Source organism: Prosopis cineraria, unplaced genomic scaffold, assembly GCF_029017545.1.
Source record: "Prosopis cineraria cultivar Desert tree isolate PC_DT_omini unplaced genomic scaffold, ASM2901754v1 PC2, whole genome shotgun sequence".
In the NCBI taxonomy this organism is placed as follows: Eukaryota; Viridiplantae; Streptophyta; class Magnoliopsida; order Fabales; family Fabaceae; genus Prosopis; species Prosopis cineraria.
Genome location: NW_026555333.1, coordinates 15,702,906 through 15,774,994, shown reverse-complemented (window position 1 = coordinate 15,774,994; position 72,089 = coordinate 15,702,906). Strand labels below are relative to the sequence as shown.

The 72,089-nt window shown below is 31.0% G+C and overlaps 4 protein-coding genes across 5 annotated transcripts; all 4 read right to left on the bottom strand.

The window, feature by feature from the left end:
- Positions 1-29,647: 29,647 nt before the first annotated feature.
- On the bottom strand, positions 29,648-31,871 carry LOC129304239 (putative pentatricopeptide repeat-containing protein At1g09680). Its single transcript, XM_054943935.1, has one exon. It carries the CDS (start codon positions 31,796-31,798, stop codon positions 29,987-29,989), a length of 1,812 nt encoding a protein of 603 aa, XP_054799910.1. The 5' UTR covers positions 31,799-31,871; the 3' UTR covers positions 29,648-29,986.
- A 9,340-nt stretch (positions 31,872-41,211) lies between these two features.
- Positions 41,212-42,154, bottom strand: LOC129304241 (uncharacterized). The gene has a single exon (XM_054943938.1). It carries the CDS (start codon positions 42,004-42,006, stop codon positions 41,395-41,397), a length of 612 nt encoding a protein of 203 aa, XP_054799913.1. The 5' UTR covers positions 42,007-42,154; the 3' UTR covers positions 41,212-41,394.
- A 1,264-nt stretch (positions 42,155-43,418) lies between these two features.
- Positions 43,419-56,661, bottom strand: LOC129304240 (uncharacterized). 2 transcript variants are annotated; one of them, XM_054943936.1, is made up of 18 exons: positions 56,169-56,661; positions 55,377-55,475; positions 54,057-54,247; positions 53,863-53,967; positions 53,058-53,158; positions 52,243-52,321; positions 51,093-51,104; positions 50,893-50,958; positions 49,550-49,618; positions 49,405-49,461; positions 48,648-48,725; positions 48,125-48,222; positions 47,990-48,035; positions 47,285-47,409; positions 45,591-45,699; positions 44,764-44,826; positions 44,092-44,154; positions 43,419-43,875 (listed from the first exon to the last, which is right to left on the bottom strand). In XM_054943936.1, the coding sequence occupies exons 1-18, from the start codon at positions 56,278-56,280 to the stop codon at positions 43,747-43,749; spliced, it is 1,602 nt and encodes a 533-aa protein (XP_054799911.1). In that variant the 5' UTR covers positions 56,281-56,661; the 3' UTR covers positions 43,419-43,746. The 2 variants fall into 2 exon arrangements, with proteins under 2 accessions (XP_054799911.1, XP_054799912.1); XM_054943937.1 differs by lacking the exon at positions 51,093-51,104.
- Positions 56,662-64,703: 8,042 nt separating this feature from the next.
- LOC129303149 (glutamine synthetase nodule isozyme) lies at positions 64,704-68,297 on the bottom strand. The gene is made up of 12 exons (XM_054942253.1): positions 68,114-68,297; positions 67,499-67,538; positions 67,290-67,393; positions 67,121-67,169; positions 66,932-67,038; positions 66,747-66,834; positions 66,204-66,332; positions 66,027-66,101; positions 65,787-65,840; positions 65,656-65,693; positions 65,399-65,558; positions 64,704-65,167 (listed from the first exon to the last, which is right to left on the bottom strand). The coding sequence occupies exons 1-12, from the start codon at positions 68,185-68,187 to the stop codon at positions 65,015-65,017; spliced, it is 1,071 nt and encodes a 356-aa protein (XP_054798228.1). The 5' UTR covers positions 68,188-68,297; the 3' UTR covers positions 64,704-65,014.
- Between the last annotated feature and the right edge of the window lie 3,792 nt (positions 68,298-72,089).

The following is a 72,089-nucleotide window of genomic DNA, read 5'->3' as shown; positions in this document are numbered from 1 at the left end:
AAACTACTCGACACTCGTGTTCCTTCCATTTCAAAATATTATTCTTTTAAAATTTAAATACTTTTATTAAGAAAAGCAATTAACATATTGAAATTTTGATTATATTGTCAAAATTATCTTAAATTATCGTGTTAAATAAATTAAAATTATTTCATTAGTAAATGTATGATAGGAAAATATATCGTGTTTATTTAGTTAAAATATATTTTTGTGAAAAAAATTAAAATATATTAAAAGTCACTTAACAACAGAAAAAAAATATTAATTCATCACATGTTTATATATCGTGTTTATTAAATAAAAAAAGGATTATACATGATCTACAATTTTTCTATATTTTATTAGCCAATGTTTTAATACTAGTGGATTTTTTTTCATATTATTTGAGCATATGTGTTAATGAATAAAATTGTAATAAATATATAAATCAATTCTCATTTAAAATGTTTGATTTTTGTTAAACTACTCACTCCATTTCAAATACGTACCTACTCCTTAAATTTTATTAATTCTGTCTAAAATGTAAGTCTTTTGCATTACATACACTCCACTTTCTTGTTTGCTCACCTTGTCTTTAATTTAATGCGTTAAAAGATTTTCCCATTACTTATGTATATTATGTTATAACAGGAAATATGCCACTAAATTCATTTTTTTCATAACAAATCTTATGTTTTGAAATGAAGATAATATAACTCTATAAGAGCAAGTGTATTGATACACACATGACACATATCAATAAACATGATTAAAATTATTTGGCAACCCGAAACTGCCCCCGTGTTACCCATCATTAAAGCAATTGAGTTGTTCCTTTAGACCATAATATAAATCGCTTTTTTTTTTTTAAAAATTAGTTTAAAATATAGAATATTAGGTAAATTTTTTATTTTTTTCATTTATACCCTTGCTCATTTTTCAATTCATTATTTTTAAATGTTTCATTTTCTAAAACTATGCACACATTATTGGGACAACTCAAAGGTAAAAATAAAAAGATGTGAACATTTTTAATAAAATAAGGTTTTGATTAACATTTTTTTGTAAGTCATAAATTAGTTAACAATGACAAATATAGTATATAATTAAAGCTGAGAATATGAGTCAAATTATATGGGATTGACCCTAATAACTGATCATAAGGGTTGGATTGGAAAAAAATTAACTTAAATAAAAATCTGTTCTTCCTAACTTGAACCATATCACTCATAAATTATTTTGGCTAACTTTAATTGGTTAGGGTTAACTCATTTAACCCATATTTTTTTCAAGAAAATTAAAAAAAAAATAAAAGAAATGGGAATGAGGTAGCTTCATGATTTTTGATAAATTAATGGGCTAGGCCAAGCTAACTAAATATAAACTCTTCATTTTTTAAATTTATTTATTTTACTTTATTTTATTTAAAAAAATATAATCATTGACCCCTATAATTTTATTAGGTTTTTTTTAGTTTTTGTAGTTTTTACAGTCCTTATAAAGATTAAAACTATTAAAAAAATAAAAAATATAAAGACCTAAAAAATAAAGGTTAATCAATCTTTCTGAAACTATATAAAGCGAAACCATTGAAAAAATTTCAAAAATTAAAAATAAAACTCAATAAGATTATAAGAATAAAAAATTGTGCTTTCTCTTTTATTTATTTCACACATTCAAGTCTTAAAATATTATTCCCTTAATCTTATTTATAGGATGAAGAAAGCATATATTTTTTGATCCTATTTCATGACACCACCATGGTTTTTACTTTTTTAGGTTCTTTTTTATTTTTTGTCCATATCCTCTGCTGTGTAGTTTATGTTTTAAAGTGTGTATATATATATATATATATATATTTAATATGAATAAAGTTATAAACTTATTTAATTTTTAATCAGAGTTAATAAAATTTAAAATTTTTATTGATATTAATAAAATATATTAAAAATAATTTATAAATAAAATCAAAAGAGTGTACTAAGTGACAAAATGGGCGAAGAATTTGAAATTTGAAATGGGTTGTAAACCACAAAAATAAAGAATGAGTGGGGCTCATAGGAAAACCTGTTGTCGGAAACCGCGCGCGTACGTCTGCAAGGGGGAGAACGAAAAAGTCAACCACATTTAATAAATCGAGTTCGATGGTAAAAATTAATGTAGGATTTTAAAATTGAAATATTAGGTACTGAATAAATAAAATAAAATAATTTAAAAAATACAATTCAAAGTCTCAAGCTAAACTTTTTTATCACCAAATAATTCAATAATTTTTATAATAACTTCATTATAAACAAAAATCAACCCACAGATTTATAAATAAAAATAAAAAATATGGTAGTTTATGTTATATTCAAGAGACGGAGTAGTATCTGACAGAGCTTAATTTACATTATCCCATTAAAAAGTCAAGGTCCTATTTGTGTGTTTTTCTTTTGCCAGGAAGGTCCTATTTGTGTTTGATACCCCTATTTTAAGGAAGAAGACATTTTTATAAAAATAATGTTGACCATATTATTGGCATTGTTGTCAGATGCGATTTATTTTTCATATTTTTAAAAATAAAAACATACTCCCTCAATTAAAAATTAGAAGGTAACTTTAACTAAATTATTCTTGCAACTCAAAATATAAATATATTGTTTTAATTAATTTAATTTAAAATATAAGCAACCTTATATATATATATATATAAAAGAATTTTTTTCATTCTGTCCTTTATATTTATTAATTTAAATTTTTATATAAATATATCTCTTACTTATCATGAAGTATATTGGTAATTAAAACTAGAGATAAAATAAAAATAATAATACTCCCTTTATTTAAAAATATAAAGAATTTTTTAAAGAGCTGGATATTAAAAAATATAAGACATTTTTAATCTTTTGAGGTGTGATCATTGTCCTTTTTTTAAAAGTACCCATATTAATAATGACTTTATATTTATTGTAGAGTATTTAATAGGGGTAAATATAAAAAGATAAGATTAATTTAAAAGTAAGTAATAATTTTATTAGGAGGTGAGATTCGTTTAAAAATACTTTATATTTTTGAATGGAGAGAGTATATGTTTTTATAGTAACAAAGACTTCATTGATATGCAATTATTTTTTTTAAAAAAAATTGCTTATATTTTAAACTAGAGGGAGTATACTCTCGTTAACCTAAATTATAAGATATTTTTAAATAAAATTATAAATATTAATAAAATTTATTAAGTACAGTTTACAACTTTATTTTTTTTAAATATAAATTTTTAAAAATATCATTTATTTAATAATTGATTTATACAAGAATATTAAAAATAAATAATATAATGAAAAAAATAATATTGAAAAAACATAATTCAAAAAATTTTATTTTTACTAAAGTGTCTTATATTTTAAAACATTAAATTTATTTTTAAAAATACTTTATAATTTGATATGGATGAAATATTTTTTATAAATTAATTAATTATTTTTAAGACGATAAAAATTTTTTTTATTTAATCGAATAAGTATAATCTAACAAGCTTTGAAGTATAAATATAAATAAATATATGAAGGGTAAGGTTAAATAGTGGGGCAACCTAAAATGAATTGGAAGCCACATAAGCAAAGATGGGATAGAAAAAAGCCACTTGGAGATCATGCAACTGGTTAAGGCTTCTAATAAAGAGTTTGGGTCCCTTCTTAATTGAATTCAATTGCCACGTCTTCCCCTTTCAGTACGAAATAGTCAACCACATTCAATATGCTCCGTTCAATACTGGATTTTAGAAAGAAAAATTTTCATATACCCTAACCAGACTGAATTTTTTGACCAAAAAAAACTTTATTTTAGGCAAAGTTTTAAAAATTTTAAAATTTCACTATACATGTATAGGACTAAAATAAAATTAAAGAACTAAGTGAAATAATTTTATTATTTATAGTAAAGTTAGATGCATAAACAACTCATATATAAAAATTAAGAACTGATGTATGAAAAATGAAAAATTAATGTAGGTAAAATTTATAATTTTTAGTAATAGTATAACACCACTATGAATACAAACAAGTGAAACTAGGAGCACAAACAACTCATGTAAAAAAAATAAACAATTAATATGAGAAATAAACAAATGGCATAGATGGAATAAGAGTTGCAAATTCATAATATTATCATGCTATTAACAAGAGTTGTAAATTTCACATGTATTAATTGTTCATTTTTTATACATTAATAGTTAATTTTTCTCCAAAAGTTATTTATATGTCTAACTTCATGAGGGATAATAAAATCACTTTAGTTAATTCTTTAATTTTATCTCAATGCCTCATATGTGCAGTAAAATTTTAAAATTTTAGAGATTTTAATGGAAATTAAATTTGGTCAACAGATTTTCACTGAAATTTTTCGTTCCAGGAAATTGTACTATATGCATTCCTAGTCATGAAAATAGAGAGAATGACAATAAAATCTCATAATTAAAAATTTATAGTAACAATTAGGTCTCAATAAAATTCTTTGAACAATACTCGAAAATGGTCACTCCCTCACCAGATTCTGTATTATAAATTCCTTTTTTTAAAAATAGATAAATGGATTGAAATTGTCAAAGACACTAACCTCCGGCTGCACGCAATTTAATTAATTGTAACAGACCTAACCTGGTTTGAAGTAAAATATTTATATATTTACTTTTGTCCATTCCTTGGATGAGAGAATTTTTTTTTCTTTTTTGGGAATTAAAAAATGAGAGTGTCGGACGTGGGGACGGAAAGAAGAGTTGGGGCGGTCTCCAAATGCAGTGACATGGGAGCCAGCTGGCGACACTGCTCAAAGCATGTAGCAGATTTCACTTTCACCTTTTTTTTTTACTTCGAGGAAAAAAATTTTTTTTTATTAAAATCATTATTATTCATTCAATGATAGGTAAATTTTGAAATGTTTTTGAATCATCTGAGTATCAATTTTTTAAAATATCTATGAACGGTAAAACTTATTATATATTTTTATTAAAAAATATAAAATATTTTTAATCGATTCTCACTTTTTAATAAAATAATTATTTACTTTTAAATTATTTTTATCTTTTTATATTTATTTTTATTAAATATTCTATAATAAATATAAAATTATTATTAATAGAGGTACTTTTTAAAAAAGGTAACGTTTACACTTCAAAAAATTAAAAATATCTTACATTTTTAAACATTCAACTCCTTAAAAAATATTTTATATTTTTGAACAGAGAGACTGTAAATGTTGCCATGCCATGTATTGTATAAAATCTTACAAATAATTTAAAATTTAATAGATAAAATCATAATTTTTAAGAATTAAGTCACAAAGCTTTTAATTGAACTAATGAACATGTTAATTCAACGTTTTACCACCAGTTCAATTAGTCGGATTGACTCCATCTTCAGTATGGTGATTTATATATTATAAATAATAGAATTGATGTCAAAATTTATGGGGAATTCAGAATCCAGTTGTACATGGTTACAAATTAAAGGGTACTGGCATTGAATAGGAGTGGGTGTTGAGTGTATACGGATAGTGAAATGTTGACCTTGTATTGAGATTGATAGGAATAATTATGATGAAATAATGAAAGTGTTTAGGAGGAAGTGAGATTTGTCATTGAGTAGTGTCGCTTTCGAGCAGTTCTCGAGAAACCTAATCCTAATTCCATCCCATTCACAGCTCACCTCTTTCACTTTCATCACCCCCAAACCCTAATCCTCATTTCGCAATCTCTCTTTCTGTGTTTTTTTGACCAACTCTCATTTCCCATTCCCAATCAATTCCTATCATCAAACAATGTGTGCGTGCTTCTGTATATAATTCTCTGTAAAACACTGCCGCCTTCTTTGAAAAATTTATGCTATCATGTAGTCTTCTCAGTTTTCCAATCATATACATTCCCTGAACCACAGTGTAAATCGCTTTGTAAAAACTTTATTTAATCTAAAATATAAGATATTAGGTATGTATTATATTTTTTTTAATCATATCCTTATTTTTTTTTGAATAATTAATGAGAGTATTTTAAATAAATCAAGTTTTATATTTATTACATTCAAGGGCGACACGATTGAAAAAATGTAAAAAAATTTAAAAAATTGAGATTTTAATTAACACTTTTTGACATAACATAAATTAATCAATGTATAGACATTGCGTGCAAATCTATAAGAGCCTGCCTTTTAATCTTCTCCTTCCTCTCATCCTCTGAGCCGTATGAAGGAGTTTTAAGATCTAAGACAATTATTTAAAAGGTTTCGTGTATCACTCCCTCCGGTCCCTATTATGGTACAATTTTTGAAAGGATTATTTAATTCTTAAGATAACTTATATGAAGGGTAATTTATTATTATTTTTTAATTTTATCTTTATTGTAAAATTAATTATATGACTTATCATATACTGTGTCTCTTTCTTTCTATTTTTAATAAGGATAAAGTTAAAACAATTCATTTCAAGACATATTAAATGAGTTAATGATTTCTTGGTTATGATGAAGTGGTTGAAAGCAAATGCTCCGTATCTATCTGTCTTTACATTATTTTTCCTAATGACTGATTATATAATATAAAAGCAAGTAATAAATTCTAAAATGAAAATATATAATTAACAATTTATCCATTTCACTGCTTTCACATCACGCTTCAAACACGATATTTTGGGCTGCCCATCATGCACACAATATCATTATTGGTATTAACAAACTTTTTTAAGTCATGCCAAATTGGTTAAAATTTATTTATATTTAAAAATCATCTACTTTTTATCACAAAGCCTTATTACATGAGCAAAAGAATTTATTAATATTTAATATAAGTCATGTAGAAGGTTATTAGCCAACATTTTTGCAATTTTACTCCTGTTACAAATTACTAAAACGAAAATTAAATTCTAACTGAGTGTTTATATATAGCCTTCAGATGTTGTGTTTCTGCCTTTAATAAACACTGGAGTTGGAATATTTTTTTTTAAATTTTAAGATACTATTATGATAGTCAAATCAAAATTGAAGAAAAAGTAAAGGTTGAGAATTTGTATTAAAATGAGGAAGAGATTAGAAAGTGGGTCAAGTTAAGTAAGGGGTGTCCCATGGATGAAAGGAGCAGGTGGGTAATCCCAAAGCAGAGGGTCCCCTAACCTTAATTGAGTTAATAACTTCACTGCGTGTCCGTTTGGATATGTCTATAATCGATTTTATTTTCAAAAAAATCGATTATTTAATTTATTAGCCAAACATATAAAAAAGTAAAAAATCGATTCTAACCCTTAAAATCGATTTTTTTCAAAAGCTAATATTCTAAACTTTTCCAGAAATAAAAAAAAACTGGAGAAATTACATAAAAGGTCCAAAAAAAATTATAAAAAAGCACAATTTTTTTTTTTAAAAATTAAATTCCCTTCTCTTCTCTTTTTTTTTCTTAGCAAAATTCAAATTTTAAATCTTTAAAAAGTTGTTAACATATATTAAGTTAAAATCAATTTTAAAAAAATAATATCCAAACAAATTACGTTATAACATAATCAATTATGATTAAAATCTACCACTTAATCAATTATTTTCATAATCTATTATACCCAACTGAAATCCAAACGGACCCTGCATAAGCCCTGCCACTTGCCAGCTCTCTCTCCAGATGTTTCTCTTTTCTCATTTATGTTTCTTTGTACTCTTTTGCCCTTCTCTTTTTACACTTATGTTTTATTTGTAGCTGTCACTGAGCTTGCCTTCCGGACTTGGGATTCTCAAAAAAAGAACATTTCTTGCTTTATTTGGCAGCAAGAAATCATTCCTTTCCGCCAACAACGAAAAAGAGTAATACTCTATCAAAAACATATTCATATATTATATTCCATCAATTTGAAATTACAATGTACTTTTAATTAATTCACGTGTTGGTAACGTTTAAAATTATACATTCTCTTCGTATTTATTTCTGTTATAAGATTATATTTTAAAAGAGATAGATGATCCTCATTGCAAGTCGCTTGATGAAATGGTAATTAAGTTTTTCAATATTACCCTTATTTAATATTATTAACTATATAAACAAATATAATGTAAATTTAAAAAATTTTCGCTTCAGTATGGGTAAAATCAAAAATTTATTTTTTTTTAAATAAAGTTAATGATTTCAATACCTCTCATCAGTACCAATGAAATAGCTAGATGTGTTGTGTAACGATGATTGAAGGGTGCATATTCCTAATTAAGGGTATTTTTTTTATAAAACCTTGTTAACTATTTTTTCTGATTTTATTTACAGGTCATTTTCAATATGTTTACTGAAATTAAGAAAAACTTGAAATCTCATTAATTCTATCAAGAAATTCAACAAGTTTTTAAATTTACACCTATTAAATATACATGCTTTAAAAATAAATTATTCTAACATTAACCTTTCTGATATTTAACAGAGACAAAAGAATAAAAATGAACACAGTAATCATTTAAGTATACTATAACTAAGATCAAAATAAATACTTACTTTCTTTACATTTTAAAAGATCCAAAATACAAGGGAAGGGATTTACTACTATGCTTTAATTCCAATTTTTTCCTTCCAAATTTGCCAATTGAAAAATTTGCAGAAAAATATGTGATTGGCATTAGATATGCAGTCTGAGTATAGCATTTAGTATGAATGACAAATTATAGGCCATTCTCTTTATTGATATTCTATTCTGTAAGGACACCCTCCCTACATTGGTGCATTCATTCCATGCCATTATTATCTTCAACCTCTCCTATTTACACACATGTCAGAATGTCCTACACCATTTGTGTACACAAATTTAAATGTGATGCTAAAATTTATTTAAATGTGTAAAAATATTTTAAATTCATGATCCAGACTATCACATTAATAATGTTGAAGTTGTCAGAGGGCAGGAAGGAGGTGGCAGGACAAATATCTGCCACTTAGCATCAGGCATATTGATTCTGATTCGGCCCAAATCCATGAGGCCATTAACATCAGCCTACAATAATTGGGCCATCTTCAGAGAACATTCGGCCCACTTCCCTCCAAAACAAACAACAAACAATACAATAACACGTAAACGGTAGAACTGTAGAAGGTGAAAGGAGAGTCTCTTCATTATACTCCATTCTCTATCTCTCTCTCCATGAAGCTCCGATAAATAGCCACCAAACATTCATAATGCTCAATAATCAAGCCATATAACTCTCATATACACCAATAATGAGTTTTAACACTGCTTATGACTCTCATAATCCCTTCTAAACCATGATCACATTTCGTTCCTCTACTTCAATATTTTTGGCTCTAGTTTATCAAAAATGGTCATAAAATATAACAACATGTATAAATATATGTATGTATGTATGTGTAATACTAATAGGAGACTTGATTGGTTGATTTTTTTAACCATTAGTTATGTTTTTCAACTGTGATGCAAAACAGAATGAATCGCATTAATATTTTACTTTTCAATGATTAATATATGAAACATTAATCAGAGACTTGATTTCTTGATGTTCTACGGTTATTCTCCTCCCTTCAACTGTGTTCGAAAACGGGATGGAATTTGTAAAAGAGGAAATATTGCTGTCGGGGGTGTTATGATTGATAGAATATAACATCAACAAGAATCTCTAATAGGTGAACAGTGACAGATCTAGAAAAATTAGTTTGTGGGGGCAAAATTTGTACATAAAATAAATACTAATACTATTAATAAATTAATTATAATTTTTTATTAAATTATATTAAATATAAAATTTATTAAAATTAACTACTATTAAAGAACTATGCATAAAATATAAAATTATAATAACAAAAAAATTATATCTATTAAAATTCTGCCTTTTATTTTAATTAATAAAGCTTAATTCTTTTGAGTTTTAACCAATAAAAGTGTATTCAATTGATAAGAATTTAGATCACAATTTTTTAAGCCATGATTCACCTAAACTTTTTGAACCCAAAATTTAAAAACTTTGTATAGTATAATTTTTATGTTAAATCAAAGAAAATTATTATCTAGGCCATTGCTCTCTTCTTTCTAAAACTCTTTCTATTTAAGGTTGAAACACATAAATAAGATTTTTGGTCAAATAAAATTTTTAAAAAATTAGTGAATTTTTTTATGAGGCCACATGAGTTTTCTTTTCTTTTTTCTAGGGGTAGGGGCAACTGAAATTTTTAAATGAGGGCAAATAAAATATTTAGGATCACTACATATATTTTTTTGGATTTGTGGGGTCAATTGCCCCCTCTACCTTACAAGCAGGTACGGCTCTGGGTGAATAAAAACAAATCAATGGTGTAATAGATTAATACTCTAACCTCTTCCCACAAACTAATCAAATTTGAGATCATAGAGTTAGAAATCAATGTCTTTGACAAAATGAGAAGTGTTTCCTTGAAGCACGAGGTTCATTATTCCGAAACTGAAAGTAGCTAACAAAGAAGCGACAATGATAATAACTATGAATAAGTGGTAAAAAAAAAAAAAAAAAACCATGTCCCTGCCACTCGGGTGCATGATTGTATGCATCAGAACACACACACACAAACACACCCCACAACACTAGAGAATGGAACAGTTAGGTAATGTAGTTAGGATCTTCCTTTGTGCTTGGACCACACAAAACATTAACGGACAATGGCTCTCTGTTGCCTTACTCATCCAGATGTGCTACAGCCTGAAATAGCAAACACGTATGCTTACAGATAGCTATTGCTTTGTCTTTTAATTAGTTTCATCTCAAAACCTGATCTCAGTCCATATGTATGCTTTCAACATTTGTCACAATCATTAAGCATGAGGACGTTCAACCAAGTCAGGAGCTGGATAGAGTGGGTTCTGGTAGCTGAGAGTGTTGGTGTACATTAGGACCTCCTTGATAGAGCTTAAGGTAGCAGATATAGAAATTTAAATACCCAATTACAGAGTATTTACAGTGGAAAAAGAATGCAAAGTAATGCTACCCTGAAACACCATGACCAGAGGAAGATCAAGAAAGCCTTCAAGGCCATTGCCATCATCAGCCACCAGAACTAACTCTATACAGCCACTCACTTGTACATGAAATGCCATTTCCAGTCATCAATCCTTCTCCGGCTCTCGTTGTATTTCCGCTTCAACTCAATTCTACTCTTCTCATTTTTATGTACTGAAAAATAAGAGAGTGATGGGCGGACATGACGTGATGTGGCTGAGAGAAAATCAGATTTCAGAAGCGTGAACTGTCCCTGCTCTGCTCCTCTTAAGCGTGCGTTCATGAAGTAGGAGGAGAAATTATTACATGAACATGTCATGTCATTTACACTCTTTTTAATGAATATAATATAATGGTTCAAATATAGGGAGAAAATGCAAGGAAAATAAATATCCAGCTGTAACCATTAACCAATATGTTTCAAAACTCGAGAGTACTTTAATATTTAAAGAAGCAGAGGAGAGGCTGAAGAGGAAAGAAGAATCTACTATAGGCCGCGCCGCCACGATGATTCCCGTCAGGTCTATGCTACTGCTGTCATTTTGATGAAGTTATTGTGAATGGCACCACCAAATTAAATGGGAGTGTAATAAAACAAAGTTATTGCTTATCGGTTATAAACTTTTTATATGTTGATTAACATTGCATTTAACCGATAACTTCCTGCAATTTTAGGGGTCACATTGCGTCGTTGACGAAGCAGGAAAGTGGAGAACGCCCAGATGATAAGGATGCTTAAGGGCCCGTTTGGATAGGAAGAGGGTTTCTCCACTTTTTTTTCCCCTATTTTTTTTATCCCATCATTCATTAATTTTATCATTTTAAAAAATTATTTAATAAACTAATTTAAAGGGTAGGGATAGGAGAAGTAGAGAGAAATGAAGGGAAAAAAATGGGGAGACCCCCTCCCCATTTGGATACATAATTTTTAGCTTTTGAAATGTGCTTTTGCACTTTTTACATGTAGGATGTTGTTTGGAAATTTCATGATTGGACAAACTGACTTTTTAAATGTATATTGAGAAAGCTATTGAAACTTGAAAGTGAATTTGAGAACTTAATTTTTGAAGTTTTTCAAATTGACTTTTTGGAGTTGAATTTTTAAATTTACTATACTACTCTTATTCCTTTATAATACTTATTGCATGCTCTGTTTTATTAGAATTTGAATTTAGTGCAATAGCTACAAGGCCAAATAGATTATATAGAGAGGCAATTTTGTAAACCTTCTGTATATGAAAAAGAAAAAAATATTTTTAATTTTATTTATAGGGTATACCATTCAATATTAATGATTTTTGAATTAATTATTATAAATTTTTCAATATTAAACTTTACATTTTTTATTCTTATTATTTAACATAAATTTTATGTTATTTTAATTTTTTTCACAATTTTAATATATTATATTTGTATAATAAAAAATTATAAATTATAATAAATCAATGTTCTTTTTTATTATTATATATTCAAGTGTATTTCAAAAGCATAAGTCATCATTAATTTAAATAATTTTCAGTTTATTAAATTAATTTTTTTAAAAAATGTATCCAAACATAAATTTTATTATAACAACTGATTTTTATTAAACTAACTTTTATTAAATAAACTTTTATTTTTATTTTAGCAAAATGAAAATTAAATACAGACTAAAAAGGAAAGAACGCTGGCTGATATCAATGGGGTGCGACCCACTTCGGGCGGATGAGAAGTGAGAGAGCAAATGTGTGAGTATAAAAACACAAAAGGAGAGGAATACGATTAAAACATTCTTCATTTGATGGGTTTGCAGTGATCAAGAACACCCGTGACCTAGGCGAGTGATCTCCATTGCACATTTGGATTATATAATATAAGATATTTTTTAAAAATTTATTTGGTTTAAAATAAAAAATATTGGATAATTTTTATATTTATTTATTCAATTACACAACTATTTCATTTATTTTTTTAAAAAATTATATTATTAAAGTTTTTATAAAAAATATTTAATGAGGGTATAAATATTTTTAAGAATTTAAAATTTTAATTAATATTATTCTTAAACCTTAAGGTAATTAATTATAATTTAAATTGTAATTCAGAGAGGTATATAGTCATGGGGCCTACATTTTAGACATATTTTAGAAGTATTGTTTGATTTAATTATGTACATAAATATAATTTTTAATGCTATTTTTATTTAAATTAATTAATTATAAAATAAAATATAATGCAACTCTAAAAAATTTCTTTTGATTGGAGTAAAATTAGAAATTTATTATATTTTTAGATGAAGTTAGTAATTTAAATATCTCTTTAATTTCATTGATGTAGTTAAAGGAGCTTTATAACATGAAGCAGAGGAAGTATTTATTTAAAAAAATTTAAATGCTAGTCTTTATATATTTAGTATGTACTTTTCTGATCCTATTTATAGAGTAGAGAGAGAAAATAATTTTATTTATAGGATACTTGTCAATTTTTAATGCCCCTCTTTATATTTTTGCTTTTATTAAATATTTTTAATAAAAATATCAGTAATAAGATTTAAGAATATTTATTAGGAGGAAATGCAAAATTTGTTATTTTAAGATAACGTTAATGAAGTTTAAAGTTTTTTTATTTCAATAAAACATATTGAAAGTGACTTATAAATAGGACTAAAAAGAGTATTAGTATTTGGTATTAGCACCTTTAGCATAGTTTGGTATCAATCCTTATATTTTTTGGGAAAAATATCATTCTAGAACCATGGAAGCAACTTAATATCAAGTAAGAACAAAAATATTACTAGAGGACCAGGCGATTGATTTAAAAATAATTTTAAATAAAAAAATATCATAATACCCCTACTTTTCTTTTTTCTTTTTAAAAATAACTTGTCAACTAGCAGATAGTTTCTTATTGAAGAATGAAAATGAATAAATTTTTGTTAATTAACAAATAACTACTTATTGAAATATGATCTACACTTGCCTTTTCTCACAATCAAGTTGTTTTATATTATTGAACTGATGCACATAAAAATAAAAGGAACACTGTAAGTATACGGGTTGCAACTGTAACTAATGACAAGTTAAGGTTGATCTCACAGAGAATTAAATAAATTGATAAATAGGCATTAAATTCTTAATTTCATTTAAGTTAAGCAAGTAACTTTTAGTGGTGAATTATTCAAATTAAAAATAAAATTGTAAATGAGAAACTAAGACTTTAGAGCACTCTAAAGTCAAGAAACGATTAAGAAAACACTCTAAAGTTTTAATCCCTCATTTGCTCCATTGCACTCAACTTATCGATTAATTTCTTTTAATTTCAATTTTAAGGGTTAGGATACTAGAATTATTTTTGAATATCTTCCGATTGCCAAAAGTCCTTCTTAATTGTAACCTAACAATTCCTTGTCAAAATTAGATTAAGAGCATTAATTTCAAATTCGTTCTAACCATTTAGGTCCTTTAGGTACATTCCTGTCTTAGAAGCAAATTAACCATAGTTAATTTTAAGCATTCAATTCTAATAGTCCAAACAAAAATTCCTTTTTCAAGTTCATTCTATTCCTCTAAATTATCACTCAATGGTAGCCAATCATCAAGTAATACAAATAAAAACTGGGATTAAAACATAAAACGTTTATTAATCACAAAGTAATCGGTAAATCAATATACAATTGGAGCAAATGAGTTCATAGGACTTTGGAATATCAAGACTCAGCCAACATATAGCTAAATACAATCTCAAAACAATAGAATAATGGGACCAAATTAGATAGATAGGAGAAAGAAGGAGAAAAGTGAAGAAAAATTTAATAGAAACATAAATGATGATGAGTTATCTTGCTTTCAAGTTGTGCGTTTATTAGATAGAAAAAATAATGTTGTGCGTTTCTTGTAGGAAATTCACTATAGCAAGCTCTATTTCTGATTTAGAATTTGCCTTATAATACTGACTCACTGTGACAGTTGTTGTAGCGGATGATCATAACAATTTAATTTCCTCATTAAATTCATTATATTTTGCTTCTTCATCTCTTCTAAGCTCTTATATAGTTTCCTAAAATCTAATATGACTTAAATTAATAAAAAAAATACTTTATAATTAAATAATATTTACAAGATAAGCTAACTAACATTAAAATAAATGCTAAACATAAGGCAAATAAACAAAAATGACTAGATGACTCTCTAAAAGATTAATAAAACTCTTTAAAATATATAAAAATATAGAGGGTCATTATGAACTTGTTAATTAACAAATGACTTCTTATTAAATGTAAATGAGTACTTATTAATTAATGAATGGCTATTTGTTAAAACAAGATTTACACTTGTCCCTTCCCATAACTAAGTTTTTCAAATTATTGAACTTGTTAATTAGTGAATGGCTTCTTATTAAATGAGAATGAGTACTTATTTATTAAAAAATAATTATTTGTTGAAACATGATCAACAATTATCTCTTCCTAAAACAAAATTCTCTCATATTATATTGTTGAACTTATTAATTAGCAAATAGTTTTTTATTATATGCGAATGAGTACTTGTTAATTCATGAATGTTTATTTGTTAATTAAAAAAGAAAGGGGGGATATTATAGTATTTTTTTTATATGAAATTATTTTTAAATTAATCCTTTAGTTTGTTTTACAGTGATATTTCAAAATTTTTTAATCTATTGAAATTAAATACTTTCGGTGGTCCATGAATGATATCCCCCAGGGTTTTTTCGTGTTATTAATATTTACAGGTATGGGAATATCCTTTTCACTGTAATTATTCTTCCTAAGAAAGAAAGATGAAGGAATTTGTGAGCTTTTTAAAAATATATTCCTAGGACTAGGAAAGGAAATTTACATATTTTTACGTTCAAGGAAGAAAAAGGAGTATGAGGAAAAAAAGAAAAAAAAGAGAGGAAAGAATTGGATTGTGAAAAAATTGGGAAGACGGCAAGAAAAAAATGGATTGTAAAATCTACTGGTACCCAAGAGAGTGGCAATAAACTACGGAGAAAGATCTGGAATTCATTAATTAATCACACAAGAAGATCAAGTCCTTAGAAGAGGTTTATTGGAATGGAGATAGATAATCATTCAACAACATCGAAAGCACAACTTGGTTAACATAGAACCTCAATAATGATGCATGCAGGAAGAAAAACTAAGGAAGTGCCATGACAAGTTCATTAAACGTTACTCGAATGTGAGACTTCGAAGAAATGTGAAACACTTTCAAAGGAAAAAAAAACAAAAATCAAAGAAAGATAATTTTATTCAAATGTTTTTCAAGAAATTTTTTTTGAAAATATGTTGAATTGAAGAAATATGGATGATAATTGAAATTATTTGTAGATTTTTTTCTTAGATGTACATTGAAGATTTTTGAAGAAGTGTGGAAAATTATTGAAGAAATATTAAAAATGTGATGCAGAAAATATTAAATAAAAAAGTGAAAGTGATGTTTCAAATATATGATTGGATGATTAATGTGAGTCTCATTATATATTAAAAAATTATTTTTATCTTTTAACTTCACTCAAAAAGCATGCGAAACATCCTAAACTCAACTAAAAATTATTTCTATCTCTGAACATGTTAGACTTTGCTAATTCGACACGCTTGCGTTGAATTGTTTGACTTATGCTTGCATTTTTATACAAACATTAAATAGGGGCCTCACATGCATTTTTTAATATTTTTGCCTTCCCTTCCCCAATCCCCTCACCCCTCATAACGGAACCTCTCCTTTTCGTCTCCCCCGAGAACGAAACCCCATGTTATATATTTTTTATTTTAAAAATATAAATTTAAAATAAAAAAATATTTAATCTTAATCTTGAAAGTTCAGATTTCTCGTCTGCTTTAATGGAGAGGCAAAGGAGGGTTTGTTAAGTGGAGGAAGGGAACGGAACCTCTCCTCCTCCTTCCCATCCTCTTCTCTAATTTTAGCCGTTAATTTTATCTGTAGCTGAAAACAATTCTCACTTAATGGAGCTACACTTTTTGGAAAGACAACCTATTTTATATTTTTCTCCATGAAAGTGCGGGAACTCGATGAAGTAAATAGCAGGAAGAAGGAAACTTTCGACTGCTGCAGTTTGATTGAACAGTGCATCAAAAAGATTTTTGAAATCAGAGGAAGATTTGCTTGTAAAGAAATTATTTTGGTATAATCTGCTGTTTTTCTGAAATTCATCCAGTACATTTTTTCCAAGTGCAGTTTTTTTTTTTGCTTCTATTGATTTTTTTTTTCATGTTTGCGTGTTATTGTTTTTAGCCACATGAATCTATTTCTCTGAAAGAATGATTACTTTCCATATTTTCTTATATTATTGTTTTTTGATTCATGTTTGTATGTTATTATTATTTTCATTGAAAATCGTCCAATTAAGTGGGGATTATTTTTAGCCATAGATGAAATTAACAACTAAGAATAGAGAAGAGGATGGGAAGGAAAATGAGAGGTTTCGTTTTGGTGGATAAAGCTGGGAAAACCGGCAGGCCTGACTCTTAAACCCCGTTCTCCATTTTCAGTCCTTTTTCTGAGGCCCGACCCTTATGTTCAAGGCTCAAGGTCGGGCCCGAAAGTCCTATTCTAAAAAATTAAAATAAATTAAAAATTAAAAATTAATTAAAATATTTTGAAATTAAAAACAATTAAAGTCCTCACAATCTTTTAAAAATTAAACAATATATTTAAAAATCTAAACAATACGTATTCATCAATCAAAACATATATCCTCCTCATCTTCATTATCTACAAATAAAACATTAGAACTCTCAGAAGTAAGTCTACTTGTTGAAGGTAAAGGGGTTTCAATATCAATATACTCTTTAACCACTTCTTTCTCACCTATAATAAAAATGAACAAAATTGTGTTATTATTAAACATGCACATTCACATATATCACAAGACAACATTTTACAAAACGAAAATTACCACATAATGGCAGCACAAAACCATGTAACTAATTTTGGGTACAAATCAATGCTTGCACATTATCTGGAAGGAGGCTAAAATGATACTTTGTTAGAACACAAGAACCAATATTAAAAGTCGATTCACTAGCTACCATAGTGATCAGAATACTTAAAATATCGCATGCCATCTTTAAAAGATTGGGAAATTATTGTTGGTGAGTCTTCCACCAATGCAACACATCTAACTCTGAAAATTGGTGACCATCAAGAGAAGCTTCTTCCAAATAATAATCCAGTTCAGATTTCCCAACAGAAGAAACATCCTTACTCTTGAAATTAAGAAAATTCTATGTTTAAAAAATAAAACAAAAAAGTATCAAATAAGGGATTATAAACCAATAGTAATGAGATAAGGTGTATTAGATAAATAAGAACTGACACCATAAAATTGAGTCCAAGACATGGTTGGCTCCTTCTTCTTCTCTACCATCCTTCCACTTATGCTTGAGCTTGGTTGACTTTGTATTGGAGTTGAACTTAATGTGACATTAATGGAAGATCACCTATCTCTTTGTATTGATCAAAGATATAATATAGCTTTTGTTTGATATTATTAACTTTCATATGGTAATCCATAAGATCAATCAAAGAGAAAGAATACTTGATTGCTTTAAGTTTTGCTTGTGGATCAAAAACACTTCCAATTGAAAGGATCACACTATAATCACCCCAATACTTGTTAAATTTATCTTTCATTCTAGTTGCCATACTAGAAATCACAGGATCATGATTGTTAATGGTATCATTCAACAAAATCTTAGCTTTTGCTATTTGTCCAAAATACATATTGGAGGTTAGATAGGATGTGCCAGAAATTAAAGTTGCAATCATTGCAAATGGTTGTAAAAAAATGCACACTTCCTCTGCTCTCCTCCACTCTTCATTTGATAAGGAATGCTTAAAATTACTGCCACGACAAGACATGCAAACAAAAGATCTTTTTGTATCTAATTCCACTTTCAAGCATGTCATAAGTGGAATTCCATTTAGTAGGCACATCTAATCGCAATCCCATTGAGGTGTCAATACCACCAACTTGCTCAACACATTGCTTGAAAATTTTGATCCTAGACTCAGATATCTTAACATATTTAATGCTGTCTCGAATTTTATTTATTGTAACATTTGTCACTTTCAAACCTTCTTGAACTATCAAATTCAAGATATGTGCAAAACACCTCACATGAAAAAATTTCCCATCACAAATCAAATAATTTTGCAAAATTAACCTCTTTTTAAGATCTCAACCATACAATCATTTACAGATGCATTATCCAAAGTAATTGTAAAAATTTTCTTTTCAATCCCTCAATCACTTAAGCTCTCAAAAACTTTACTGGCTAATTCATGTCTAGAATGTGGAGGCTTCATTTTACAAAAAGAAAGTATCTTACTATTAAGCTTCTAATTTTCATTCACAAAATGTGCTGTTAAGCAAATATAACCCTTAAATGTTATAGAAGTCCAACAATCAGAGATCAAACATGTTCTACTAGGACACTTTGATAATATCACTTTTAACTTATCTTTTTGTACCTCATACAATCTTCTAACATTTGACACAGTAGTCTTTTTACTTATAAGCTTAACATTAGGATTACATTCTTTAAGCAACTCCTTAAGAAGAGGAAATTCAATAAAAGAATATGGCAAATCATGTACAACAATCAACATCCCTAACAACTCCCTTATACGTGAATTATTGATTTGTCTACATCTTACATTGCCTTGATTACCTAACATCATCAAGCCTACATTGTGGAACTTTAGAAGAGCTACACATTACTTAATATGACGACTCAAATGTGAAGTGTCATAATTTCCACCACATGCTAACAAAGTGCCACAGCCATTACACTTTACCTTTACTATCCCTTATTCATTAACCACTTTAGAGAAAGATTTTCAATCAGCTGAAGTTAAACCTTTTGCTTTCTTAGGTAGTTTTATACTATATGTAGTAAATTGGGTGAGAGTTGATTCTCTTTTACCATCCCCTTTAACTAACTTCTTACTAGTTTCATTAATCTTGGCACTAGAGGATGACATACTGTGCAAATAAGCATAAACCACATTATCAAAATTAAAAACCATGTATTAAAACTCAGACCAACAACATCATATCACCATTTTACAAAAAATCATGACACAACATCAAAGCAAATATAAACATCATTGTTATTTAATTAGGTGAATAAATTATTTTCTATGATATAATCCAAGTCAAAAAATTAAACAAAGTTAATCAGGTGGGTGATTAATTGATTAAGTCACGGTTATGTGTAATTTAAAAAAACTATGATGTGTTGGAAATTGACTAACTTGTGAAAGCCAAGAGGAACGACTTGGAGAGACAAGATTCAGGAAGTAGAGACATCGACTGGGAGAGACAAGATTCAAGAAGCAGAGATGTGAGGCATGAAGGTCTGAAGGAGAGCAGAGTAGAGACGAGAAGAAGGAGATGACCAAGACAAAAAAGAAGGAGACAAAGATTCAGACGAGCGAGGGAGTTGCGATAGTCGACAAGCTGTGATAGAGAAGAAGGAGAGAAGGAAATCCGAGTAGATTCAAGCGAATGAGAACAAGAGGTTTGAGATTGTGACTCTATGAGGCAAAGGAGCGAGGGCAAGGGCGAGGGACCCAACATTGGTGTGAGGCAAAGGAGCGATGGCGATGACGTGAGGCTGAGGGAGAAGCTTCGAGCTCGCAGGTTCAGGACTTAGGGTTCACTGTGTGAGGATTGAGGCAGGTGGCTGAGAACTGAGTGAGGTTTGAAAATGGCTTTTCCTAACACAAGAATGGTTCAAAAATGGCTGAGAACTGATTGATTTTTTTTAAAATTAATAATAAAAACGTAGACATGCTTTACATTAAGTCATTAACATAAGGGTAAGGTTTGGATTAGACAAAAAAATCACATTTTACTTTTACACTATTATTTTATATTACTTAAAAAAATTAATCAAGCTTGGAGGGCTTGCCTGGGCTCAAGCTCTTTTTTACAGGGCTTATCAGGGCCAAGCCTCAAGCTCGGTTACTTAAAAAAATAATTTTTAAAACCCAAACCCTTATTTAAATAGGGCCTTCAGGCTCGGCCCTCTAAGCCCTGCCCTTCAGGCTCGACCCTTATTCTCGACTCTACTGGTGAAAGGAAGATGACTCCCACATTATCTGGTTCCTCTCCCCTCTGATCTCTCTCCTCTCCACGTCACCTCCTTCTCTTCCATCCTGCTCCTCTTCTAGACTCATATCATGCATCAAACTAGAATGTTTTCTTCTCTAGCTTCTTCAAGTCCATGCTTTACACTGCTCCTCTCTCCCTCTCACCAAGAGACACAACAAGATCTCCGTTATCGGAGCCAGCGACATCGGCATGGCCATAAGCCAAACCATCCTCACTCAAGACATTACCGATGAGATTGTCCTCTGTTCTTAAAACCTTTAAGCCCTCCTGGTGTTGGCCTTCTTGTTACCATTCTAGAACCTTCTCCTTCTGAGCCCCTTCCTCCGACTTCTTCAAAACCATCAACTTCGCCTACCTCAACCCCCCTGTACCAGCTGAAATAAGTGAAAGCAATGGGCAAAAACAAGGCTTAGGAGCCAATCCCGACATTGAGGTTGTGAAACACAATGTAACAAGCATTTCCATTGTGTGACATCGAAAGCCACACGTCCTGAGGGTCCAGCTTTGTGAGGTGGCCCACCTCATCAAAGTAACCCTAAATGTTCACCATTGACGTCTCTTTAGAGCTCAGGAACTATAAAGACATATGGCAGTTTCCTATATAAAAAAAAATGAAGGAAGTACATTTACAAAGTAATCAATGTTTAAAATAAATAATGCAACGCACATCCAATTTGTACTATGGGTAAGTATATGTCTTAGGTATGTCGGATATAGTGAATCAAACAATGGGAGACATTGAAAATGAGGATAACTTGTATTGAGTTAGATTTGAAGGTGATAGTGAAGTATGATAGAAATGATTACTCTTTTAAACGTGTAGATGGTGATTTGATTAACAATGCTATGTCACATGCTATGGTACCAAGCTGTACCTATGGATGTAGATAATGAGTTTAAAACTCTTTTTAGACTGTGAAAGTGATGAGATTGCATATGATAGTAGGTCAGAGTTGTATAAGTCTAGTGCAAATTTAAGTTAATTACATCAAATACAATCCAAATGAGATGAGCAGATATTTCAAATTCAAACTAGGGATATAATTCACTTCAATTAGAGAATTTAAGGCACAATTATAGAGTATTCACATGGACATGATTTGCAAACTTTGCGATTTATAGGTTCATTGCATGAATAAGGGTTGTAATCAGTAAAAGATGCACATGTAAATAAGAGCAGGCAAGTGCCCCCATTCAACTTGAAAAAATTTGCAAAGTTGAAAAAATTTGCCAAGGGTAGGTGGAATTTTTAAAAATTTGTCTCCATTACTCCAATAGTTTTGAGCCCTAAACTTAAACTAAAATATATTTGAATTAAAAAATGTTCTTTTATATTTTACTTAAGTTCAATAGATTTTAAATTTTGAATCCATTATATTTCAATTTATATTATTTTTTTATAAAAAAGTCATTTTAATTCTCCATTTTCTAATATTATTTTACAAAACTAAATATTTATTTTATATATATATATATTAGGTTATTTTCTATTGTACCAAAAAATATTTTTTATTATTTTTAATATATGCCCCCATTAATTTATGGTTCTGCATTCACCATTGGGTGTAATTGGGTGATATTTGCAAGCAAAGTTGGTAATTCATTGTCATCTAGGGTGAAAACATTCAATCCCGGCGTACTTGTGGCATCACGTTTAAATTTAATTCATACATGGCAATTCTGAATGGATTGCCACTAGGATTCATAGGAGCATTAGAACTAATACGAATATGAGGATTAGTGTCCTTAATTTGATTAGAGAGGGGAAATAATGATTGCATTAATGCTGATTGGGGCTTGAACCTTAAATGTCATAATATGATTTTTCAAGATTGAACTGCCGAGCTTGGATGCGTTTGAAGAGAGGAGAACATGGAAGTTGACCGCCTTACTAAATCATATTCAGGCTTTACCTTTTACATTTGGAGGATCTTTCTCTTTTTCCTTCTTGCTGTGTAATAGCAGTTGCTTTCTAGCTTTCCTCGTTTATTATTATTATTTTTAAATGGAATATGAGGATTAGTGATGATAAATTTTAGAAAATTAATCATTTTATTTTTATAATTTTAACTTAATTATAACTCAGTTTTTAAAATTTTGACTCGATTATAAAGTAGTTTTTAAAGTTTATTTCTTGTAATTTCATTCCCAAAGTTTCAACCTCTTCAATATTGATTCCTATATTTTAAAAAATAAAATTATAAAAATTAAAAATATTTTAAAACTTATTATTAATATTTTAAATTATTAAATCCTTTTAATCCTTATAAATATTATAAATATTTTTAAAAATTTAAATTATTTTGAATTTTTATAATTTTATTTTTTTAAAATACAGGGACCAAATTAAAGAGTTAAAGAGGTTGAAGCTTTAAGAATTAAATTATAAAAAGTAAAGTTTAAGAATGAATTTATAATTAAATCAAAACTTCAGAAATTAAATTATAATGAGTTAAAATGAGAAATTAAATTATAATTAAATTAAAATTGTAAGGATCAATTCATTTTTCCTGAACCTTTACTGCATGTTGCTTGTTTTGTATTTTTATTGGATGGGAACCCGGAAATCGCAAGATTCGAAGATGGCGTTTGACCGAGTCGAACAGCAATCATATTTTGTGTAAAGATTCTAGTCGCGTGGCCCAACTTTCCGTTCAATTATGGGAATTGTCTCCCTTGTTATTATTTTTATCATCATCATCTCAGATCTGAATTTACAAGTTTTAACCCGTCTAACATAACTTGCTGGCCCATCTAGAATTTTTGTTTAAAAACAAAGAGATAAAAGAGAGCGTTTCTTGATCACGGGCGTGTGGAGAGGTTGAAGTCATGAATTATTGGTCCAAGTCCATCGATTTAAGCTATGGATTTAATGGGCCAATATATGAAAACACAATTAAATAGATGCCAAATATTTCTTGTATCAAGGGAGATCTGGTTGTCAATGTGCTGGAGAACCTGTGAGTCTTGAATTTTCCACGGGAGGGATCTCTGCTTTTCCATCCCCTAAATTTCCCTCCTTTTTCCTCTCATCATTTTGGATTAAAATTTTTCAACGATTGATTTAATTTTTGATAAAATTATCATTATGATTTTATATAAATTATATAAATAAAAATTATACCTTTAAATTATTTAGATTAAAATTTAATAGGTCAAATTTATTTATATATTTTTGTATAAAATTAAAATAATAATTTTATTAAAAATCTGAATCATTGAATTTTTGATTCAACGATGATGAGAGGGAAAAGGTGAGAAATGGAGCCTCTCTAGTAAGTGCTTTCCAATAATAGAATCTCCTGGTTCTAAACACAGCCTTTGATACATGTAGTATCCAATTTTTAAACCAACATCAGCAATGAAAATGAATTGAGCATTGGTTCAGTGGTTGTATAGGGTTTAAACAAATGGCCAGTAGAAAGCCATTGACTTGTGTTGAGGGCTCAAGCATCAGCCCACAGGATCATTTCCTTCATATCTCTGGTCTCCACTGTTTTCTTACCATCCATTCCTCTTTTTCAATACTTTTAATTTCAGTTTATCAAAATTAGATATATGTGCGATATGTTTATACATTTCTTCAGTGATAAATCTATGAAATAGTAAGCGAGAATGAGCAGTAAGGACCTCATGCAAAAAATTAGAGAAAATAATAAAATCAAAATAAATTAAATAAATTATTGCTGGACAAATTTTTTTAAAAATGAATTGTAAATTTTATTTTAAATAGTTGCAAACAAAATCCCAATTACAAATTTAAAATTATAAATAGAATTTAAATATGTTATTTACAATCAGCACTCCAAAATTTATAAATGTTTAAATTGATAACTTCTTTTAAAAATTGCATCAAGACCTAATTTTCATTAATTCTCTCCATTGGAATTCAACTATCATTCTCTCAAAATAAATAAATAAAATATCAAATCAAGATCTTATCATAGTTTAATTTTTCAAATTCAGTACTCATTATCATATGTTTCAAAACTGAAAATATTTAAAAAAAAAATTAACTTTCTTACAAGATGCTTAATTGTTATTATTTTAATTATTAATTTGACTTGATCTGGTGATTTTTTTTACAGTTACTTTTTTTTTTTTGGGTTACAACGGTATTGGAAACCAAAATGAAATGTGTAAAATTGAAAATATTATTGTTGAGGGTACGATATCAATTGCATATGATATTATCTTGAAGATCTAAGTGGTTGTGAGGTCATAGAGATCTTCAGGCCTCTAGCCGTGTGAGCTTTTAGCAGGCTAGCAGTTTGAACTTGTAAATCACTGTGACTCCCTCTAACGTTAACAAAATATTATGGGTACATGGCATATATTTAATTACTCATTATCTCTTTAAAAGAAAAAAGAAGAGCTTGATATTCAAAAAATAATATTATAAATGTTAAAATAAACCATAAGCAGGAATAAGATGTTTACATTCATAATCAGAAACACGCTTTTCATCATTTCTTCTTTTTGGAGAAAATTAAAAGAAATAAGCTTGATAAGCAAATTCAAACATGAACCCAGGGAATGCCATAATTCATCCAGATGTGCCACAACCTGAAATAGCAAGCATGTGTACTTACAGGTACCTATTGCATTGTCTTGTATTTAGTTTCATCTCAACCTAATCTCATCTGCTTTCAACATTTGTCAGTATCACTAAGCATGAGGATCTTGAACCAAGTCAGAGGCTGGATGGAGTAAGTTCTGGTAGCTGAGAGTGTTGGTGCGCAATTACATTAGAACTTTCTTGATTCCATAGGTAGGCAATGGCAGAGCTTAAGGCCATGACCCATGGAAGGTCAGGAAAGTCTTCAAGGCCATTGCCAACATCAGCCACCAGAACTAACTCTATGTAGCCACTTACTTGTGTACTTGAACTGCCATTTCTATCCTTCATTATCCGCTTCAATATCTCTCAATCCTTCTCTGTTCTTTACTCTCTCCAACTCAAGTTTACTCTCTCCATTTTTATAAACTGAAAAAGAAGAGAGTGATAGGCGGATTTGGAGTGACTCGGCTGAAAGAAAATCAGATTTAAGAAGCGTGAACTGTCCCTGCTCTGCTCCTCTTACGCATGCATTCATGAAGCAGGAGGAGAAATTATTACTACACGTCACGTCATGTCATGTACTATTTTTTATAAATATAATAGTCCAAATATGGGGAGAAAATGTAAGGAAAATAAATATATAACTGTAACCATTAACCAATATGGTTAAAAACTCAAAAGTACTTCAATATTTAAAGAAGCAGAGGGGAGGCTGAAGAGGAAAGACGAATCTAGTTTAGGCCATGATGATCTTCGTCAGATCTGCTGCTGCTACTGTCATTGATACGGATGATTAATTAAGAAAGGAAGCTGGCTGAAGGCTGATAATATCAATGTGGTGTGAGAGATGAGAGAACACGAGTGAGAAAATATAAAAAGAAGGGAAGGAGCACCACTAGAACATATTTATGTGGATGGGATCAATTGGTGATCACGAAGGCCCATGATCTATGCACGTATTTGAATGGTGAAGTCTTTGTCATAATTTGTGACAGTGGGGCTTGTGTTCCCCTTATCTTATTATGTCCAAGTTGTTTTTATTACAAAAGCCACATAACTGTTGGTTTTTATATTTTTAATATATATTAATATTAGTATTTTTAATATATCCTAGTGGTAGTTCTTACACATTTTTGTCATACAATCCGACTTGAGAGTAATTAGTGCATACCGTGAAGTTTTTTTTGTAATTAGAATTTTAATGAGGGACTTCAAAGTAATTATTCAAGAAAGAAAGAAGAAGGAATTTGTGAGAGTTTTTTTAAATATATATTCCTTCCGTTAAAAAATGTAAAACATTTTTAACTAAATCTTACCCCAATAAAGTAATTACTTACTTTTAAACTAATCCTATCCTTTCATATTTATTTCTATTAAATACCCTATAATAAATATAAAGTCACTATCAATATGGGCACTTTTGAAAATATGTAATGATTACACCTTAAAAGACTAAAAATGCTTTACATTTTAAACATTTAATTTTTTAAAAAATGCCTTATATTTTTAAAGAAAAAGAGTAATTTTTATTTATAAGGTGGAGAAAAAAGTTTTTTTAATCTTATTTATAAGCCATATTATTAAATTTTTACCACAGTTTTTTTTCTTTTTCCCTAAGAAGAAATATATTATTAAATTATATATATTTAATAGGGGTAAAATTAGAAAGTTATTCAATTTTTAGATATGGTTAATGAGCTTTAATGTTTTTATTAATTTTGATAAAATATATTAAAAACAACTTAGAAATAGGATCATAGGAATACATAGAAAAGGAAACTTGCGTATTATTCGAGGAAGAAAACAGGGTGTGAGTAAAAAAGTAAAGAATTTGAGAAGAAATTACGAAGGCGACGAGGAAAAAAAAATTGGATTGTAAAATCTACAGGTACCCAGGAGACTAGCAATAAAATATGGAGAAAGATCTGGACTTCATTGAATAATCCCAGAAAAAGATCCAAGTCCTTTCTTCGGCTTGCAGTTGAACAAAGTGCAAACAGCCGTACTGAGGATGAGGAGAGGTTTATTGGAATGGAGATAGATAATCATTCAACAGCATCGAAAGCACAACTTGGTTAACATGGAACCTGAATAATGATGCTGCCATGCAGGGAAGAGTTTTATACAAAGTAAGCACCACGGCAGCTTCATTAGATGTTATGGCTACATTCTTCAATGCTCAGCAAGATCAATCATTGATGAAAACTCTGAAAGTGGGTTTCAGATACAAGCGAGTTATGAGAGGGAACCGGATTCAAGATAACAAACAAGTTCTGTTCTTTTGTTTTGTTTCATGTTGTCAGGTCTAATTATAAGTAACTTTTTCAAATGTGTTTTTTACATTCACACAAACTCGAATTTTAGATCTCATATTTAAGCAGCCATAATCCAAGAACAATGTCGATTGGCAGATGACTAACAAGTTCTGTTCCAGTGGATTGAGCGCTACACGAGGGATTATCCCAACAAAACAAAGTGGATTGCTTCTACCACATTATGGATTCAAAAACCTTTGTTTGATCTTATTGTGTAAGCTATCAGCTTAATTACCTTGATCTCGTTGAAACAGCAAGAACAAGTATTGCAAGGAGCTGGACTCTTCATCTTATTTTTTTTGCCGAGAGAGTGTGTTAAACGTGCTGATATTCTAGCTAAGTAGCTCATGATTTACAATTCAATTTTTGAACCCTTAATCACCTACCATCTTGCATTAGGGGGAGGTTGATGATGAAATGAACACTAGTAATTTTAGGACTTCAATGTAATTTCTCTTGTTTTTTATTCGATTTCGCATTTGATTCAAAATAGAAAAAAACGACACAGAAAGCGAATCACTCAATCAATAGAAGGTTTGTACATCTACTAATCCCCTATTTGAGCATATGCAATTTCCTAATCAAGTAACCCCTTCGACTTACAATTATTCTCCTAATCACCATGTAAAAATTATCAGTACATGGAGATCATAAGAAATGTATAATTCATATCTGTGACTGTGATCATTTAGCAGGATTGCCATATGAATCTCTTTTGGTACATTAGAAAGGACTTCAAGAAAAAGAAAATGGGAATGGGAATTGAAATGAAAAAAAAAAAAAAAGTGATGGGTCTTTCATGAAACCAATATGCATGTTTGGGATGAATGAAAACAAAAAACATAAAAATTGAAAAGAAATGCAATGACATAATATATCCTTAATAAAAAAAAGATAATTAGTTTTGAACTATAAAGAGTAACCTTTTTTTTTTTTGGTTCTTAACTTTAAGGCAAGTTGCATTTCCTGAGCTATATTGATGCAACACTCATTCCCATGATTAATGGAAATGAACTTTCCAATTGATAAAAAAAAAAAAAAAAAACTATCATGGCCTACCAATCGCATAAGAGATATTTTCTCTCTCCTCCTTTTCTTGAAAATCCTCTCCTTTTTACCAAACATGCCCTTGGAGATGAAACTCATTCTCATGTTGACAGAAAACTTCATGATCACAGTAGAATGGTAAAGACAAAAACATAGATAGATCCAAGGCAAGGTCAAAGACAAGACCTCTTACGATAAGGATTACCATAGAATCCCCAACATGACTCAGAATGAGCAATGAAGATTGTCATTCAGTTCTGTGTTATTTTTCAACAGACCAATGAAGTTTGATTCCTCTCTGCGCCTATGGCCAAAAGTAATAAACCAAAAAGCGCACACATGAAAGCAAAAAAATGCACATTGAAGGCGTGAGAATCGACATCATCATCACATAGGATACTCCTTGAGGGAAACTAGTCGAACTTGGTAAAATACTCGGTACAGGTCTAAAAGGAACCCAAGATACTGGAAGAAGCATCTAGTCAACTTTGCATATCAGTGAGCAATTAGGTAATTGCCATCAGAGCCCTTGCTGTACAATTAACGAGGGCATGTGAATCGTAGCTTTTAGTATCTCATTTGTAAGCCAGTATACTTTACTTTGGCTTCCGACTTTCACATTACAAGCCAAGCTGCTTTCATGATAAGGTTGAATTGGGCCTAAAAAAAAGACCTCAACCTCCATTTAAAAATCATCCATTACAGAAACATGAAGAGGCATATAGTTCCAATCTACAGTTATAAGTTGAGAGAGAACTTCAAGGATGACAAGGGTTTAGTAAAACGACAGAGACTTCTCTTGGTTTCTGAAAAGTTCTTTTGGGCAATAAACCTAAATCTTGAAGATGTCCTTTATCAGCACGGCTAATATGCAAGAGCTGATTAAGATGCTTCAGTTAACTCTGGAGATGTTTACTTGTAAGCCATGTTATCCACCAAGTATGGATTTCCAGAAAATAACACATGTAGTAGCAATCATCTCTTTATGCGATCTTTGGATACTTTACTTGCTTCACTAAGAAGTGCAGTATAAGAAGCATAATCTGTAATAAGTCCTTTCTCACTTCTAAATAACTCAATTTCTTTAGAACTTCCATGCTTGCAATGACCATCTAGCAAAATGTTAAATGTAATATCATCTGGAACTACCCCCAAATTAAGCATTGCATCTAACAGCATTTGAGCATTTTTCATTTGACCTTGCTTGCATAGTCCATTCATAAGCACATTATATGTCACAACTCCTGGAACATGTCCATCCCTTTGCATTTCCCTGAGTAGCTTAAATCCCATCTTAGTGTCACCCTTCTTACAGAAACCATCAATAACCATAGTGAATGTGGCATCATCAGGTTTGAAACCAGAATTCAACATCTCCCTCAACATTGTTTCCGCATCATGAACTCTTCCATCTTTACATTGTCCGGAAATAAGCACAGTGAAAGCTACGTCATCAAGTTTAATCCCTTCTTCAATCATTCTTTGCTTGATATCCAAGGCCAGCTCAAGATCTCCATCCTTACAAAATCCATCTATTAGCGTCGTGTAAGTGATCTTGTCAGGCTTCAAACCATTTGCACTCATTTCATCAAGAAGCTTCCTAGCCTCTTTCAAATCTCCAACCCTGCAAAGGCCATTGATCATTGCATTGTATGTGACTAAGTCAGGTTTGATGCCCTTAGCTAGCATTAGCTGAAAATTTTTCACGGCTAAATCAACTTTCCCATCTTTGCATTGCCCATCAATTAAAGTGGTGAAAGTAACATAATTTGGAACCAAAGCTCTCTTGAGCATTTCATCAAACAGATGATTTGCCTCATCTAACCTACACTCTTTACACAACCCGTTGATCAAAGAACTGAAAGTGAAAACATCTGGAAAAATTTTTTCATTTTCCATGACACTCTTCAACCTAAACCCCTCACTTAGGCTTCCTGATTTACAATAACCATTGATCAAAGTGTTGAAACTAACAACCGTAGGACGCACCCGTCTCTTCCCCATTTCATCAAATACCAATTGGGCACCTCTAATATTACCTTCCTTACAAAACTTATGCATCAAAACATTGAAGTTATAAGCTTTTGGAGGATATCCAGAATCCAAGATTTCCAAATAGAATGCCCAGGCAGAATCGGTTGATTTCAACTTCATCATCTTCTCAAGCAGATCACCACAACAACGAAGCGGAACTTGAACATTATTTGTCCTAGCCAACCGAAAACATTGAATGGCATCCGCAACAAATCCAGAATCCGTATAAGCATGAATTAAAACATCAAATACAAGATTGGATTGGTGGGTACCTCTAGTTTGGAAAACAGAATCAAACAATGCAGAAGCAGAGTCTTTGCCTTTCCAAGACACTAAGAATTGCATGAGAGACTGAGCTTCAGGGAGCATACGGTGAATGCAGAGGAAGTGAGCCATGGTGCAATATGATTGAATAGTGTGGCGAAAAGGAGGGCGAGAGGCGAGCCAATTGAAGAATGAAAGGAGAGAAGAAGGGGGAAGAGAACGAGGGTTGAAGTTAATGAGATTGATCACATGATGGGCTCTGAGTGAAGGAAGGATCCTTCGAAGAGAAGAATCCAGAGGCTCTGATTGAGAATTGTGGATTGCTTCGGAGATGGTTGCGAGAATGTCATTGTTGTCTTTGCGGAGAACTGGTGGAGCATACCAGGGGTTGGACGAAATGGAGCTGTAAGAGGACGATGGGCATAGGAGGTAGAAAGACTCACAGAGAAAATTACAGGTTTTCGAGATTTTCTGAATTAGGCTGACCATGTCTTCGGTTTCAGTCAGTTGTTCATCACATCATATCGTTCAAGTTTCAAAAATCCAATCTTTTCGGATGTTCCTCAATCCACAACTCTATTTGTTCATCACGAATTACTTCAGGGTTCTGAGAAGCTACATATTTTATAATTAAAAAACTAAATCAGGGAAGTGGATGCAATCACTAGTCAATAAAAATTATTAAGTTAATTAATCCCAACATATATCAAGCTACTCAATTGAGTCTTATGTTATTTATCAAAGAAGAGTAAAATACATAATTAATTATTTAATTGACATTTTCCTGTACAAAAAAAAAAAAAAAGCTTATGCGTAATTGCAAACACAAACATAGTCACTCTTCTCTCCCTCTCTCCCTCTCTCTGTATGGAATAAAAAGCTATGGTATCAATTTGTTCAGTTCAGTCTAAAATATGAAGTACTTTTAATTATTTTTATAATGATTATAAATGTAGTTAAAAAGTTGTTTGGATTATTAAAGGGTAAAAAATTATCACTACTTTCTAAGATTACCATCTAATTAAAATCAATATCTATTTTAATTACATTTACTTTCTTTTTCTTTTTATATAACCTGTCTCTACAATACAATTAATAAAGGTACTTGTAAAAAAGAAAAAAATTATGCTATTAACTTTTTACAATGCTATATTTTAGAACAATATTAGTTGATAGAAAATGTAACAAGTTCATTTGAATAATTAAGGGCAATTTCACTATTATTTAAAACTTAGTGTGAGTTAACCAATCAACATAGAAATTAGTTTTCCTAAAAACATGATTACAAGTAATTACCCAATGTCTTAAAACTCATTTGGATGTTAGTTGAATATAATTAATTATGAAAAATTAATTAATATAATTAATTTTGATTATAATCAATTTTGTTATAATGTGATCATTTTAGATATTATTTTTTTAAAATTAATTTTAATAAAATTAAATATATTTGAATGATTTAGTCGAAATTAATTTCAGATGCAGAAATTACAATAAAAGACACTTTTGAAAATTAAAGTATTGATAATGTTGCATATAATGTTATTAAATTTTTTCAACTTTATTTAACAAGTAAAATATATTATTTAACTTATATACCTAATTAATTATGAAAATTTTATTTAAAAATAATATTAAAATAGAATAATCTTTTATAATTTCAATAATTAACATTATAATATAATATTTTATTTGAGAGGTGGAGTCTTAAAAAAGATTCCATATAGTTGCAGGAGGTTTAAAAATGAGAATTTGAGGTGAGAGGAGGATGTGCAGTTTACACATTCACCAGAAAGAAATTATCAAATGGTTGGTGAAATATTAATAATTTAATTGATGTAAGAAAATAAATAATAACCACATATAATGGCAAAATCGAAAACATAGTTTAACACATCTATGTTTTCTTCTCTAGTTAATGATCATTCTTGCACAAAAAATACGTCAATCAAGTAACACCTAGCACTAAATAAATAAATAAAATCTGAGAATTTTAGCATGCTTATATAAGACGTGAGAGCATACATTTGATGGAAACAAAAATTTTATTTTCACATCATACCCAAAAAAAAAAAAAATTTCTCACCGAAAAGAAAACCAAAGAGCGTGTCATTGTTGAAAGATAATAATGTGCAAGGGTATATTTGGTGTAAAACTCCTACTCAAACACAAACACAGTTAATCTCCAAAAAATAAAGATAATCAAGAAATAATACATAGATTACCCAATGGTATAATTTTCAAAAGTGAGAACCCTAAGTTTTCATGAATAAAAATATACCAAAACACTTTCTTTAAACAATCAATTAGAGTTTAGAACATATGCAGAAGCATGAGATCCTAAGCAACTTAATGCATTTGCAAAATATTTAAAAATAACAAAACAGTGCAGTATATAGGAGCGTTGCGGCATATTACAGATGTGCCACAGTGTGTTATCTATGTGCCATGCACCGCGGTGTGTTGCATTTATGCTTCATGAAAGCATAGAGCTTCCAAATGACAGCACTTGCAACAAAATTCTAATGCATTCCATTTCTTCATTCAACGTTCGATTAAGGTGATCTGGTATCTACAAAAAGTTTTTTTCTAACTCTAACTAATGACATTGATTTCACAACCAAATCTTTTTTTTTTTTATCAATAATTGGACACCCTTTTCAAAACTCATTCCTTTTTCCATAAATGCACATATCTAGGGTGTCTATTTTTCAAATCAAATGCCAAAAGCCTACACTAACTCTTAAACTACACACAATTGACTATTATGAACTCATACAATACACTATAATCAATCAATCATAAATAAATTATAATTTTCATGTTCAACCCCCTTGATTCATAAAACATGAAGGGGAGCTAATTTTGCATAAATCCATAAAATAATCATCAACGTCACTTGATTACATAATACCCTACTTGCACTAATATTTCAACCCTATAGAGCTTTCCATCCTATCATAAACAATCAAGGGTACAAAATACATTATAATCATTAAAAACAAAAGTGCAAGTAGTCAAAAAGAATCACACGATCTCCTAGTTGAAAAATAATATTTCAAAATACACATAAATACAATTAAGAGGTCTACTAGTAGGATTTACACAAAATCCTAAGCCTCCGATAATTTTCCCCGATCTTGGCCTGAAGAGCTACTCTCTGTAATATTGAAAAATAAGGGATGAGTATAATCACTCAGTAATTAAGATCAATTTAGCCTATACAATTGTATATCAATTAATCAAAAATGCAAATGGCAATAATTATTCTTTTTGCAAACAATTTATGCATATCTTTCAAAGGTTGCCTCAGTCACAAAACTAACAAACATGTGGTTAAACACAAACATATATCTTTGCATATATCAACAATGCATACATGAGGTCACAATAATAATGATCATATGCCCCTAACAAGACACATCAGACCACAATGATAACAACTATGTGGTTGGAATATGAAATACATGATCTTTGCTAACCTTATATCCTCTTGATACTTTTGACATAAAACTGGTGGCTATTAAGTGGCTATATCCATAACTTGGACTAACCAAGCTTTCCACTCATGAGGAGTTGCTTGGCCAAGGCTACCTCACTTACTTGTGATTTGTGGTTTTTCCTCATACTAATAATCATGAGGTGCCATACCTCAAATCTAGCTTCCTTTTGAACTGATGGAGACTAGTTAAATTTGAGTCTCTTAAGGAATAAGTAAAACAATCCCTAATCAACTATGAGACAATAGCTACTTCTCAATTTCAATGGTTGGTGCTAAGGCTAGCTTCTGATTTCAAAAGTAAGCTGTCAATATCATACGGATTTACCACATTTACTCCTCTCCTTATAAGAAAACTCTCGCCATCAATGACTATGCCATGTATAAATCGACACATAATATGTACATATATACTTTCCTCAAATCATATCTTACTCATAATTTGACTCTATCATACTCTACATATCTCAGTATGCATAATAACTCATGATATTGATTTTTCAAATAGATGCATGCTCTACTTTGTCACCAAACATGTATGTATAACTATATATTTCATTCATACCAACCCATATGCATACTTGCACAATATATGCTTTATCAACTTGTCAAATTTGCATTAAACACAAGTTTACAAACACCATTGAGTTTTTAAATCAATCTTCCTAACATAAAATTAACTAACACATAAAAGTATAAATTAAATTTTCTCGATTACCTCAAACCTTTAAGAGGTCAAAGGTTTTCCCTCAAAATACAAACTTTTAAAGCTCTTCACAAGTTGAATGGTGCCAAATTTAGTTAATCTACAATCTACAATTCAATCATAAGGATAACCATCCATACCCTTATTCGAATAATTTTTACCCCTTAACTCCACTATCTTCTTTTACCAAACTTACAAATTCACTCCCAATCATACCCATTAGGTCTACTAAGTGTTTTAAGCTCACATTGTTATTAATGAACCATTAAACCACCATTAATGGCCATTGAACACTTCCTATAACCCTTATAAATGCAAAAGTCATCCATTAATGGCTTTCACTAACCAACAATTATAAAACCATTAACACTAGGTTCAAATACTATAAATAACTCACATTATCTTTATTTTAGCCAATGAGTTCAGACTTATAACTCATATAGACTGAAATTATCATTTCAACTCAAATCCTAACTTAACTATTCAAGAAAATGGAAGAGAAAAGGAGGAAAAGAGTTTAAGAATCTTACCTTAGATGTTTTCTAGCTTTAAAATGCTCCTAAACCTTTAAAGAACAAAGAAACCTCGGGTCTTTCATTTCTCCTTCTCTTTCTCTATGATTTTTTGAACAAACAATGACTAGTTTAACTAGAAATTTAGCCACGTGCCGCAGAGTACAACATAAAGCGGCCTCTTCTTTATGTATCATCATTTGTGCACTGTGGCACTTGTACTGCATGCCGTGGCATGTGGCACATAAATATTTCCTTAATATTTTCTCCCTTTTTAATGCTTGAGTAACCTGACTTTACTTCGGACCCATATTTAGGGTTGAAATCACAACTGAATACATATATTAGATCTCTTTGGCCACACATTTCACTAATTAACTCAATTACTCTACTTACTTTACTTAATCAAATTATAAATTTTTGAAATATTACATTTGGTAGGTGAGTATTTCTAACAAATAATAAAGGGTTAAAGGTTTAAAATACCTTTTAACTAAGTGAAAAGGGTCAGGATTGCCCCTAGAGTCAAGAAAGGGTTATTTATATCCCTCAATCACTAAAATTTGTGATTCCATCATCCTATGGTCTATTTCATCAAATTTCACCATGTTTATTTTTTTAATATTTTTAATGGGTCCCACCATTTTTTTATATTTTCAGTAGGTCTCCTCAGGGCTCAAGTTACACCTTCATTTGAGTCTCTATTTAAGCTTGTAAGAATTTGAACTTCACAACATGGCTATTCAATGGCTCCAAGCTTGATTTTTCTATCATAATTCCTAACCTTGCCCTCAAAATTGTCATTGCCAAATGGTGCCAAAATTCCACCAACCATTGTAGGAACATGCTTTCAATGCACTCTTCAGCCTAGTCATTCATGACGATATCAAGACTGCAATCAACGTGCTGGGTGCTCTGCTATTGCTACTCTACTTTCTTCAATCCAAGAACGAGCAAACAAGAGGAAATGAAGGGGGAATGAGAGAGGAGAGAGGGAGAAGAGAGAGGGGTATTTTTTAAAACTTATAAAAAATGTTAAAAAATGATAGTACTCATTAAAAATATTAAAAAAATTCAAATGTGGGTCTCACTAATGGTGAAAATTGACATAGCAGATAGTACGAATGGAATAAAAAATTTTAATTGTTGAGGGATATAAATGACCCTTTCTTAATTTTAAGGGTAATTCTGATCCTTTTCACTTACTCAGGAGGCATTTTAGACCCTTAATCTCAAAAATATAATAAAAAATATAAAGTGGGTTCTACTACTATATTTTATTATTAAAAAATATTTAAAAAATTCATGTGAACCCCATTAACAGATAATTAACATCGGGGACACGGAGGAAGCAAAATTCTAAGATTGAGAGATAAAATTGATCCCAAGTTGAATTTAAGTTTATTTGTGAGCTTTCATGTACAGTTTATAAACAAAAATGACCCTTAACCCAATAATTAATACACATAATAGTAGAATTGAAATTCTAAAGCAACTTCCCCCAATTTAAGCCAAAACTTGGTTTTGAGTCAAATAATTGATCATGAGCAAATGGAGGTGTTTGAGTATTTTTTACCTAAATCATGATTTTGCCCAAAATAATCAATTATTTTTGCATCCAATTAGGTACTTAGGGTATGTTTGGATAAACACCCCGATTAAGGTTAGGAGGATCCAAAGTCCAAAGCTTAGTTGGAGTGTCAAAAGTTCATCAAAAAAATTTTAATCTTATTTGTAGACAATTTTTTTTTTTTTCAGAAGTGCTTTTGGTGATAACTGAGTGTCAAATCTAAAGCTCAAAGAATGAGCTTCTAAAGCAATGGCAAGTTAGAAAAGTGAGTTGCTTGTCAAGTGAGTGATCTATCTCTCTGTTGTCCTTACTCACCTGTGCTCATGGTAACTCTTCACCATTATCTTCAAGAAGTAGAAATTTGTTGCTTGACTTACCTCCGTCTCTTCTGGCCGTCATTGCATACTGTGGGCGTGGGTTCTGTCAACGTTGTTGTAGTGTCTGCTCCGTCAAGGCTGGGTAATTCGTTCGTCTGTTGGGTTTTTTCTTGTTCTATCCTTTGTGGAGCTTGCTGTCGGTGAAAGATTGAATAAAAAAAAAAAATGGAAGGAAATAAAGAAGGAAAACACGAAGAGCTTTGAATAGAAAATCTTATTCAAAAAAAATAAAAAATAAAAATGATAGAGCTTGATAACCCAAGGTAAGATATTCTATGGCCATGGCTAGTGTTTCTGGATCAAAAGGCCCAACTTTAGCTTTTTAATTTTTGTTTTAGATTTTTTAATTCTACATTTTTAAAATATAATTGTAAGAACTTAAAGTTTAATATTTCTTTCTTAAAAAATATCAACTTAATCATAAAAATATATGTCACTAAATTTATAATCTTTTTTTCCTAAAAATATCAAACTCATCACAAAAATATACTCCCTCCGTCTTTATATATAAAAATTTTTTAAAATATTTTTTGTCCTTAAATATAAGAGACTCTTAGCATAATTTTTAATAAATGGATCATTATTTTTTTATTAAATTAAAAAAAGAAAAAGGTAACTATCCTCATTAATTTACTTTAAAAAAAGAGATTCACTTTTTATTTACAATAATTAGGGGCAAAGTTGAAATGTTACTAAATTTTTAATTAGATAATTAATTTTTATTAGTTTACTTGATTCAGTTAAAAATATCTTATATATAAGGACGGAGGAAGTCAATAAAAAAAATTTATGTCCATTTTTATTATTATACATTTCAATTGACTTTTGAATCAAATCATTCAAATAGGTTTGTTGAATTGACTTTTGAAAAAAAAATTATCTAAACATAAATCATGTTAAAATTACAGACTATTTTTTTTCCCTAATCTCAGTTGGTTTTAACATTAGTTGCAGATATTTTTAATCCAAACACATGCACTTAGTGTTTGCTTTAACTGAAATAAGAGAGCCTATATAGTAATTAGTTATTTTAAAGCTACCAATTAATTAATATGAAAATCCAATTTCACTTCTCAAATACCACAGAATAGTGCAGCTAATTAATAAGGATCTCAATTGATTAAACCAATCATATTCATGTCATATATATAGCTCAACAATTAATCAATTTAACAGAAAAGTAGCTATTGTATGTAACAGTCTAACAGAAACCCAACAACCTGAATTATTGATGATGACGACGATGGTGTGTGTGTGGGTTTGCTTCACGCACGTCACTGCATTGAAATGAATGAAGAGGCAAAACATCTGACGGATGGACAATATATTGAATTCATACGTACATTCATGAATTGTCTAAACTTGAAATACTTATGCAGGTTCTAGATTTATATATTTAATCTTAATGATCTACGTGAACGTAAAAGTTCCATTTCTTTTGCATGAATGAATGGGTCCCAAAGGGCCCAACATTTAAGTTTACTTGTCATTCACAAAATTAAGCGCGTTGTTTAAAAAACGAAGTTGGTTTTATATTTAAAATTACCAAAATCATTTAATCGTTTTGGCTTTGGTGCAAGTAAGTATTTACGTATTTTTACCAAAGTCCTGATTTTTATTATTAGTTTCAACATGAAATCAAACATGCACTAAACCTTCCATTGATCAAGCTTTTTTTTTTTTTTTAGTTTATAGATATTTTTCTATTGGAGGAGTCATGATTAAGTATTAGATGTAAAGTTTTTCAAACTAGTATCTTCTATTAGACTTGAACTTTTTATTTGCTGATAAAATTATTTAAAAAAAAAATGACATTAAAGCCTAACAGTTTGGAAAAGTACAATGAAGAACTTAGGTTCTAATTGGTATAATAAATTCTCGAAGATCGGTTATAAATTGCTGAATATCATTTATAAAAAAATAATAATAATAGCCATGTATATAATTTTTGATGAGATATTGATGAGTTGCAAGTTCATAAATATTAGTTGTAAATTGCCAAAAACCAACTCTAAACTGTTATAAGGACACAAATTAAAACCAGTCTCTAAATACAACCCAATCCAATTAAAAAAAAACCTTTTAATTAAAATGACAAGTAATTCTATTGCATTAGACTGATTCCTTTTCATATACTAAATAATATAAATAGGTAACAAGTGCAAGAGCATAGATTTTATTATGCGGGAAAATGACCTCAATAAGATTTTCCCATTGGAATGAAAATGCACCATCTCTTTTTTAGGCCATGAACAGCAAGTAATACAACAACATCAGCAAAATCTAAAAGCAAAAGACATGAATGATACAACTAACACAGACATCTCAGTGAACAACATACGGAACAAAACTAACGCCACACACCATAACAAACCTATCATCACATGAAGCCAAAATAAAAAAAAAAAACACAGAGAGAGAGAGAGAGAGAGAGAAAGACACCAGAATATGCATGTGACAGAAACTGAAAACACTAGCCAAACTCCATCCTTAGACCTTTACTCTTGCAAAACAACACTCAAGAGAGGAGGACCAGAATCCGTTCTCACAACCAAGATAATCCATCATCCTTGAAGCCATAACTACTAACAAATATAAAACTTTATTTGTTCTCCTCCAGACAGGAAAATAATTAAATTATGACTAGAAGTATCCTCAAACAACAAAATTTCATGAAAGATCGATGCTTCCATCTTAAATCACTGCATAACCATGTTCCAAACATATAGTTAAACCTTTTTTTTTTTTGGGCGTTGGGCACCTGGCATCCACTCGCCTCATGTTAAGCTGATGAGACTTTAATAGGAGCTCAGTTAGGATTGAGCCAGAACGGGATCCTTTCAGGCGGAAGTTCTACCAACAATAATGCTACATTTAGAACTCAAACTCGAGATCTATGATTAAACTAGCTAGTGCAACTTCCTTATCAATTGAACCAAGTATCCGATAGTTACATAGTTAAACCTTTCAATCCTGTTTGGTTACTAGAAAGGAATAAAATGAAACAGATTGAAAAAATAAAGGTAAAAATGAAATGATAAAAAAAAAAAATCAATTACATTTATAAAGGAAAGAGGTAATTTGGTTCATAAAATTGAAAATCATGATTTATGAGATTTTTGGAAGGTATGATAATTTTTACATTTATAATATATATTAATAAATTTTATTATGCATGCTTACTATGAGGAGAAAGGTGATTTAATTCATTTTTATATTAATTTTTTTAATTAATTATATTTCATTCCTTTTTCAGTAACCAAACGAAACATTTGTTCTTGTATTATCCCCTTTTCCAGCTTAGCTTCGATAACTACTACAAACAAGATATCTACAGAATCAAAAACAATTCTCAGATTACAAGTTAAGATAGATGTTGGTTAATTCGATATCCTAACTCGGTCTTCAAACTAATAATAACTTACTTGACGATGACAGATTGGGGGGGGGGGGGAAGATTATTACAAAGCACGAGCACCATTAGTTCTTGTGGTATTGAACGCTTAGTCGCAGGTACACACATTGCAGAAAGCTGAATCTGACAGCCCTTAAAGCCTCTTCTTCCATCCACCACGTCTTCTTTCCTTGCGCTGCACATCACTCTGCGCCCTTCCCATATCCCTTTTCCCACCTTCTTCTTCATCCTTCGACCCATATTCGTCTTATCATTCAAACTACATGGTTTGTCATGATTAGATTCTGCCACGAGATTGTCCAGTCTCGTTAAAATACTACGTACTTCGTAGGCATCAAGAAGAGGCAGCTTCTTCTTGGCTCGCTCATCATCATCAACCAGGGTTTCCTGGGAAGAAGAAGAAGCCATTTTCATTGCTTCCAACTTGTAACGAGAAGGCTGGTGATCGCGTTGATGAGTTCTTGTGGTGTGGAACTCTCTCATGATCTTTCCTTCGGAGCCTGATGATGAACTACGTTGGTGCCACACCCATGCAGCTGCTTTCTCAATGGCCAAAACATCAGTCTCCCGATGATCCTTTGGCTGGATTCTCTGTCTGATCAAGAGCATGGAGGCCATGAAGGGGAAGTTTGGTGACAGAGAAGTGAAGGAGAGAATAGGATGTGTGGGAAAGCCAAGCTCCACGCAGTGTAATATAGAAAATTAGGACTTGGAAAATAAGAAAAGTATACATGAGAGTTGGTCGAGCAGGTTTTCACTTGTGACTTTCTTGGCTGGCTTCAACTTTAGTTCTGGCGGTGTTGTCAGAATTTAATAGGATCATTCAATTTGAAAATGGAGGTCTAGGGACCACCTGGAGATTGAAGATGCGTGGGAGCTTATGGTCCTATAGGATATGTTTTATTCTGGTACGTGTACTCTTCTAGCTTGTCTACACAAGAAGAGATTTATTCTCCAAAAACCAGTCACTTTCATGGCGTCACTTCGTAAAAAAGGGTTCTGGATATTTCCCTTTTACATGGAATTGCATTTTGAGTAAGGTATTGAAACTGGACATTGATCTGATTATGATACTAATTCAAAGATTAATGATAAAAATTACAGTCGAATCTTAGTTAAATTAATTATGAACAAAACGTTTCATTAAACCAGTTTAAACTTAACAGTTTAAATATTATAATTTTGAGCTTCCTATCTAACCTTTTAAAACTAAGAAAAGTAAATGAAACCTTTAAAATATAGATCAGTTAGTATAAAAATTCAAATATCTCCAAAATAAAAATAAAAATTCAAAATCTCAAAATAAAAATAGTTAAACCTAAATAGAATTTTGCAAGTATTATAAAAAAAAGTGAATTTTGCAAGTATTAGCCATGAAATAGTGTGTTTTTAAAAGAGACAACTCATGGGTAACAATGATCGACATTTAAAAAATAAAAATCACCAACGCTTTAAACAATTACCCTTCAATTTTTGGCTCTTGTAGAAGCCTTTTAAACCCTCCACAAAAAAATTGACTGAGTACGAAAATTGAAGAAAATGAATTCAAATAATGCTACATGGCAGCCGTTTGATTATGATGCTTCAGAAATTTGTATTTGTCCATATTGCTTTGCTTCAATATGCCTGTCATAGCCACAATAGTATGTTTTGACGTGCCTTCTACATTGTCAGACTTCATTTTATTATTATTTTTTTTTTTGGCATACTCTTAGTCATTACTTTTATGTAGTTATACTTTCGCTTTTGAAGGCTTAAATCCTCACCGACATTTCAATAATTCAAACACACAAGTTTCTACTTCACGGATTTTTCCTCAGCCGGTTGAAATTACCTTTTTTCCTACCATCACTAAAACGGAGTGTCTTGCCTCTACTTTGCTGCTAATTTCCTTCACATGATCCTGCACTCATGGAATGTTATTGTAGTTTGCTCAGTTCTGTTGTGACATCTGGTAATTGGCCTTGATGTCCCTATAATTCGGACCAAGAACTCAAATTTCAAATCCACTGTAGAAAAGGAAAAATGTGTATCCAAGTGTTTTCCAAGGAATATTTTATTGAGGGCCAGTTACTTGAGAATTAACTATTGGATGTTTTGAGGGACAAACACTTTGTCCTGAACAAATTAAACAAGTAAAGAACAACCCTAATTACACTACAAATAAAACAGTATATAGCTCCCACATTTAGATGACTATGGGGGGAAGCCAAGACAAGATGATTCTCATCTTAATTTAGCGTGGCACACATCATGTCCCGCATGCCACCTTCTATCAGGTACAATAAAAATCTCTATTCAGCTTGGCTATTTTTTTCTGCCAAGCAAAAAATTTGTATTCAACGTGCTTAGTTCAGCTCAGGAATCCTCTAAACTGGTTGGCTCCTCAGCGAGTTTACTGCCAAGCAAGTTTTGAGCGCGCTTTAAACATGAAAGATAATCCTTCTTTATTTCAGTGGAATCAGCTACTGACTTCTCAGATACATACTGTAAATAAGATTATAATTGTCAAAAATGTTCAAAACCCCATTTGAAAGATGAAAGAACAGCACATAAATCTTTCACTTCTACAAGCAAATTTTGGATATAACACTAGCTAGCATATGTATGGCCTAGTCCAACAAGAGCAATCAATAATTCTCACCAAACTATGTTTGCAGATCAAGGGTTCAATTTTTTTCATGTGATCGGGTTTAATTTTACCTCCCTATAAGAGGAAACGCATTGAAGAAGTGCCTTCCTAGCTTCAAGATGTAAATGCTCTTCCTGTTTTGCAAAATGAACAACAATCACAAAAACAACTAGAATAACATATTCACTATACATTACACAATTACAAGCCTTGCAAGAATTGTAAAATGAATCATTTGAAAAGCGTCCTTTCATGTTTTACTCTAGGATGGGATGATAAATAATCCACTGATACAGAGACCCATAAACTCATAAAGTAACAAACCCACAAAAGAGTCAAAAGGATCAACTAATAACAATCAGCTATATTATCAATATGTAATTTTATTGTAACAGCTATTCCAGGGGGATGAAAGCTACAGATTTCCCAAAAACCACAAGCTAGCAAAGATTTAAAATCTTGTGTTCATATTCTATTCATGCATATCAATATATATCTCGTATATCTGATAAAAAAAAAAAAAAAAAAAAAACTAAACTGTGTTCACAGATGAATTAAAGCGAAGGAAGATCAAGCAAACAACTCCTATGGATGCTGCATCAATTTTAGCAGCGTCCTCCAGGGAATGGTTTCCCATGTGCAGTCAAAGAAGAATTTGAATCATGTGATCAATAGTTTCATAATTACACAATTTATTACTTCTGAAGGAAAATAGTCAACTACACAAAGTTTCATATTCTAACCTGAATTCCCAGCAATTCTTGCTTTGCTAACTCCAATGATGCCAAAGTACTGAGTGATTGCAGCTACAAAAATCACAATTCATTCAAAAAAAAATATTTTTTTGATTGAAGAAATTTGGAAGGAGAATAATTCAACCCCTCAATACAAGTAAAATAAGAAAACCAAAAGTTAATGTTACTGACAAAAATCAACCTGTTTAAGCGAAGAATATTGTTACCTCCTAACAATTAAAGTCTAATAAAAAATAAAAAATGCTATCTTCTTTTATCTCCTCTATGTCAATATTACACCGTCAATCAATAACCAAAAAACTTGAAATATCATGTTATCTACAGTTTAAACGTTATGAGCCTCATCACAAAGGTCAGGGTGCATCACTTCTCATATAAATAATAACCATGGAAGTAGCTATTATATGGGTGTACATACAACTGCAGCACTCAACTTCTAGCTATCTTCACTCAAACAAGCATGAGCAGTGACAACCAAGTTGAGAATTTGAAAAAGAATATCATGCTAAATAATATCAACTTTTCAAGTGGTCTTTATGTCACCCAATTGTGTATCCTCCCATTATATCAACAACAGAAATCACATATAAAGGTAAAATTACTATGCTATGCTATACAGGTATTAGTCAACTACATTTGAATTAAGAAATACATAAGCATAACTCTATGATCATAGGAAAAAAGGTGGATGTAGCAGTATGACCTTCAAATAAGAACACTATTCAGGACAGAAGCCTTCATGCTAGCGCCAGATATTTAACTTCTGATTGCAAACATGCGTAAAGATAAGGAATCATAAGAATAAAAAATCTGACCAGTATGATTAATGCAGCTTGTCTTTCCTTCATAGAACGTCCCAGTGCACTGTAATTTTTTGTGTTGACTTTTTGTTTCAATAATTTATTTAAAACTTGACGTGCAATCCTGAGATTGAATTTTGTAACAGCCGATCAATAATTTGCACAAATCCACACAAAACAAAAGTACTCTATTCACTATAGATTATTATGAGACAGCAATTAGAGAATCCTGCTAAAAGTTGACATAATAAAACCAAAACCAAACTGAATAAGAAGACCTCTAACTGCTCAGACGATTGGTTTACAACAATTTAAAAAACAAGAAAATGCAACAGTATGTCTTAGTACTTCGATTGCATTTTGTTTTTAGTTCTTATAGTTTTTTTTTATTGTCTTCTATCCTTTTAATTTGATCTATTTGTAACATTAACCTCTATGATAGAACATAATGGTGTCTTGCAATCCATATAGTCGACTCTACCTAGTGGGATAAAGGCTTGTTGTTGTTGTTGTTGTAATGTTAGCCTCTATAGTTTTAAAAATGCACATAAGGATATGAGCTGGCATCGATGAAGTTAATTTTGTTGATGTGTGCTTAATTCCATTAACCCCATTGATGATGTGGACTTAGTTTTGCCTTCATCTCACATTTTGTTTAATCCAAATATACGAGGAACCTTTTTGCCCCCCTTACCTTTTATTTTTAATCATACCTTGTCAATTTATTTCCATGTCAGCAAAAGGGTTAGCAGAGTTATAGCAAAATTAACTTTGTTGGTAGCAGCTCATGGTCATTATATGCATTTTTAAAACAATAGAGACTAACATGGCAAACAAATCAAACTAAAAGGACTAGGAACAATGAAATAAAATTATAAGAACTAAAAACATAACACAATAAAAATACAGAGACCTACTGTTGTATTTTCCCAAAAAAAAAAAAAAACTCTAGAGCAGGAAGAGATGTTGAACTATTACATGGAACACCTGAAAAGATCTTAGCCTGGGTTCTTTCTAAATACCCCAAAAAAATCAATGTAAGAAGGTCTTGGAGGAAAAAACCAATTCCTGCAGAATGCTCATAGAAACAATGCAAACAATGGATGACCCTGGATTTCACAACTACAATTAAGTGAAAGACTAATCAGGAGCTCATGAATCTAACAATTTTCTTGAGAAAACCAACCAAACAAAAACCTAAACCACAAAGGATTAGATCTCAATAGGATCCTCTTATGGCAGATAAAGGAAGCTTGTTTACAGAATTATGTTGATTCTCCATTCAGCATAATGGAAACCTGTGTACTTTCAGTATGCCTAAAAGTTTGTCCAGGCAACACATATTATTGTCACTCTATGTCTCTAATCTCTGAATGCTCCCTCACACTTCTAATTATACAACACTCGAAGGAAAGAAGAAAAAAATCTGTCTTGATCAACTAAGCCTGGTCCGGCGAGAGTGAATGTTTTGGGTCTTCTGAAGTGTTCTGACCAAATCTACATGACTTATAGACTAAACATTAACATCAAATTTCACCTTCCTAAAAACATGGATACAAATACATATAAAAAAGGACATTGACAAGAAAGCAACATGATGGCAAATGTGGAAGTAAAGGCTGATTGGCATTGGAAAAGCATTGTGACAATTTAATTTAGATATCAAAATTTAGTTATGCAAGAGCTATATGTGACCAGCCAAAATAAACCTCATGGAATTGTCCAAGTGATCCTTTGCCCTATCAAACTCAGCTTCTCCAATAGCATCCCACTTGTGCAGTTGCCTGATGCTGAGCAGCACCCCCCTTGCTAGATGCAGGAGGTTTGCACCAATCTAAATGTGGGTAAAAGAAAGTAAGGCACGTGTATTCTTTTGATAAATGTAATCAAGAAATATTACAGAATAACAAGCATAAACTAATTGCTCGTTACAAGAGTATAGATCAAAAATAAATATATATTTAAGTTAACTACCAGCGTAGCAACAGATTGAGTGGGGATTTCAACTCTCGGAAAGAAAACTATCAAAATCTAGCATCATCCAAAATTCCAAATATTTGAAAGTACAGGGTATCAGACAATCAACATGCACAAAACCTATCACATGTATGAAACTCCTTTAATGATTTACACCAGACTGCTATTTTAAGAAAATAACTACATATCATAATTATGTTGCCATAGTTAACCATAGGCTTGAACCTTGGAGGCATCTTGGAGAAGTAAAATCAAGTTATCAACCAAAAAAAAAATATATATATCCTGCCATGACCTTGTGGACATGTGGGGATGAGTTGGAAATATAACCATTCCCAGGAAATTAAACAGATTGATAGCTCTTAAATTTAGGTTGACCGGTTCTTTAAAAGCACATTTCATAATATCTAAATGAGTTTGTGGTCAACAATACAAACCTGAATATGATCGTGAGGAAGTATGTCTTTCCGGGCATTAAGGCATCTGCAAGGAAAGCAAAAGGTAATCAACTGCATAAACTATAAAGTCAGAGCCAAATTTCTTTTGGAGGCTACAATAATTTAGTAAATCACCTTTCAAGAAGATCTTGCGAATCTTTTAAATTATTAGACGCTTGCAGAGTCAGAGCCAAACTTTCAGCCACAGCGATAGTGTCCAAGGAATTCCACCCCTGTCTTCCATAAATCACACCACGTTTTTGACAGGACAACAAATTTCACGAGATAACTGTTCTGGAAACATAATTTATCAAATCGAGCAAGGTGATAACAGCTAACTGTAGAAGACAGTAAGTAGAAAATAAAAATAAGATCAGACCCGGTCTGATCATCATATAGCACCCATCTGCAACTTGCTTTGCCTGTCATAATACCTTTTGATGACTGTCAATACATAATAATTCTAAGGATCCTTAAATCTAGATTATTTCCCAAGAAATCAACTCTGAAAAAGTGTTTATCAAGTATAATCAACTTTCTGTAAACATAAAACTTTGATTTGATAAAAAATGTTTAAGGTAAAAAGAATATGAGAATGTCAGTTAGAGCAATATGTAAATTAAACACAGGAAGAGAGAAATAAGTTCTAATAAATAACCTTTAATAGTTCCAATTTGTGTAGAATCTTCCTTTGAATCATCTCAGCTTCAGCATGCCGATGTGACTTCATATATATCTAGATCATAAGGAGCAAAAATTTTATGAGACTCTGAAATTACACCTGGAAAGGATTATAATCTGAAAACCTGGAACAGAATTGTGAGGAGAACTAAGGGAAGCCTGTAATGGGTGTGCATCATGCTGTGGATTCACGTGCGCACTTCTCCCAGAAGAGGATTGCATGGGACCTAATCAAAAGGATTTGCATTGTGCCTTGTTGGCTTAGGAGAGAATGAGAAGTATCAATTCCACGGAGAGGTTAGGCTATATTAATATTAGATTATTGGGTCCATTGACAAAAGTATGTGTTGGATTAATAGGTTTCTACTTTCGAACATCCAGGAAGAGCACCTTTTTCATTCTGTTCAAATACAGTTCATCTTGCCCTGCGTCTGACTGTCTTATAGGTACAGCATGAAGAAAATACTTTCAAATTTCTTGGATTCTATCACTTTTATGTCCTGGTTGCTTCCTTGGCAGCTTTCAATGGTTACTAGTCTATCCCTGCCCTCCCACACCTCACACACTCATCCCCACCACAAAGGAGAAAAAAGGGAGGGGGGAAAGGTATAGCTTGCTTGGCCCCTATAAATTTCAGATAAAAAATCCAAATACATAGATTATCTTCTTTATCATCTAGGAATAAGAATCAACCATGATCAACAAAGATTATCATCAAAAGAATAAAAGACAACCTGAGAAAGGTATCGAAGTCTTCTAACGCATATAATGGACTCTCCTTCACCACCTTCCTACATTGATAAACAAATTGTCCTATGAAAGAAAAATCAAAATCACAAAAGCACCTGTTGGCTGATTAAAGGTATAAAAAAGATGCACCTCTAGCATTCTTATAGAGTCCTGAATAATGGCCTCAGCATCCGTTGCCTTTCCTTGAAGATGCAGAACCTGAACATACAATTTCGTAGAAACTTAAAATCCAACCAAGCTCAAATTCCAGAACGCATTAAAAAAAATAAAGCTACTTAAAAAAACAATTCAACTTAGACCAACCCGTTGAGACCCCAAATGAAGATGAATTTCAGGTCCACCAATGAAATACATAGAACCAAACTTCTAGAAACACCATCTATGCCCACTAAATAGAAGCGAAATTAAATCATATATATCAAGTTTCAAGTATCTGGAGAACATAGAAAAACAAAAGAATAATAAATCCTTTTACAGCAAAGAAAAACACAGGAAAAAAAAAGATAACAAATGATATATTTCTCATTATAGTTCCTCAGTTCCCCTGCATACTGGAAATAAAATCCCAATTAAAAATCCATGAAAAAGTAGCAACAAACCACCAGTATATCCTGGAGAAGTTGCAAAGATAATCACCTCAAAACTGAAAATGTTCTTATCGCTAGAGTTTTCACACTTGTAATTGTGAGGCAATGCTTAACAGCATAGAACTGAAAGATATAGTAGAAACAGCTTTTTATTTCCCTTTTCATTTATGAAATTTTAGTATACCACACTGTTTTGTAAAAAATAAAAAATCTGTTAAAAGAAAACCAAGGAGAAAACCGAGGACCAAAATCCTGTGTTTCTTCTAAAGGTAAGCAAGCACGAAAACTAGAGAGGGCAGAACAAAACATAGCAAAACTTTAAAATGACAGAAAATAGGGTTAAATCATATGTATCAAGCTCAATGCAGAAACACTCCCCCTTTGGATTAGCAGCGTGATGGGAAAGAAATAAGAACATCCTGCCCCTAGATACACATCTCACTTCACACAAAATTCTGGCAATGATAGACTTCATCAGTACCACTTCATCTATCATATGTTGTTCTTATCTTCAATTCATCTAATATTTCAATTATATGGTGAAGATTGGAATGTTGTTACTATGGAAAAGAATAATAAATTGGGCATCTCTTTGGTCCCATTCAATAATATTAGAAAATTTTTATGACGTATTAATTTTGCATTATTTAATCATGGATGATATAAAAATCTCAAATCCAGATGTATTTTTGCAAAAAGTTACACAGAATTAACTTATCTGAATGCAACCTTCATGTTGATATTTGTGATGAATCATTTTCAGTTAATTTTCTAACTCCAACATGTCAATCTAGATATACTGCCAATAGAACATCAATCATATTCTTATATAAAATAAAAAACAGTAAGGAGAAAGAATAGTACAGTAAAGGGATGAATTATTACCACTCCTAGATGATACATCGTATCAGCACAGTCTGGATGTTCATGTCCCAGAACCCGCCTTTTTATCTGATTATTTCTCAATTAACAACCCAAGTTCAGATATAATGAGTTGTGATATGATTACAATATACAACTAAAGTGAAAATGCTAAATGTTTCCCGATCAGAGGAAAAATAAGTGTGAATATATTAGGTCCACACCTTCAAAGCCATCTGCCACAATCAAAAGCAAGAGGAAGGAGAATTCAGTCAAAATAAAAAAAATAAAAAAAGAAAGGAGGAAAAAATGTTATCATTACGACTGAAACAACAACAAAAAAAATTGACGAACAATAAATAGATGAGCTGTCAACAGATATCAATCATTACACCATTACTTTACTCACCTCTATGATCTTACTTTTCCATATTATTCTCCTACCCAAAGTTTTTAATGAGTTTAATGTCCAAGTATCTCTATTTTATTTTACTTTAAAAAATCTTCCAGATACCCAAAGAAGCTAATGCATAGGAATCAGAGCAATACAATTACCACAAACTATTGTTATATTGAATCTACATAGATCTCCACACACACACACGCAAAATCTCATCTCAATGTATGATAAATTGATAAGTTGAGCAAAATGCTAGGATTTTCATGGTTGCTATGGGATTAAATTGTCTTCAGGATCCCCCCCTTTTTTTGTGCTCGATTCATTGGCCATTCTAGGGAGTCTCCTTAACAAGAATGGAGCAAAAGAAGGGTTAATTTGTGATAGGATACCACCTCTTATTGCCTATAGTAGGAGGAAGAAGAGAGTTAAATCAGAGGATAAATAGGGTGATTGGGGACAGTTACATCAGAAATATAGAAGGGAGTAACTTCTTAATGTGTCGTCAAATTCCTAGGAGTTAGTTATTTGTGTCTTCAGTTATGTTGTTAGTTATCTTGTTGTCAGCTATGCCTCTTATATTTATCTGTATCAGATTGACTTCAATAAGTGCGAAGTTTGTTTGTCTTGCACTAATGGAGATTCTCCTAGCTTTATCAGAATAGAGGTTTTAATAGTCTTGCTCTTATCCTGATAAAGATTCAACGTTAATCCCTGTCAAACCCTGACCCTATCAATCAATTTGTGATGTGAAAGGCACAATGAATTTTGTTCTTTCAACAAATAACACAGTAACCTGAAGAGTTTTGTTGCTATAATTGAAAAGTAAAGGGCGATAAGTGCACACTCAATGAAGTTGTAGGGGTTTAATTAGGCTAAGGATTAGCCATTAGTCCTCTTAATGATTACGGGATTTTGATAATTTAGTGCACCAGTCGCCAAGATGGTTTAAACTCCAGAGATGTGAAACGATTTACCGCATAGTAACCATGAGCTTCTTCCAACTTCCTCTGTCCAAGGAAGAACTGCCCAAGGTTATGAGCCGCAGTTCCCACTCTGCAAAATCACAGTTTCAATTGCTGGTATGAGCAATTAGAAAAGCTCAAGCTGAAAACAACATAGATCTCCAGTAAATAAAATGAAGAACTTCTTAAGCTTCAGAGTCTTCATCTTAAGAAGGAATTCTCAACTTCCAAATAGACATCGATTGGGAATTAATGTTGGTGTTTTGTTGAGGAGGTGATGCTAGGAAGGAAAGGATTCTACATACAAGGACACAATTCAAGTGATCAAGATGCAAGAATCTAGAACAATTCATACGGTGCATACACATGCTCTATCTTCACGATTTGTGGTCTAACAGTGTATGATTTACATACTCTAGGTGCATTTTGTTGGAGAACAATGCATATATTTTCAAGGGCCTCTCTTTTCCTTATTTTTGTTAATAAATTAATTTGGTGACCGGCAATTGCCAATGTTTGTTTCGAGGGAGACCCTTCAACTATATTAGTGACGTTCATAAGTGAGGGAATGCAAAGAAAATCTAGAATCCTCTAGTGCAAATAACCAACGAAGAGAACTGTGATACAAAGAAGATAGCTAGAAAAGAAAATTCATATAATTATTATTTCAACTATGAATTCCACATGATGGTTTTCCCTTGTGTGGCTACATAAGACCTTTAACTTCACAAAAATAGGAAACAACCACACCCTGCCATAAATAATTTATTACTCGTAAATGATTAAAAAACAATAATTATGATGGTTTTACTGAAAATGCACTTTACCGTATATCTTCAGGTCCAAATGACTCCTCCAATATGCTGATAGCTTCCAAATATAGTGGCTCTGCTTTGTCAAAAGCCTTCCTGACTCTGTATAACTCGGCCTGAAATGAGAATCAAAGAAACAATTGAATTGTCTTACTACAAAATCTTCTCATTTTAGGCAATTGAAGCAATCATTATGAGGTAATACCAGCTAGAGGTAATAAGGCCAAGCATAGTCAACCAAGATAACTTCTTCAACATAAAACAGAAAGAATAAGTTTTGCTAAAAGTTGAAATGTTCCATACAATTCTACCAATCACATCATCTAATGTCTCTGAAAATTGACTGTTGTAACTTGTAAGTTGTGCATCAACTGTTAATATCACAATCTGTCTTGGCATTTTAATTATTCTGCGAACATGAAGTGTAATTATGCACCAAGATTTCTTATGGAAATGCAAGCAGGGATCTAATTCCCCAAATCTCAGGAAAGAAAACCATATGCATGGGAATATATTGTAGAAACATTCTCACTGATAAAGGATAAGATTAACAATAAGAAAATAAATAAAGACAGCAACTCGACGAGGGTCTGTAAAGAAAACTCTCCAGGCAGCTTCCTCAATGATTTATAATACAGTTCTCACAACTTCGATTAAAATGAAAACATTTGTCAGATTTAGGAAAATAAGACAGCAACCCAATGAAAGTTTCTAAGAAAAAAAATCCTAGGAAGATTTCATGATGAGTTAGTGTAAAGTTCTCACAAATAATTAGGAAGATAATTATCAAGTGTAAACCATCTTTTAATGATAAACTGACCAGATTGTTGCATGCAGATGCAACATGTGGGTCTCTCCGGCCAAAACCTTCTTTAGCTTCTTGCACTGCAGCAAGGAAGAGCTTTTCAGCTTCATCTATTTTTCCCTGGCAGATAGTTGGCAGAAAACAAGCTTTGGAATGCAAAAGATATAAATGAAGAAAAGTGAAACATAGCAAAAGGAAAATCTACTTGCCTGAAGAAAAAATTCTCTCCCTTTATCAGTAAAGACCCTCCATTTCGATGTATGTATATTTGATACTACAGAGCCATCCTCAACTTTTTGCAATCCAATCATGTCATCCGTTTCAGTGTCACTATCAGGAACTGCTTCCATTGGTGCTTCTTTGGCAAACACAGGGTTGGCATTGATTCCAAGAATTAATGCTGCACAAAGATCAGAGTAATCAATCCAAAGTGTTTGAATCATGACATAATGCCTCAGCCTGCTTGATTTTCATAAAATTGATCCAGATGGGATGCCAGCCTTCACTATAGTACATATGAACTAAGAGCTAATAAAATTGTAGAAGCAAGAAGAATGGTAGGCAGATAACAAGTAGACCAAGACGGTGAGCAACAAGCTTTATATTCAATTTGAGCTGGGAAAAGTTACCAAAAAATTGATTTGCAAAACATAGCCAACAGTAAACAAGCTAATCGACAATCTTGAAATTATTTTACGTTCTTGGCAGCTAATTTCCTCTCCATTTAAAAGGAAAAGGCATCCAACTATGCTATTATATCACTTGCAAGGAAAGGTTATCTCCATATGGAACAAAGAGACTACCATTTGTTGTTGCAAATAACCTGCTTGTTGCTATAAGGTTCTGAGATTATTTTTCTAAATCTTCTTCTCTAGATAGAAATACAGAATCTCTTGGAAAAGAACGGTTCACAAGATAAAAGATTAACATCTCCAGATCAACAGCATAAAAATATAAAGAGCTTATAAAAGTTAATTAAACCTTCTAACTGCACGACTGCCTTGAGTTCCTAAATATTCCCTCTAAATTACAATATAAGACATTTTCTAGAAGCCATGCTTGGTCCCAAATATAAGGCATTAGGTAATTTTTATAATTATTTTTTCAACTATAACCCTACTTCATTTATTAATTTTTTTAAAAAATGATGCATTGAAATTTCATTTGTCATTATCAAAGCACTTATATAGGATATTTAATGAGAGTATAATTGGAAAGATGTAATTTTTTTTTTTTAAGGAATTAAGGTTTCAACTAACATTTTTTAAGACCAACTAATGTTTTATGTTGTGGTCCGGAGAGAGTAAAGCTTTTCTGACTTGCTATAAATTTAATTTTAATATCAGGTTGGGAGACCTGCCTCCAACCATAATATGCAGAGTCTTTTGTGGATTTGTATGAATTTAACCATAGAAGGAACATGAAAAGGATGGATAAGTAACATAATTGCAAATTTTAGAATAAAAAACAGCAAAATCGCACAACAGAAAAGAACAAAACAGACTTATGTGCTAATTGCGAAAGCATACCAAGATGTCCATATACCACCATCCATAGACAATGGCTACTAGAATCTATCCTCCAACCATATGCACCAGTTCCATACCAATGACGGGTAACACTTTTGCCTGATACAACACCAAATGAAGAAAAAAAACAAAAATAAGTCAACATCATCACTGTACATGGCTTAGAACTAGACATGAGTATCCCTTTCGAACTATCAATACCTGATATAGATATACAGGATACAGAAAATTCAAACAGTTTAAGATTCAATAAATGATAAATCATCAATACGTTACTACAGGACACGTTTTCGTCATTTTGCAAGAAACACTAGCAATCGTTCTATGTGATGCCATCTGAGATAGACGAACTGACTGAGAAATTATTCGAGCCTATATCAAGATTCCAAAGTACGAGTTTTAATGTATATTTTCACTCACACAAACTAATAAAGTCAATTGAACTACGATCCCGGAAGCACTTTACCATTCTAAAATTAAGCAGTACGGTGATAAACCCCGCAATTTCTAGGCCATCTCAAACTGACATCTTTTTTCTCATTTTACACTGAACTGTTTGTTGCTTCGTCACCATTACTCGACGATTGTGATAAAAATATTGAAATAAGATGAATAAAAAATGAGATTATAACTACAATTCGGGACCATATTTCACATTCATAAACTTTTCACATTGATAATTTTATGACGTAATGGGTTTTAGCAGTGTATTCAATCAACAGTAACATCGATACTCAGAGAAACAAAAAAAGCTACGTGGGGAATAAAAGATCAGTATGATTAGTAACGAACCAGGAATTGAGATAGGCAACGCATTAGAGATTATTACAGAAGAAGAAGAAGCATTGCGAGAAGGAAAACGAAACTTTTTGAGTAAATTTGCTGCTACCAGCCGCAGAGACATCCTTCCAGCAAGAAAGATGAGGGATAGATATAGGATTGCAGAGGCCGGTGGATTTACTTATTTCATTGCACTGGTTTTAAAATGGGATGGAGAATTAAGGAAGGGGAATGCCACTATGAGCTCAAGCAATTAGGGTTTAGGGTTTTGAACCAGGCAATCCTCAGATGTGATGTTGGTCGCAGTTCTAAGTCTCCTCCCCAGGCGAAGAATGGTACGGTGGTGGCAGTACCCGCCAGTTTTTCTGGTCTCTGTTGGTGGGGAAGGGTTCAGACTTGAGATCCCCTGAGGAAGGAATCATTGAGGCTGCATGGAGGAAAAGACTGTGATCCGTTAGATTGTATCAACGGAAGAGATCATGCCATGTCGGTGGCAGTCACTAAGGCCATCGGCTGTGGCTCCCAGGTAAAAGGAGCAGCTACATAATGTTTTAGATTGCAATTTTTATTTTATTTTAAGAATGAAAGAGAAAGTTGCTTTGATATTTTTATGAAAATTTATATATATATTTTTGGGTTTTAGAAAATAAATAATAATAATTTAAAGGTTATTTTTTGTTCTCATTTTTTGTGATCACAGCTATTATCATCCATTGTTGACTTGGTGTACGGTGTACCCAAGACCTTTTCTTTTTACGTTGGTTAACAAAAAAAAATCTTTTTTCAAATTAATTTCTTGAAGTAAAGGGCAAATATACTCAACAACGTTTTTCATAGGACCCAATATTCTTAATTAAATAAAAGTATAAAAATATCTATAAACTGAGTGTAATAATTTTCATTCTATTAAACTTACCTAACATCTGTTAATGTTGACCGTTAAAAAACAAACAAATAAACATAAGTTATAAAAATACCCAAAAAAATTTTCTCCAAGAGCTTTTAGCAGACTTAAATCAACAATGATGTATTTAACTATTGGTATTCATTAACTTTATAAAAGAAAATATATAGACATGGTTGAGCCTAACAACTCATATTTATTCAAGTTGACCCAAATACTTGAATGATTAAATATTATTTTATTTTATTTTTAGTCAATTTCAATTTTATTTTAAAAATTAAGATTTTTAATTCTTATGTAATTTAAATTTTATTTTATTAATAATAAAAAAGAATTCAGATATTCAGCTAAGCCTATTTGGGTTTAGACTTGGCTCAATTTTTTGTACTTATTCCAGCCACTCAAACAAACCTGAAGTATAAAAAATTTTCTAAACCCTTAAGCTTAATTCTAAAATTTTTCAAGCTTATTGAGGCTAGCTCATCAAGTTTAATCCAAATTAACCAACTTTACGTTTCTCAATCTGTTAAAATAACATGACATTGATTATGAAATTTTAAGAATGCAATTAACAGATTGAAGAAGATTGGCATATATTTATAAAATTAATGAATACTCATATATCTTTGTTGACTTTAGGATACCAACTTTTAGATAAAAAAATTATGAATATTTTTGAATTTTATGTTTACTTTTTCTTTTTATAATAGTCAATATTAACAGACATCAATGAAATTTAACAGAATGAAGTTTGTTACACTCATCACAATAAGTTTTTCAGTACTTTTGCAACTTTCTTGACATTCTTATGCTTTTTCTTACGTGGAATATTTCCTTATTCTCATTTTTTTCTCCAAAACTAATTTTTCAAAATCATTTTAAAACATAGAAATAAAAATCAGAATTAAATAAGATCATATATGTTTTACAGCTCGTCTATGCAATTGTTATGCTCTTTTCTCTGCATACTTTAATTGTCATAACACATATTCTCTTCAATTTTTATCGTAGAAGGTTTTTTTTAAAAAAATTAGTCCTTAATAATATAAAAGACTGGATAGAATATAAATTACTCTTTTTCAATGTTATCCATATTTAAATTTATTAACTATAAGAAAAAATTTAATATAACTTTAAAAAATTATTTAAATTTAAATAGGCATAAAATTAAAAATTATTTTAGTTTCAAATAAAATTAATAATTTAATTATATTTCCTTAATTTTAACGAGGTCATTAAAAATGACTTGGGATAAAAACGCCAAAGAGTATTTTGGCCGTGGGATGTGCCGATGCGCCGATGGGCTGAGCGCCTGAGGAGTAAATTAAGCATTAATGGTGGAGAAAAATGTTGGTGGGAAATGTGTAACAGAAATTTTTGAGTCGATTTATGGACATGTTTGATATAAAGCATTGGAAATAGATTAGGAATAGAATTGGCATATATTCGGTTTGGAAATAAACTTTAAAATTATATCTTATATGTCACAAGATTTTTTATTAAAAAAAATGGATAGACTCAAATCAAATAAAAATTAGATAAAAAATGCAATTACCATCATTTTCCATTCTTGCAGTAGTTAACATCGTCGGACAATCAAAATAAAATTTAGTTTGCCATCGCCCTAGTCAATCAAATGAGTTGAGCGACTCTTGAGCTTGCCATTGAAGACCTATGAACAATGAAGACGGAGAATGTGCAGCTCACTAGATCTGGATCATGGAGCAATGGGTTCTGGTGACGGACAACTATTGGTTTGTTTAGATTAAAAAAAAAACTCTGTAATTAAAGTTAGAATTAACTTAAATTAACAAATTGAGATTAGGAAAATATTTGTAACTTTAACTTGATATATATTTGAATTCTTTTTTTTTTAAGTTAGTTGGACAAATTAAAATTTATTTGCATAATCTGATTTAAAAATCAATTAATATGTATAATAACAAAAATGAATATGAGTTTTCTTGTACACACAAAATTGTGACTAATTTAATATTTTTAGAAAAAATAATAAACTTAAAATTGAATTTTTTATAACAGTATATTACATATATAAAAGGAAAAATGATAATAAAATCTATTTGAAATATATAAATAACAATTTAGTTTCTTAAAATGATATAATTCTCCTAAAGTTTTTAAAAATTTTTCTATCATTAATGAATTTTTTATAAATTATTAAATTATCGTTGTTAAAAATAAGTAATTCACAACTTTTTTTATTATATTTGCAACTTTTCTTTCTTAAATTTGCAACAATGCAACAGCAAATCACAATTTCGTATATTAAATTCCTTACTTATTGTTGCATTACTGCAAATATAAGAAGGAAAGTTATGAATCATTTATTTTTAATAAGGACAATTTAATAATTTATATAAATTTATTAATGACAGAAAAGTCTTCAAGAACTTCAAAGGAATTATGACATTTTGAGAAATTAAATTGTCATTTATATAATTCAGAGAGATTTTATTATTATTTTTTTATATAAAATGTGTTGATAAATCAAAAATCTCAATCTTTAAAAAGGTAGATTAAATAATAAAATTTAAAATATTCAATTATGCAAAACTAAAATAAATTCATAAATTACAAGATATTCAATTGTAATAATGTATGACTAATTATGTCTCAACCTTACATCACACAACTGTAACATGACAAAATATATATATATATATATATACACATATATATGCACTCTACTAATTTAATATATTTAGGAATATTAAACTTTAAATAAAAAAAATTTTAAATAAGTAGAATAAAAAATTTAAAATGAACTCATAAATTAAAAAAATCTAAAATGTTAAATATTTTGTGAGTAAGAACTCATCAAACCCCTTTGTTTAACAATTTCTCACATCAAAAACTTAAAGTGTTTCTGCAACATGGTCCCACACTTAATACTTTCAGAGGAAAAGGGAGGACTGACAAGGCGTTGAAATTTGAGAAGCTCAATTTTTTGTTGCTTAAAAGCTCTTTTCAACAATTTTTCATCCAAACAAGATTAAAAATGTTCTAATGAGCTTTTAAGTACCCCCAATCGAGATTTGAACGATCCTAACCTCAGCAAAATGTCAACCAAACACATACTATGTTGTTGATAACATTGTGTCGAGGACCTTGTGATGAAGATTCTAACTTGAGATGCAAGGATGATGATTGAAGAACCAACAACTTATAGTAGTTGATTTCTCTCCTATCAATTTCTCCTCCTATTTTCTCCATTATTGGATTTCAACTTCAATGATTAAGATTTAATATATTATAAAACAAGAACAAATTAAGCCAACCCCTAACCTCTGTTGATGAATTGATGGCAATTTCTGCTACTGACATTATTGCAGCATCCACTTTCAAGAAGGTGTGACTAATAAGATAGGTGTTATCATTATCACCTTCTTATTCCATCTTGCTAGCCAAGGATGCCACTAACTATGAGAAACCTTTTACTGTCACTAACTCCTATGTTGTCTTGGACGATAGTGGCTAATTGCTTGCTGATTTTGTTTTGCGATTTTGCTTTCTAATATTGTTTTTCCTATTTATCTTGCCGTTTTGCTTTGATCCTTTATTATGTATTGCATGTAACATCCCGAACTTTAACCCTTGAGCTAAGTAAAGAAATAATCAAGTTTGATTAAGTAAAATTGATTTAGTAAATGTTTAGAGAGGATTAAAGAACCATCCTGGCTTGGGTATAGCTCGAGGAAAGGATTTGAGACTGAGTTCGAGCTATATAGGCTTAAAGGAGTGGAAAAATACTAAAAAGAAAGTTTTGTGCCATGTGCCACAGTAGGTGCATGGTCCATCAAAGCATAATAGGATGAGAAAGAGAGGGAAAACCTCTCTTTGTCATTGGCCACAACATAGGAAGGATCCACAGTGATGCATGGTCATAAAATGGTGTGGCTAAGGCATTATGTGCCACACAACGTGGCATAATAAGCACATATCGTAGCGCATGGCAAAAATTTTGCGAAAAAAAATGTAACATCAATTCGTGAAATTAGAAAGGGGAGTAGGAGAAAAATGAAAGAACATGACTTTGCTCTGCTAGAGTTTCAATTTTTAGAAAATTAGAAGCATTTTAAAGCTATCAAATTCTAAGGGTAAGTCTCTTAATCTCTTCTTCCTTCCCAACTTATTCTCTTGAGTTTATGGTTAGGGTTTGTTGAATGGAGAGAATTTTTGGTCCGTATAAGTTATGATTTTGAACTTGTTAACTTAAATAGAGTTAATGAAAGTTATTTGAAATCTTTTTGAAACCATTGAATGAGAGTTTCATGCAATAATGGTGGTAGTTGGATAATTGTGTTATTAAATATGAGTTATGGGGGTTGTTGTGTGGCATTAATGGCCTTAGAAGAATTTAATGAAACTAATGGGAGCTAAAAAGATTTGATACACCTAACGGGTAAGCCTAAATGTAAGAGTAAGGGCTTTGGGTATTTTAAAAATTGAAGTGAACTTAAGTTGTGTAAATAATGATGTTGATGATTGTGAGTTTGATTAATTGTAGATTAATTACCCCATTCACTATATTTGGCTTAAGAGCAAGCTTGGAAGCAAATTTATTGAAAGGTAAACTTTTGATTTTTTAAAAATTTGAGGTAATTTGGAGAATTTTTTTTTGTATAATTATGTGTTAGTTGATTTGTTTTTGTGAAAATGTAATGATTGAGTTCAAAGATCGGGCTTATGAATTGAGATATGTGCAACATATGTAAAATGTTAATTTTTTCCAATTTGGCAGCAATTGCATGGTGTTATTTGAAAAACATGCTAGTATCATGATTTTGTGTTGAAACATGTTGTTTGATAAGTTGATGCAATATTGTGATTTTATTAGCATGTGAATGCCATATGCATGTGAAATGAGAATTTGATGTAAGATATGTGCTTGAGGATGTAAGTGGAGAATATTTGCATAAATATTGGTATTGCTCACGTGTACAAATAATTGTTGTGAATTGATATGCTGACATTGAGTATTTGATTGTGTACAATAATTGAGCATGTTATATAGCATGATGACAAGGTGGGAGTTCGCCTAAAAAGAAAAGTAGATAAAATTCACGTGGTAATGGCTACCAATAGTTGAAATCGAGGGGTAAGCCTTGTCTCATTATTTTTTAAGGGATTGTCCTATTGTTTGTTGAGAAATTCAAACCTAACTAACTTCACCAATTTATCAAAGAGATTAGCTAGGATTTACAACACTCTAGGGATTCAAGAATGGGAAAAGCCATGGCTTGAGAGTGAGTATAGGGATTTTTGGTCAAGTCACTTCTCACAATTAGTTAGGAGCATAAGGAGGATATAAGGATGGTTAGATCATGCATTTTTATCCAACGTATCACATGATTATTAAGTTTGTGACAAGTTAAGATAATGGTTGATAATATTATTATTTGGTTGTCAATATGTGGCAACATGTATTGTCAGTAATATGAGAATGAGATGTTATGATTGTTTGAACTAGCATGGATAAGAAGTGAATTTTTTTGCAATATTCCAAATTGGAGTGTTTATAAATGTTGCATATATTTTATTGTCAATTAATATACAATCGCATAATATAGACGTACTTTGGTTACTGTATGATTGTACTCATTTCTCTCTTTCAACATTTTACAAGTTCTAGTTCAGGTGCAAAAAAGGAAAAAGCATTAGGGGTTTAGGAATTTCATTGTTCCTACTATAAAAACTTCCTCTATTTGCTTCTTTTGTGTAATTAGAAAATATCACCAACTAGAGGGCATTTTGCATATACTTGCACTAAATGGGTGATTATGATTGGACATTGTATTTTAGGCCCTAGGAAAAGTGTGTGTGTGTGTGTGTGTGTGTGTGTGCGTGCGCGCGTGTTTTGATTATTATAAGGCCAAAATACTAGTGCAAGTATAAAGATGATATATATTACTTATGTGCAAAGGAATTGATTTAACGCAAATGAATGACCTCCCCCTTTATATTTGTTATTAAGGGATTGAGGCTTGAAAATGTGAATTGAATGTTATTATTTGAATGTGGTGTGTTGCATAGATGATCTTGAGTCTATTGAATACGATCTAGATAAAAAGTATGGCTTTAGCACTTGAATGTAGGTTTTAGACACCCTTTTTGTTAAAAAAAGTGTGAAAAGAGTTAAAAATGTGTTTAGGTATCCAACTCCTTTGTGTGAAATCTTTTGGAAGTAAAGCCTATGCCATTAGCTAGATCTTGAAAAGAACTTTTTGTGGATACCTAAATCGTCTCAATTGAATGTCGGACAGAAAAATAAGGTGAGTCCAAAATTCACCCTTGCTGTTATCAAAACCTAACAATCGGTTCGATGCGCCGCTGTGCATTGCATAGTGAGAAGTGTGCTGTGGCGCACTGAACTCATGCCACAGCGCACCCCCTATTTCTTGGTGAGGTCATTTTTTTTTTGAAGGAAAATGCAATTTTTCAACTCTTTTTGATATCACTTGCTTCTGTATTTATATTCTATTATGATTTTAATTGAAAAATGATATTTGAATACTTATTTAAGTTTTTAAACTTGGGATTCCATTTATATAAATATTTTGAATTTGGTAACTTAATTGGATTGATTCTAAGTTACCATGATTTTGGAGTTACTAACAAATTAGTGAGAGCAATTTTCAGTTTCTGAAGATTGGAATGAAAGTATCCTGTTGTCCAAAGAAAAGGACTTGTTTTGATATTTTTCAGTTATGGATTTGTTCAGTTTCGTTATTTTTGGATTTTTGTCCCATTTCAATGGCAGAACTTTTTTTCCTCGTTGTGTTTGATGTTTATCGCTGGTGTGCAATTTTCTTTTTCTGGTTTGACAAATCATCAATTTTTTGGTTAGACTTATCAGTCTGATGCTCTACTTAAGAAAGGAGATGGAGAAGGCTGCCAGCGGAGATGGAGGACATATAATGACCAAAGATGGGGGCCTTGGAGGACATCAGCAAGACATCACCAAGGGAGCAAGGAGATAAAATGATGGCAGAGGGAAAGGCAAGAAAGGGATGGACGGAGAGCAATTTAGTCTAAAAAATATTTAATCCCATAACTGATTTTCTAAAACTAGTGGTGGTGGTGCTCAATAATCCCATGTAGGATATGATTGGCATTGAAATTGGACTTCTCATTTTCTCATACTAAACATGAAAAGTTAGTATTACCTAATTTCAATCCCAGTACTACATGCCAAACAGTACCTACGATTTTATCAACATGTCACTGTCAATTCAGGGAACAAATGATCGAGGGAGGGCATCCAAGCGGCTCCATAAAATAGGGAGGGAGACAGCGAGAAGACAAATTGACGAAGTAAGAGAGGAAAGGAAGAAAATTATAGAAAGAGATCTGAAACCTAAAATAATTTTCTCTTCAATTTTTTGTTTCAAGAATCAAGAACTTTTGGAGAGAAAACAATGTTTCCTAATAAAACTTATAGGAATACAATTTTTTCACAAGTATTACAGTCATTGTGAGATTAATTTTTTTTTATTCTCTCTACTCTTTCTCTTGTTAATTCAAAGACTAAAAAAATATTTCCCCTCAATTTTTTCTCTCCCTTCCATTTTCTATTATCCCATTTTCCCTATTCACCCCGACAAAGTATAACAGGAAGACCATTGCCAATTTGCCATGCCATGGGCTTGACAGTATCATATATTTATTATCAATGATAACAACACCTTAAAAAAAAGAGACCAGTACATTATTGCAGAACGTTTAGAGTGACAATGAGAGAATTGGAAGGAGCAATACACTTGCTTCGGTCCCGTGAATCAAACAATGCCCAGCAAGCCAAACAGCAAACGAACCACAGGAAGATTGCTAATCATCATCCTACACAAGACCACCTAGTAGAATTAAGCTGACCAAATATAACAATAGAGAATGAGAGCAAACGGTAATATCAAGGAAGGATTTCTCTGAGTCTTCATGGTTTCCAGAGAATGGTTGTGTCCGCAATCATGGAAGTCACCACGTATGGGTCCATGTTCGAAGCTGGCCTCCTGTCCTCAAAGTAACCCTTTCCTGCTTTCTCTGTGTCCCTACCAACTCTAATTGATGCCCCACGGTTGGCAACACCCTGTTCAATTCCAATTTACCATAGTAGTGACATATTTTTAAGTACACTATTGCAAAAGATGTAATATGCTATAAAGAGATACTCAATATTTACAGGGACAAAATTGCCCAATTACTCAAATATATCATGATACCCCTTATATTTAGAGAGAAAATAAACTTCTAGAAAATAACTGTACATGAGAACAAATAGAGTACAAAAATGTGCCCAATGCAAAAACTAAAATCTTACCCATATGAAAGTTTCGATGTTGGCGGTCTCGTGCTTTCCTGTGAGACGACGTTCATTGCCTTCACCATATGCAGCGATGTGCTCCTTGTGCTTCTTGCCCAGCTTCTCAATTGCCTTCTTGATGACTTCGTATCCTCCCTCATTCCTCATGGACTTAGTACTGGCATATCATCAAACACTTGTCATGCATGACGAAAACAAAATGAAAATGAACTTCATACAAATAATCCTTCCATAACATCAAATCAAAGTTTTACCTGTAATTTGTGTGAGCACCAGCTCCGTTCCAGTCACCCTGTTTGGTAAAAACCCAAAAGAGAAATGTCAAAATAGGGCATGAATCGATAAACCAAAACATTTTAAACTCAAATAGGAAAGCTTTTTATACCGGAATTGGCTTGGGGTCAAAGGAAACCACCACTCCAGCAATCTCACAGATCCTCTGTTACCAAGAAATAGACACGTTGATTGAGATACTTTTAGCAGAAGGATAAGCTAACAATTTAATCTCTAGGCCCAGTCAATTAATAATCTGTTAAGTAATCCAATGGTAAAACAAGAATTTCCTCTTCTGTACAAGCACATTTTTTCTTCTTTTGTGGTATTTTAAATGGTAGCCATGAGGTACCTCCAAGATGTAACGAGCACACCACAATTCGTCACCAGCAGAGATGCCAACTGCAGGACCAACTTGGAACTCCCACTGCACAAACATATTGAAATGTAAGGAAATGACAAAGATGACAAAGATTTGTTGAACAAGTAAGAAGAATAAGATAACGAGAAGTGGAAAGTTGTAATATACTTGTCCAGGCATGACTTCTCCATTGATTCCACTGATGTTGATTCCAGCGTATAGGCAGCCTTTGTAATGCGCATCCACAATGTCACGACCAAAAGCCTTGTCCGCACCAGCACCACAATAATATGGTCCCTGGTACAATGAGAGAGACATGTGAAGAACAAACAAAACATCAACATTCACCCTAGATCCTCTATTCATGTAATTTAATATAAATATAATATAATGTGACATGATTAAATAAGAAAAAAGGAATATTAGGTTGTGACGTGTAAAAGTAGCGTTGTTCACATAGCAATTATATGGACTGAGAGTTCTTTCAAGTAGCTTATGAGGATATTACCACTTGCGTTGGTCTTTATTACTTAGATTTAAGTAATTCCTACTTGTACTAGAACAAAGTACATAGGCAAAAATTTAAAAGACCAGGAAAAAAAAAATGAAGACTGATTAAGCTGAATATCTTGCTGCAGAAAAGTGTGCATGATTGAGCTGAACATGAATGTACAAAGTAAGTGGCAACTATTAAGGGAAGAGGATTTTCACCTGAGGTCCAGGGAAGCCACCAACAGGCCATCCAAGAGGCCAGTTGACATCTTTCTGCAACAAGGTGTATTCCTGCTCAATTCCATACCTGTTTACAAATGAAACATAAGGGATAGAGTAATTGAAGACATTAAGTTACAAGCCAAAATATTCATCCGATACAAACATTAAAATACAAATAATACCAGGGTTCTTCGGCAACGACATCTGGGTGACTAAATATTTTTGCAGCTGCGTGTCTCTTGTTTGTGGGAATAGGTTCTCCAGCAGGAGTGTATGCATCACATATAACCTATCGTTCAAAGCCATTCATCAACATAAAGAAAACAATATAATCTAAATAGGGCAAAAGCTGTTAAAAAGTCAGAACCTACCAAGATATTTTTACCCCTTCTAAATGGATCTCTGAAAATTGCTTGCGGGCTGTTGGTGGGCAAAAATCAATATCGAAATTAGAAATAAAATCCAAGTCATTTTACTTAAAATTACTTATTTTCATAAAAAAAAATATCCCAGTCAGTCAGTTTATTAAAAAATGCTTACTATAAGATAACTTCACTGTCATCTCCAGGAGCTTGACCTGTGCTAGAACCATCATAATTCCACTTAGGAAGCTTTGAAGCATCACTAACTGGTCCTGGGAGAGTCTATATATCCCAAAAACATTTTATATTTGTATGAGTAAACCAAAACAATATCAAAGCAATTACGTTTCAATGAATCAAGGTTAGGAGATTCAATTACTAAATTACCCTTGCTTTGCTCCTTAGGTCCATACCAGATCCGCCGATCCTAAAATATCACGAGGGGATCAGGAATAATTAATGCGAGGTCGGTGAAAAAATAGTGGGAAAGTGCGTTAGGTGAACAGAGGAGTTAGATGAGAAGGAAGCAGAGAAGAAATCAGCGTTGATTTAAGTCATTACTGTGTTAGTTGAGATTCTCGTCAAGAAACAGGAAAAGAACTAGATTATTGTGTGAAAACAAACGGCACAAAAAATATCTCAGAAACCTATTCATCGAGAGCAGAAAACTGAATAGAAAATCAAACAAGAGATCAGAGTAAGCTCATACCAAAAAGGAACAGGGGAAACATCAAGCAGAACAAATGGTCTTCCCCCTTCTGTTCAGCTCAATTTAATAAAACTTCAAAAGATCAACACTCACAATCATATAACTAAATCACCGTTTTTCTTCTCCAAAACGTATTTCTTTTTCCCAGCTTTGTTTTCTCAGAGGGTAAGTAAGTAGGTGCACGTAGTGAAAACAACGTTTCGAAGATTAAAACAGAGAACAGGGGGTGATCAATCAAGAAAACGACGAACAAACTGGCGAGCACGTACAGGAAAGAGATAAAGCAGACATACCATATGTACTCAGCGATCACCTTCTCCGTGGCCTCCGAGAGGTTAAGGTTGATGAGATCTGTAAGCAGAGACATCGCAGAAAGCCAGAAACGAAAGTCTTCCCAGAAAGGTCTTCACAGCTAGTGTCTCTCTCCCTTGAGCAGAGACTCTCTCTCTCTCTCTCTCTCTCTCTCTCTCTCTCTCTGCGTTCTTTAGATTCAATACATGAGGTGTGCGCGAAGCCAAATCCTGCACAGGTTTTTATAGTGCCGCCCCGTACTTGGAAATATAAAACAAAGCGAAACATAATTTTTTGGTTATTGTACTTTATTCTCATTTTATTTTTAATTTTTATATTTTTCAGTATTTTAAACTTTATACTTTTATTTTTTTAAAATATCTATACTCTGTTTACAGAGAGATTAAAAATAATAAAAAATATAAATATAAATATTTAAAATATTAAAAAAATTAAAAATAAAATATGAATAAAGTATAGAAATTAAAATTTATATCTACCCATAAAATAATATGTGAAATTGCGATTATGAAAATTATTTCTTTCAAACAAAGTCTATAGACTACAGTTACAATTGCAGCCTATGCAACCAGCAATTTGTTTCCTTGTACATTAATGTCAAATTACTTCTTTCATGTCAAATTATAAAACACATTTAGATAAAATTTTACATATCAATAAACCTCATTAAATATATTTAATAATTTTATCTTTTTAAAATAAAAATATTAAATTTTTAAAATACATATCATTTAATATATTCAAAAGAGAAGTGATGAAAATTAATTATGCGAAGAGAAAGAATAATATTAAAATTAGTGTATTTAATGAAATATTAATCTACTCAAAATCTTTTATATTTTAGAATAGAGAAACTCTTTCAAAAGTTTCATCTAATTTGAGACGAAGGGAGTAATATTTTCAGCATTAACATTTTTAAATTTCAATACTTCTTTTATCATATTTCAATATTAAAATTCTCAATTTGATATTAATATTTTTATAAAGTTCTTACTTATCATTCTCCATTTTTTAATTTTTTTGTCATATAAAAATATTTATAAGTCAATATCCCCATCTATCTCTATGTAAAAATACTAATAGAGAAGAAATTCTTACTATGTATTGCATCATTTCTGTTTTATCTAATAAAAACATCATATTAAGTAATTAAGTAAGTGTAAATATAAATTAATTATGTCATTAATGATGATAGGGAGAGAAAAGATAAAAATAAAATTATTAAAAATAATTATATATAAAATTTTATTTGATTGAAATGGTACAGCATAACATGTTTTATTGATAGAGCATATCTAACGTATTACATTACCAGAATTTCTACAGACACATTAGCTAAATTCTAAATACTCATGGAAACGATAAATTATTGTCATATTTGTCTTTTTGGTATCATTTGCTTTACTTACTATACATAAATTAAAAAATATTTCCCAAAATAATTATAATGTCCATAGATTCGCATGACAATTTATTTAATGTAAATTGTTCAAATTATAAAATATTAAGCTTTTTATTTCTTTGCCTTTTGTAACATTTCTGAAAATTATGGGGTGAAAAATATAAAATGGTGGAATTGGGGGTGGCCGTTTGAGAGATTTTAGGAAACTAATAATCTCATGGGGAAGGAATCTGATGAGCGGGACCCACTTTGTCTCTCGGTGGTAGCAGGGTAATTTGCTGTGCCGGTTTCCCGTTTATTTGAGGATAGGATTTTTTCCCCCCTTCTTTCGAGCAAGAGGATAGGCATTGCATTTCTTTCGGGCAACTAAATAAAAATTGACAATAATGAATGAATTGTTACTGCCATAAAAAACCATGAATAATTGATGATTCCTCGCTGTCCTTTCCAGTTTTGCTGCCAAAAAAACAGAAGGGTGCTTCAAATGGCAACAAATCACGTGCTACGATTCAGTCACTCAGATTGATGCGTGAATATATGGGAACCATTTAAGATTATCTATAACTAGACATTTTTGCTGAAATGTGCGTGCGTAGATATATATATATATATATATATAAATAGCACTCTATCTGATTGGATTTGGATGCCATAGAATTGGGGAATGATTCTATCACATATTAGAGATAATTGTCTGTGCAGATTATTTTCAAGTAATGGATAAATAGTTGATCTTGAATCCAAGATTTATTGAGCGCACAGCATGCTTGCCTGTATATGAATTTTTAACTAACAATTGATTTTTGATGTAAGAGTGTACCTCGTGACTCATTTGGTTCAATTGCATGCTCCTTTGATTTCCTTCTGAGTGAAAATGGATTTGTCAGGTATTTTCTTGGATAATCATAATTTCCAAAAAGCATAATAACATCTTGAAATTGCGTAGTTGATCTCATTTAGTAAAATAAAGTTTGTTGACATGGTTGTTATGATTGTCACACCCAAAAAATACAACGCAGACAGCGCATGAGCGAAGCCTTTGCGGTGGGGGATAGAATGAGAAGTCATCATTGAGATTTTGAAGGAAATCTTGAAAAACCAATTAAAGAAGGATAAGGATGGTTTGCGAAAATAGAAAATAGGTTCGGAAGTTGATTGAGTGTGAGGAAAGTGTTAGGCACCCCACAACATCTATTCGTCCACACGGTTACTTGAAGTTTGTTGTGCTACATTAATATAATTTTAAAATTATTTTAATTATTCCTTTTATATTCATGTATTTGATATAAAAATAATAAGAATTATGTGAGAAATATTTATTTCTTTACGAGGGAGGACTTGACTCATAATCAGACTCTGAGGCCTACGTATCTTGTGATGAGGATCAAAGTCCACGGAGTTCGGGCTTAAAAGTTGTTGGTGAAAATATTTTTTGAAAAGAAATTAATTAGAAATAATTTATCATTTTACAAATAAAATAATTTTTAAAATTTTGATGTGTGTTTTAAATTACAGAAAGTAATTTAATTTCAATTATTTTCTTAATTTTTAAATTTTTGGAATAAAGAAAGAAAAGAATTTAAAATTATTATTTTTTTTATGTTTATGATTGGGAATTTAACTGCTATACCTGCAAAGCCTTATTGGCTTATATGATAATGCAGTCATTCTAAATATCTGTGGAGATTCTAAAATCTCACACGATAAAAAAGTTTAACAATTTAATTTATTTTTTTAAGCATATATATATATATATATATTTAAAGAATTTTAATCATTATACTTACAAAATCTTATTAACTTATATGGTAATATGAGTATACTAAATATCTGTGGAGATTTTAAAATCTCACACGATAAAATAATTAAATTTATTTAAATAAATTTTTGATTTAATTAATTTTAATATATATAATTTATATATATTTTTGTAAAAAAATTTAATCGTTATATCTGCAGAGTCTTATTGACTTATACAATAATACGATGATCTTAAAAGCCTACGAAGATTCAAAGATCTCACATGACTAAAAGATGTAATCGGTAAATGTAGTTATAATTTAAATACATTAATTTAGCTAATTAATTTTCTTAAATTATGTATTATATGATTATTTACAAAAATCACTTATCTACTATAGAGATTGAGAATCACTATATCTGTGAGGACTTATTATCCCACACGATAATGTGATTAATTTAAGTTTCTATAAAAATTCTTAAAATCTCACATGAGATTTAAATAAATTATTAATTTAGATTATAAAAAGAAAGTTAATTTTAATAGTGGGCCTTTAGAACCCATATTAACATATAAGTTTTGCTCTTATATCTATAAAATTTTATTGATTTACACGATATGAGATTATCCTGAATATCTGTAAAGATTCAAAGTCTCACACAATAAAAAGATTAAATAATATTTACTTTGAATATATTTTAATGTGTAATTATACAATGCATATTTTTAAATATAGAAATTTTAATTGCTATACCTGCATTGCCTTATTGATTCATACGGTAATACAATGATCCTAAAAATAATATATTGACTT

What these genes read in the sequence shown, in the direction of transcription:
- LOC129304239 (XM_054943935.1), bottom strand. Translation starts at nt 31,798, where the DNA reads ATGGTCAGCCTAATTCAGAAAATCTCGAAAACCTGTAATTTTCTCTGT.
- LOC129304241 (XM_054943938.1), bottom strand. Translation starts at nt 42,006, where the DNA reads ATGGCCTCCATGCTCTTGATCAGACAGAGAATCCAGCCAAAGGATCAT.
- LOC129304240 (XM_054943936.1), bottom strand. Translation starts at nt 56,280, where the DNA reads ATGTCTCTGCGGCTGGTAGCAGCAAATTTACTCAAAAAGTTTCGTTTT. An exon ending in ACAAATTGGAACTATTAAAG is followed by an intron (nt 48,223 to 48,647) that starts GTTATTTATTAG and finishes TATGGAAGACAG; the next exon opens with GGGTGGAATTCCTTGGACAC. An exon ending in TCGCAAGATCTTCTTGAAAG is followed by an intron (nt 48,036 to 48,124) that starts GTGATTTACTAA and finishes CTTTCCTTGCAG; the next exon opens with ATGCCTTAATGCCCGGAAAG.
- LOC129303149 (XM_054942253.1), bottom strand. Translation starts at nt 68,187, where the DNA reads ATGTCTCTGCTTACAGATCTCATCAACCTTAACCTCTCGGAGGCCACG. An exon ending in GTGGCTTCCCTGGACCTCAG is followed by an intron (nt 66,333 to 66,746) that starts GTGAAAATCCTC and finishes TCATTGTACCAG; the next exon opens with GGACCATATTATTGTGGTGC. An exon ending in TTGACCCCAAGCCAATTCCG is followed by an intron (nt 65,694 to 65,786) that starts GTATAAAAAGCT and finishes TTTACCAAACAG; the next exon opens with GGTGACTGGAACGGAGCTGG.